General features: G+C 40.6%; 5 protein-coding genes across 6 annotated transcripts; all 5 read right to left on the reverse strand.

Annotated features, from left to right (window-relative positions):
* Positions 1-29,977: 29,977 nt before the first annotated feature.
* Positions 29,978-32,118, reverse strand: LOC113161761 (stress response protein NST1-like). Its single transcript, XM_026359563.1, has 4 exons — positions 32,070-32,118; positions 31,100-31,185; positions 30,270-30,756; positions 29,978-30,153 (listed from the first exon to the last, which is right to left on the reverse strand). Exons 1-4 carry the CDS (start codon positions 32,098-32,100, stop codon positions 29,978-29,980), a joined length of 780 nt encoding a protein of 259 aa, XP_026215348.1. The 5' UTR covers positions 32,101-32,118.
* Positions 32,119-34,894: 2,776 nt separating this feature from the next.
* Positions 34,895-41,789, reverse strand: zgc:66455 (CUB and EGF_CA domain-containing protein). The gene is made up of 10 exons (XM_026359564.1): positions 41,653-41,789; positions 41,520-41,550; positions 40,723-41,333; positions 39,386-39,815; positions 39,061-39,102; positions 38,779-38,879; positions 38,604-38,665; positions 38,162-38,328; positions 37,576-37,731; positions 34,895-35,409 (listed from the first exon to the last, which is right to left on the reverse strand). Exons 1-10 carry the CDS (start codon positions 41,707-41,709, stop codon positions 34,895-34,897), a joined length of 2,172 nt encoding a protein of 723 aa, XP_026215349.1. The 5' UTR covers positions 41,710-41,789.
* A 228-nt stretch (positions 41,790-42,017) lies between these two features.
* On the reverse strand, positions 42,018-48,989 carry LOC113162579 (N-acetyllactosaminide beta-1,3-N-acetylglucosaminyltransferase 2-like). 2 transcript variants are annotated; one of them, XM_026360778.1, is made up of 3 exons: positions 48,828-48,989; positions 45,239-45,367; positions 42,018-43,863 (listed from the first exon to the last, which is right to left on the reverse strand). In XM_026360778.1, the coding sequence occupies exon 3, from the start codon at positions 43,861-43,863 to the stop codon at positions 42,640-42,642; it is 1,224 nt and encodes a 407-aa protein (XP_026216563.1). In that variant the 5' UTR covers positions 45,239-45,367; positions 48,828-48,989; the 3' UTR covers positions 42,018-42,639. The 2 variants fall into 2 exon arrangements, with proteins under 2 accessions (XP_026216563.1, XP_026216562.1); XM_026360777.1 differs by having other exon boundaries at positions 48,787-48,989.
* Positions 48,990-49,614: 625 nt separating this feature from the next.
* Positions 49,615-55,940, reverse strand: commd1 (copper metabolism (Murr1) domain containing 1). Its single transcript, XM_026360597.1, has 3 exons — positions 55,751-55,940; positions 54,095-54,385; positions 49,615-51,324 (listed from the first exon to the last, which is right to left on the reverse strand). Exons 1-3 carry the CDS (start codon positions 55,922-55,924, stop codon positions 51,217-51,219), a joined length of 573 nt encoding a protein of 190 aa, XP_026216382.1. The 5' UTR covers positions 55,925-55,940; the 3' UTR covers positions 49,615-51,216.
* Positions 55,941-57,181: 1,241 nt separating this feature from the next.
* LOC113161399 lies at positions 57,182-59,875 on the reverse strand. Its single transcript, XM_026358962.2, has 4 exons — positions 59,843-59,875; positions 59,568-59,603; positions 59,371-59,486; positions 57,182-58,453 (listed from the first exon to the last, which is right to left on the reverse strand). The coding sequence occupies exons 3-4, from the start codon at positions 59,484-59,486 to the stop codon at positions 57,508-57,510; spliced, it is 1,062 nt and encodes a 353-aa protein (XP_026214747.1). The 5' UTR covers positions 59,568-59,603; positions 59,843-59,875; the 3' UTR covers positions 57,182-57,507.
* Positions 59,876-60,948: the final 1,073 nt, after the last annotated feature.

Genomic DNA, 60,948 nt, shown 5'->3' on the forward strand with positions numbered 1-60,948 from the left:
GAAAAATTGATCAATAAGAAAGTTGCATTCTCAATTTGTGCATCACAGTATCTTACACAAACAGAGAAGATGTGTGCACTACAAAGATGACTTCTCTCACTCCTTAGATTCTTATTTCTTTTCTAGAACTAGTTTTTTCTTCTTCTCAGTAAAGCGAGCTGATTATACACCAGAAGCTTCTCAGCAGATACAATAAATGTGTTTGTGCTACAAAATTGAAAAAGTATATACATCTGTCAGATAAACTCCACAGGACCAAGATATGTCTTCACTTTTTAAAAATTAAATGCATGATTCCCTCCTGTTTAAGCAACATGTATTAAAAACAACAGAGACCAACGGTTTTAGCTAATTAATTAGAAAAGATGAAACTTTGTATTTGTGAGCTGTTTTCTGAAGGTTTGTAGGCACAAACTTAGGAACCCTGTTAAAACAGTTTGTAAGTTGATCCTTCTTCATTGCAGCTTTTGTTATTTACACTAACCTCTGAAGTGCAGCAGTTTTCTTTTTACACAGCTGCTGGTCCTGGTATTAGACAGGTTCAAAGCTGTTTTCAGAAACAAAATCTCCTAAAAATCCTCAAAAGTATGGGAATTTTTTTGTCCACCTAAATATCCAGTCTACAACGTTGTCTCTTCTGTGTAAATATTCAGTTGCAGTTTTGTGACTACAGCGTTAATACATTTTTAATAGTTCAGGTAGCGACATATCAGTAAGCAGAGTGATGTTGACACCACCTCTCTAACCTCCGCCAAAACCAGACCAACTATTTCTCCAAGTGAGAACGTCTCTAACACGGACTATCTCCATGCTGAATGTGTAAAAGAGTGAGTTTCCAGACATTGTTCAGAGTTCATATGTAGAAATAAGTTAACACACTTCAGAAATACACCGCCTGCTGTTTTGAAAACCAAAAATGCTTTTTAATGAGTTTTAATGTGCTGGTTTTGCATTTTTACAACATGATTTGGACTCAAACAAAGTCACTGAGCATGAAGAAAACATGGTAATGATAATGGTCTGGATTCAGTTTCCTGCACACGATGTACCACCAGAGTCCGGATCAGGTTGTGAATTGTGCTTTAGTGTATTTTTAATAAAGTCCCTCTGGAAAACCAAGCCTGGTGGCAGGTCTCATAATAAAATGTAATCAGAACTTCACACCACTTCCATCAACACCAGAAGCTGCATGTTCCCTTTCATACAGACATTAAAGTGGAACAGTTACGGCAATTTCACTGTGTCTCCTGGTGGAATAAAGGAGGGTCAACAAGACCCCCTTATGTCTGTATCTTACCTTTTATACATGACGGTGGGGCGGCAAATTGGTGCTATAATCCTGCTTTGAAAGGGCTGTGGGAAGGTGTGTGAAAGGGTCTAGAGAGTGCTGAGGTGGTTTTGATCTTCTCGTGAAAATAGAATCTGCTCTGTTCGTGTTTTCAGCGTCTTCCTACACGTAATCTGCTGCCGGCACCAGACACCGCATCACTGTTTGTGTGCGAGCGTGCACGTTGAGCTGCTCACCATGTGTTCCTCGGGTCCTCGTGCACAGTGCTGTGAGTCAGGACGAGTGTTGACAGAGCAGCGGGTGGGGGGGGGGGGCACAATGCAAAGCTTGGGCCTGCAGGGGAGCTGAAAGCCCCTTCAGCCACAGGTAAATAAGACCACCCACCCCCACGTCCACAACAACAGAGCTTATCTCCACCCTCCGCAGACGGCGCTTCCCTCCTCTGCTCACCAGCAGACCCTCAGATGGGAGATAAAACCAGGAAAAGAGGGACCTATAAAAATGTATATGCCGTTTCCGTCAAACTCAAGGTTCCTTCCCTCACACGGTATCATCCTCCTCGGCCCGAAGGAACCGTACCAGTGACTAATTCTCTGCAGCTTAAGCTGAAGTTTCCGTACGTTCAGATGTTTTTCCTCCTGTTATCTCTGCTACTGTCACTTGGTGGGAAATGACCACAAGCCTCCAGCCAAATACTTGTGTCCACTCCCTGAAACTGGCTGCAGCGGAAACACTGTTAACTGTAATTCTGATTTAATTATGCAGGATTTTTTCCTTTTTCTGACATCAGACAACAGATTGAAGATTGATTCTGATTTAATAGTCGTGACTCGGATCTTACTCTGGTAGTTTGGTCCATTTCTAGAAATAATAATTCAATAGTGCTGCACAAAAATCAGTCAGAAGGCACCAAAACAGAGGCCGTCAGAGGTCAACAAACCAAAACCAAGTTGATGGACACATTTACAGTGAAGCCCAGTTTATGTTAAATCCTTAAAGAAGAAGAATTCCTACTTTGTTTTCTGATGTTATTAAAGGCACAATCTGTACATTATGGTCCCTCTTTTAATCAGTTTGCTTTTTTGTTACTCTTCATACTTTAGTTGAACTGTCTCTAAGTTTTCAGTTGTCCTACACGTTGCCATTTGACTCATAAACCTTAAAAACTTTTAAATAAAAAATAATAAGAAACATATTTGGTATTATATCACTTATAGTCTTAAAGAAGAGTTACTTACAGTGTTTAATGTGAAATGGGACAAAGTTTATTATTTATTTAACTCAAATCAGATAAGTAACAAATTACTATGGACAATGTTGTGCGTCTTGTAGTTCAGGTGTTTTATCAGGTAACCACAGAAGATATCGGCACTGTATCGTGGCACTAATAGGCCACCGTAGTTTAGTGTCCTGAAAAACGTTTCTTTTTCTAAAATGCTGTATTCTTCAGGACTTCAGGAGCGTTGATCTGTGGGTTTATTCCTCATTGTTAAATGTTTTAAATCGAGTCATGTTACACGTCATGTATTAAATGTATGAAACTGTGAAACAATCACAAGGTCAGAGTGGATTCCACGTGTGATGGTAGATCCATGTTTTCACATTCTTTACAGCTGAACTTGATACGTACTAAAACCCTTTTCCCCTCCAGATACTTGGAGATCAGCTTCTGCTCCAGTCGTCCCTCTACAGCTGACTAAACTACGCGAGCAGCTTCAGGAGCTGTGCGTTTGTTGTGTTTGAGGAGGAGGAGGCTGATAGCACACACACAGCTGATATCGTCCTAATAACTGTTGACAGTCAGCTCCTCTCTGCATAATTGGCTCCACCTTCCCCATTAGCAGCGGCTCTGTTTGGCTCCCCAGGGCATGTGTTAGAACAAATTTGAGGAGTGTCATATTGCACGCATTTCAACAGGGCCAACAGGGTTTGACTCACATTAGCGTAATGAATCAATCTGCTCAGCTAATGGCTGAACAAACTCCATTAGGACATGGAGGTGAAAGATTCCAGCAGGGGGGAAATATTTCAATAAAAAAGAGAACTGATGCTAAAATTAGTTAAAATAAAAAACTAACAAAAATAGGTCCAGTTATGGAGGTCGCGGATTTGACCTGGTGACTGCACATTTTAACTTGCTGAAACAAGAAATGATGGGAACACGGGGGAGAGGCCTGTCTTCCTAGAGCAGAAATAGAAATGGGAAAAATAACTAACACACCAAACATATCTGTGTTTAAACCCTTTTCCTGTTTAAGCAAGTCGACAGTTTGTCAGATGCATCACAATTCCTGGCATGTGGCTGCTTTTAACCAACAGGCATTAAAGACAAAAGGAAATGACAACTACTTAGGTAAAGGGACGGCTGCATTTGCACGTGAATGGAGGCAGATTATTGGGAGAGATTGACTTGGTGCTAATTAACTGATATGAGCATGCGAATGGAGCCTGTAACAGGCTGCTGACGAGCAGCTGATAACCACCTGCTGATTCACCAGGCTGAAAAAACACAGAGCAACACTTACAGGTGATCAAGTTATCAGCTTTCAGAAACATGTGCTGAAGGAAATCTGATGCTCATTTAAGGCCGGTGTGAGCATTTAATAAAATAAAGTCCTTCCTGTCTCTCAGCAACATGACTGTTACCACTACTACAATGAATTCGAAGCTGCTGTGCGTCACTGTATTAGGTTATTAGCTTTTCTACAACTGGTGCAGAATAGAAACACAGAGAGTGACACCTGTATCAGCATCCCAACTCTGGCTCCCTGTCCGACACAGACTATGTCCAACACTCTCATTTTAAACACTATCTCAGTTTATCTCTGGATTTCTCTGCTCTTAGATCGTGAGTTTAGTGGCTAAATGTGATGCGGTAGCTGCTTCAAGACAGTCTTCAGTTTTTAAATTAAGCTTATGAAATACTTTTTAAAAAAAGACATACAGTGGCAAGAAATAATGTGAACCCTTGGAATGAATTACTGGTTGACCCCCGCTTGGCAGCAGTGTTGTGTGTTCTTTCCAAATAGTTTAATATAGTTTCATCAGTCCACAAAACATTTTGCCAACACTGCTGTGCAGTGTCCATGTGCTCTTTGGCAAACTTCAGGTGTGCAGCAATGTTCTTTTTAATAAGCAGCAGCTTCCTTCGTGTAATACACATCCTGCTAGTTCAATGTTTTACCCGCTGTAGACTCATGAACACAGATGTTAGCCAGTTCCAATGATGCCTTCAAATCTTTGTCTGTGTTTGTTTCTTTAACTCATTGATGAGTGTTCGTTGTGCTCTTGGGGTCATTTAGACTGGTCGCCCACTTCCTGGTAGAGTAGCCTCAGTCCCAAACTGTCTCCATTTGTAAGTTGTTTAACTGTGGACTGGTGGATTTCTAAAGTCTTTGACATCACTTTTTAACCCTTTCCAGATTTATGTAAATCAACAATTCTTGATTATAGATCCTCTAAAAGCTTCTTTTGGCGAGGCGTGGCTCACATAAATGTCTTCTTCTTGTGCAGAGCAAACTCAATAAGTTAGTGTTTTTTGTCAGTTGAAGTAGCTCTAGTCCAGAACCAACAAACTAATTCTCTTAACTTGTGCTAACACCTGACTCTAATTAGCTTTTTGAGGTCATTATTCAAATGATTCACATACTGTAGTTTTTCCATTGCACTGTACGGTTGTTGAAATGGTTCAATAAATAAAGAGACCAAAGATCAGAATTATTATATAATTATTATTTTAATCACATTATATTTGTTAATACTCTTAACTTAGATAAAGATCAAATGACATGACACTAATGTAGTTGTGAGGAAACACAATATCTCATGTGTTTATGTATCAAATCAATAATAAGTTCTTCAAAAAGTTTTTTTTCAGATTACAGTCCTAGTACGTTTATGTAATGAAATGCTTTTTACAGATGCCTGTTTGTTGTGGAAAATATGGAGTGATTCATATACAGTATGTATACTATCTGCACACACACACACACACACAGACACACACACACACTATGTAATATACAATAGGCAATAGACCCAAGTGAGTGTGCAAATGTGCAGAGATATGCTGTGAAATTAATGTGGATTCATAATTGATATTACTACAGCTGTAGTTGCTATATTGTCATTAATCACCTGTGCACACAAACACACACTTCCATCACTTAAAGTTGTCTACAGGAAGAACTACAGTGATTGACACATACTTAAAATGTATAGAAACACAACCAGTGACAACTGAACTGTTATTAACTATTAAATATCACGTGCTGCTTCTTTAAACAGAGACACTAAGACTTTAATGTCCACTAACTGATTACACACTGTTTATTCTGTTTTATTCTGTTTTATTCTGTTTATTCTGTTTTATTCTGTTTATTCTGTTTTATTCTGTCTATTCTGTTTTATTCTGTTTATTCTGTTTTATTCTGTTTATTCTGTTTTATTCTGTTTATTCTGTTTTATTCTGTTTATTCTGTTTTATTCTGTTTTATTCTGTTTTATTCTGTTTTATTCTGTTTATTTAGATTTTAGATTTTTCTTTAGGTATTAGATTTTAGGATTTAACGTTCATACTATCAGAATAACAGAAAAATCACGATGCACAAAATAAAAACTGATGATCACAGCTGCAGCGTCTCCTCATTCAATCACATTTATTCTTTTAACAGCAGCCCACCGACGCCACCACCTGCCCCCCTAACCTGCTAACTCCGCCCCTCCTCCCGACCTCCTTCTCCCCCATCTCGACTCCCTCCCTCCCCCTCTCTGCCCCCCATCCCACCAAATCAAAACTAAACCAATGCTTTTTTTATCTGCAGATTCTCAGACAATGCCTGGAGGATCCCGTAGCCTAATCTCCCCAATCCCCCCCAGTGCCCCCGTCGCCTTTATCCCACTGTTAAAGAATGTTTGAAAGGGCAACACTGAAAATTCAACAAAAAAAAAAAAAAAGAGTGAGAGTAAAGGTTTGAATGGGGGGTCGGTAACATCTGGGATGGTGTGGGGACGTGGGAGGAGGCTGAGAACCACAAAAAGAAATAAAAACTACATCAGAACAGATCTGATCTGTTATTAATGAGAATTTAACATTTAAAGGTTTAATGAGAAAAATCAACTTGGTTCAGTCTGAAGAGGACGTTTTTAAATACAATGTCAAAAAAACTCGATCCTTGACTTTATTAATTAAATAACATTCATCTTTTTTTATTATTATTATTTCAAATGTCATAATTTAATTTAAATTTCATTAATATAAATATTGTTTCATTTTTTGAGGATATATGTGAATTCTTTCTGCTTTTGCACAAATTTATTTCACAACTGAACATAAACCCTGGTTTGAGACATAAATACACACAGTACCTTGAGTTAACGGTTTTCTTTAACTTGTACTATTTAGCATCCATAAGCATGATCTAACATTTAGTATACATATTATTATTATAATATATATTAGTTAACTTTTTATATTATAAATAAATACATTAATAAACACCAGCATACACTTACAGCTGCATCACAGTGTGTTTAAAACCTCTTGGTTAAATACAACAGCAGTTAAAGTTAAATGTTTCCCGACAGTTTATTATTTTCCCAACCTCAGGTCAGGAAAATATCTAGATATCACAATTGATTGAATGATTTCCTCCTGCTTCTTGTTAAAACTCAAATAAAATAAAATCTAGTTTAAAGAAGTTGTTGTTTTCCAGCTGGTTGAAGTTCAGACTGTGTGTGAGTACTGATCAGCCGGTATTGATGAAAATGCTGACTGATGAGGTCCTGGAGGCTCGAGGAGACACTTTCTTTGTCCTCCTAAAAGAAAAAATCCCTCTGTACGCCAGGAAACAAAGGAGATTTTAAAAAGTCATGGTTGCTAAAATAAAATAAAGTTGCTGTGTCACTGTGGCACTTGAGTGTCAAACAGGACCTCTCAGAGTTTGGAAGGGTATTATGTGTAAAACACTTTCTTCCTCCCGTCCCTGTGAAAGCTTATACTAGTTATCCCATCAAAGTTGAGTAAAAATGCCATTCTTGTGTCTTTAAGCTCTTGCATAGGAGGTCAATAAGACTAAGAATAAGGCTGGGCCGGGTGTAATCTTGCTGAAGTTACAATAATTAAATGGTAAGCTCCTTTAGCAATACGTTCCTAAAAAGAACTTGGCTGATAATATACTTAAAGCATTCGCAGGCTGTTTGTTTCAAAGCCAGGAGACATTTAGGCATGCGGCTCACGTACGGCAGCTTAAAACCTTCGGCTGGAGCCACAGCGAGCGAGCGGTGGCTGGCAGCACAAATTCAACTTATCAAAGGGAAACATATTTGTGTCAGTGTGCTTGATTTCCACATTAGAACCAGTTTGGTCCAGGAACTGTGGAAAACTTCAGTTGGGATTTTCAGTCTGCAGAGCTGTTCGACTGTGAGGATTTAGTCCAATGGAAAAGTTTCTGAATCAGATTCTTCTTTTTTTATCTGTTTCATTGAGATTTTCAATAAATGTGGATAAATGTGGCAAATACGTTGATGGTGAAAATCGATTTTGGTTCCTCACAGCTCCTGAAGATAAAGTGATGACCCTGTAATATTTCAAATACAACATGTCTGCACCCCCATGAAGAAAAACAGCAGAACCAGCAGGTTGGACCAGTGTCAGCATCAGTTCTCTGATTTACCCAGTAACACGTGAGTTCAGACTGGACGTGGAATCAGTTTCTGCTTGTACATAATTAAGGAGCTTTTAGTTCTTCTGATTATTTATATTGAGAATTTTATTAAGCACCATACAAAGAGCAGTTATGGTAAAAATATTCAGATTAATTAAGGAAAAATACTAAAAGTAAACTAAAATCAAATCTAACTTATTTTTATTGTTTTTCCTGCTCCAGTCACTCACTGTAGTAGATTATACTTCTATCTAAAAGATCCTGGGAATGAACATTTTACCCAGTAGTACTGTAGTTGCTTTAAATATTTAAATATAACCTTTTTGTGCTTATTAGCACAGTGAGTTTAATTTAGATTTACCAGGACAAAAATAAAACCGTGTTCCTAAAATAAACTTATTATAGTGTAATTTAGTCATATGGCTCTAATTTGTTTACAAAACTAGAACTAATGATAATTCTGATTGTTCGATTTGTAAAAGCTCACAAAATACTGACATCGTATGTACAAAGCGACACTTTCACACACGTTATCTGAGTGACTTTAAAGTACTGAACAGAAAAACTGACTGGTGAATTCAGTGGAACGTGTGCACGTTGAGATGTTTAAAACTTTTAGTACAGCTTCATTTTTCTGCAGCCGTTTAACTCGCAGCTCTCCAGTGATCATCACTGGGCTTTTGTAGTAATTAGCTAAATTTGATTGGGGAATTCTCTCAGCATCAGTCGAGAAATTTAGCTGCTACCAATTACACATTTTTACAAGAGAGAACTGCTGAAACAATAACCTTCACATTCTGGAAGGCTGCGTAATTATGTGAAATTAGGGCAATTTATTCTTCAAAGCTACATGAAAAACTAAACTGTTCATGCAGTGAATTCCACAGCGATGCTGAGCATCCAGGGAGCGAGAATGTGTTTGTTTTTTTGCAGGATTCTGCAGGTTTGTGCCGCTGGACCCCCGCCGTCGATCAAATATCAGCCCTCACAAATCAATTTTACACATGATCACAGCCCTGCGCCCTCCCGCCCCCAGGCCACTCCCCTCCAATTAAGCATCCGCATTAGCATATATATGATATCAGTGGTAAACATCACTCGTCTGGTAATTCACAAACGCTCCTGGATAATAGGAGGGTTGAACACCTATTAACCCTGGGCCGGCAGCACAGAGGCAGGCTGGGAAATTCCCCAACCTTCTCCCTGAGGAGCCGCCGACTGTGAGAGCAGGGAGGAGGAGACGACAAGAGGCTTTGATGATCACGAAGAGACTGTTGATGGAGGAAGTGAGGTGATGTCACTTTGCTAAACTGTTGCTGCCTGTTCCTGGAACCTGATTAATGCAAATGTGCTCAAGCAGAAGAGGCGGGAACTGACTGTGACAGGCAACCGCCCCCAAACAGACCCTTCTCATTCCCCGAGTATAAAACACAGACACTTCACCAAGTCGAGGGCTGGAAAATACATTTACTCAAGTACTGTAGAAGTTTTTATTAGACTACATTTATTTGACAGTTTAAAGGATTCTTAATGCAAAATCTAGTCAGTCAATAAAGTACAGCGTGTTACTACAGATTAACCAGCACGCTGTCAACATAGTGGTTAAAATGAACTCATACATAAATAACATCAGTAACAGTTTCTTTCTCTTTCCTTTTGTACTTTCACTTTTTCAGTGCTACGACTTTTAAAGTTATTTTACTTCAGTCTTAAGTTTTGTGTTTCCTCTTTCTGCCACCTCTGATATAAAATATTCCAGCTTTGCTTTTGTACAGATCTTTATTTTAATCATTTAATCAAGTTCATTTACAGTGCATTTTTTTATTTAAAACAGAGGGTTGACAAACTGTCTTTCTTTTACCCTCTTGGAATGAGAACTAGTTGCCTCAGATCAATCAATATGTTTACTGACCCCATGAAATTTAAACTTTATGTAAAGGTGTGAATTTTTAGTTTGAAGATAAACTCAATAAAAACAAGTCTGTCCAGTAACGGGGGTTTTCACACATGAATTAACGGTTTCATTTCTACCCCCTTCACATTAAATTCTATTGTATGAAGCTGCACAAATACCAACACTGGAGATGACCATGATTTTTTGGACTAATGGCTTTATTGACCAGTCCACCTTCAGGGCTCTGTTGAGACCAGCAGCTGGTTTTGCAGCCATTGTTGATGCAGGCTGCTAATTAGCAATCAGGCATCGAGTTATCTGTTCACAATTAACCCAAAGGAGGAAACACAGTCACCTCTGTAACCTCACCCCATTGTGACACAGTGACTTTAACATTGTGGATGCTCATCGTTAACTCTCCATCAGTCTCCATGATCTCGGTTGTGTTTTCAAGCTGACTTCACCCAGTGGCGTTCACACTCTGACTGTTTCTGTTGTAAAAGCAAACTTAAAAAAGAAGAAACAACTTCAGGGGTGAACGAAGAAGAAGAAACATTTTACTTTGATGACTTTATTCCTCAGAGGCAGGTCACAGGGCAAATTACCTCACTGAATGTTAAATGGCAAATGTGACCAGCTGCTACAAGATTACTACACACAGTCTATTTCTGATTAGTATGAGTTTGAGCTGAAGCTGGACAACAGCTCAGTTTATAGCTTTGTAGAAAGTTACATCTGGGACTAAATATATAGATTTATAAATATAGAATGGTAGTCATGTGAAAACTGCTTCATGTGTTCAATGCACAACATACATTATCACATAAAGCAAGATTTACAGATGTCATTAAAAATTTGAGAAACTCTCAAAAAACAAAACAAAACAAAACAAAGTTTAGCATTAGCAAGCAAAAAGTAGCAGTTCCAAAATAAATAGGCTTCAATTAGCTGTATTGGGTTTAACAGAAGACTGGAGGCTGGAGTATAAATACATTTTCTCTTCGAGCACCAGTATGACACCGTTAGCTACGTTAGCTAGCAGCATGTTGTCACTACATATGTAAACTTATAATAATATAATTCATATAAGTATAATTCAGTCAGCTGTTTTGTGTTAACACTCCATTGAAACGCTGTTATCACAACCAGCGTCATGATGGATTTGGGTGTCTACTACCTACAAGCGGACCAGTAGGTGCACGCCATTGTTAGCTGTAATAATTAGGTGATATTTAGTGGCTTTGGTAAACGTGGACTTGTTAATAATGCTGTATTTGAACTTAAACCATGACCTTTGGCTGTATTCATTCGACCTACACTTGTTAGTACTGATGTCATGAGAACAGTCCTGTAAAAACCTGTGTGAGCCTTCCCGTTTTCCGGGTCCTCATGTAAAACACTTCTGGCTCCAGCCTTCATATCTGTGTTTTCACTTCAATTAAACCACCGCCGGGCTCTGGGGACTGAGGACAAACAGCTTTTGTTTGAGTGCCCTCTGACACTCAAGTGTTTGTGCGATGGTTTTATCTTATGGTGCGGTGAGAGACAGCCACTGAAGGTGCGGTGTATATTATGGTTTTGGATTAAAGATTAAAGCCCAGTAAAGCCTATGAACAAGCCTAATCCTGCTCTTCGCTGCAGCTCAGCAGCAGGCTCCAGAAGCACTGATCCACGGTCAGCTTACTTTATAACCTAGCACAGAGACGGCTACGAAAATGAATATAAATATGACTTTAAATAAACAGTGGTTTATAGAAACACCATGTCCAGAGGTAGATTTATCCATCAGAACTCATTATAAACATGTAACTGGATTTCTATTTTGCTTTTTAAAAGAGCGCATGTGCAGGACAGGCTGCAAACACTCACCACTCTACTGATATCAGCTGAGGAGTGCTGCTGGACAAAAGGAGAAATCATTACACGGAGCGATGCTGATGATGCCGATGCTAAAAGATATTCAGATATGTGGGCCATGCTTCCAAAACCAGCTCAGGGCAGAGGAGAGATCAGATTACTTGGATTTCCAGTAACCAGATTTCTTGAGCGCATGTAAACTTATTCACCAATTACCTGAGAAACATGGTTTCTCTTTGTAAACGCACTGAGTGATACAGGTGGAAACCTTGATGATTAGAATTTCAAGAGATGTTCACTGAGTCTGTGGGACGGGGTAATGACAGAGGTTTATATGTGCATGGGTGTTTACTGAGCCCACAGCACGAAGCATGGACAGTAGTCCTGTTTAACGCTTGCGTATGGAACGTTCTGCAATTAAATCACAAATCTGGGATCAAACATAGGCCCAGGTCTAAGTTCACACATGACTTTGAAGTGTTTAAATTGAATAAATATGCCCAAGAAATTCTGAATTTGAAGGACAAATGTGGGCAAATGATAAATGACCCAGACCAAGAAACAAAATACGTCATATGGGGGCAAATATGATCAGGGGGGCAATTTACTTGTATGTACCACTGATGAGGACATCACAAAAGTTACCAGTGGTTTTGTTGTATCACGTTAGGCTCTAGTCTCTATTATCCAGGTATTATCCTGGGCTCTCTGAGAGTGAATTCCTATCATCTAATGATCACGCTAGCTACAGATACCATTAAACCATCATATCTATGTTTTCTCTCTTTGCTGTTACTGCAACACAACAGTTGATCTTATGTGTTACTTTACGTCTTCCCTGATCAAACTTGATACTTCAGGCACCAGAAGTTTGTAACATGAATGCTGCATTTCACAAATAGATTCGTGTCCATGCATTGGTAACAGGGAGGCTCAGGTGAACATTTATGCAGTGACCTCACATTTTAAAAAGCTCATTTTGGTAACTACACTTATTCCATGTATCTAAAAGTGAGTAACTGCACTAACACTGTGTCCCATTTAGTTTGTTTTTGTTCAAGATACTAGGATTCTAACCGACTTCCACACCAAACTGGCATTTTCTAAATGACATGTCAACAAAAACACAACAACATGTTTTTCAATTTGAATTCACTGAATCCACCGCAGAGCTGATGCCGTGGGGATTCAGAGCCCATGCAGGCAAATCCAAAAGCAATTTAGCACCATCTTTATTGTGCCTAACAATACCAACAGTGAAGACTAATTAGGTACATTTAACCCATTTCCATGTTAATGTTTTGTTTGTTTCCATTGTTTGAAGACACAATGGGCAGAGATGCTAATGAAGGAGTCCTAATAACAGTGACCTAATGGGAGTCCATTCACAGCCCAGAGGCCATGGAGATTCCACCTCATTTCCCCTCAGGGACGAAGCCTTTTCAGGTTGACTTGAAGGTTTGGGCACAAAACATGAAGCTCAGAGTAAAACATGTTCACTCAGACAAGCAGGTGATTCAGATTCTTCTTTAGTGTCCTGAAAAGACTCAAACGTCAGTTTACATTTGAGATATGATGGGAAGACTCCTACATGGACGCACCCCAGCAAAACAGGCAGCACTAAAAACACTAAAAATTACAAACAGCATTTGTTGAAATGCCAATAAAAATAATAGGCTTCACCTGACTTTAAAAGGTGACTTAACTGATTTTAAATGTAGGTCCTATGATTCTAGTTTGTGGACTACATGTGAGCTGTGGTCTAGACAACAATCAAATCAAGTGACACAGTTATCCACATGCAAAGAATGTGATCATGAAGATTTTCATCAAAGCAGAGGAGAAGGACAACCGACTACCTGCTGCACTGCTCCTCTTCATATGTCAGTGCAGCCTAGTTTGGTGGGTTGTGTGTCAGTACACAGGTAAACTAATGTCATCCTGAGTTACTCACCACAAAAACCACAAAGGAAGGAACTTCCATCCTGTTGTATCTACATTCAGTCATTACCATATGTACACATTATATACAAATACACATGATGCTATGACGTCTTGGTTTGTATTTACAAATGCTGCTGTGTTTACCATCAGTTACCAACAGGGAATACGTCCACACATTCTGGGTCACACTGAGCTTTGGCAGCTTCTCTCCACATTAAGGAAAGTTCAGAAGCATCTTTCTAGTAAAACAGGGAGAATCCCTCCGAGGTTAACAACCTCTTTCTCAAAGGTAAAGTCAGTAGCTTTATGGTTCTAACCAGACAAAAGTGAAACAGAAATGATTTCAATAAGCCTAGAAAGGAATACTTAGCTTTCAGTGTTAAAGAACAGAGACAGAGTTTATAACGACCTCTGTAAAGCTAAGGGTTGGAGCAGAAAATATAAAAACATTTACTGTAGGGGTCCTTTTTGTAAAAACCATTGGAACGTTTAGTAAAACACAAACAAACTGTGCATAGATCTGATTGATGTGGACTGAAAATGGCATCATTTGAAACTGGCAAAAAGATATTAGGAAGGACTATTCAGCAACAACTTGACACTGGTAGGGATGTGTCCACACACCAATCTACACCCACTGGTTTGTCCATTTAGTTTGATGAAGGTGGAGTTTCACCCTCTCTGAATCTCCTCTTTTGGAGTTTCTATTGGTCTTGAGCCTGTCAGGCATCGAGGTGTCAGCCTTGTTAAAAAAGGCAGAGGCTACAGAGCTAATAAGGTGCTAATCCCAAGCTGCAGCACACACACATACACACACACACACACGCACACACACACACACCCTCCTCCACCCTACGGAGGCTGAACACACAGGGCGAGAGCTGCAAAGAGAGACACACACTCATTGCTTATCGCTGCTCTCCAGACAGTCGCCCCAGATCAGTCAACGTGCCGTGCGATCGATGCATCTGATAAGGAATTAAGACAGAAAATAAACTGTACACGTTATCGGGGGACTCGGTACATGGCCTAATTATGATGCGGCGTGTGTGTGAGAGGATGATACGGTGAGACTGAAGTGGTGCGAGGCTAGAGAAGGGCCGGACGAGCGAAGGGGGAGGATTCCTTTCAAGACTGAGCTTGAATGCTGGAGGCTCCAAATGGTGTCATGAGAGCAGTTTGAAAATGTGAACTACAACACCCAGAAATCCTCAAGTGTTGTCAGTTAAATGTCCACAGCAGCATGTTCGCGCCTTTTAATGTGTGTCATGTGTTTTACCACAGGAAAACAAAAGGCAGAGAAAGAGAGTCTGAGGTTTCTAAAGTAAATATCTCAGCCACTAATGGAGGTCCATATACAGTACATGTTCACAAACACTCGTGTTGTAACACTCAGGAAAACTTTACCACACACTTTCCACCTTGCTGTTATATCCAAAATAATAAAACCTTCAAATTGAGTTATGTCAAACTAACAAACAATAAAAAATAGGCTAATAAAAGTAATTTTTATGCCTACAATTTGTTTTATTGAGAAAAAAATCCCCTGTATGGATATCACATATTAATGAAATGAAATGTAATAATGTGGACGGTACAAAAATGTATTTAGCTGCTTGTAGACTGTCAACCTTAGTTGGTATTACAATCATAGATCAGAAGCCCCAATTTTAGAGACTTGACACATTAAATCTAATTGTTAGTTCTAATACTTGGTGAGTTCCTGAAGTCTGGAACCCATAGATGTCCCCAGATGTTTGGATTCTTTCCTGGGTAAATTCCTTCACGGGTCATCCAACATTTTTGATCAACCCTTAAATTAAAACTGACAGTCTACACTTTAAGCCCAACCGATATTATTATTATATGCTGAACTACCAATAGTTTGATTTATGTCTAAATACTAGTACCACTTTGGGTTTTGCGCTATGCAGCAAATGTTAGCTTTAAAAGTCAGTGATTGTTAAGTTGTGTTGTTCTCTTTTTATTTAATATTTTATTTTTAGAGCCCAGTTTTCTCCACACACAGTACAGAATAGTTTTTAAATGCAAAGCATGGTCAGGTCCTCCCTTTGGAAATGAGGTGATGCATCCCAGGGAGCCATTCCACTGAACAATGTAATTTGTCCAAATATATGTTGTATGTTCCATCCTGCTATCATCCACCTTGGGGGAAAGGTCAAAGTGAGAAACCAAATTGTTCCCATGTTCGTGTCCAGCAGTTATCCCAGTGGTGCAGCGGACAGACAGGACGTCCAGCTCCACCTGACCGTTCGATCGTCAGCTGAGGGGAAGGAGCCCGTCTGTCCGACCCACCAGACTCCAGCTCTGGGAGAGAAACCCCTTTGATCTGGCTTCAAACTGATTCATGAACACCAACTGACGGGGCGGCACGAAACACCCCAATGCCCGGCCTGCAAGGCCCCTAGCAGAAATATGTGCTTTCATTTAGTGCAGATTCCACAACACGTAGAGTGGAGTGGAAGGGTCGGTGGTGGGGGGTTGAAGCCTGAAATTCCCCTCAACATAACTGTGTCTCTTTCTGGTTTCCTGCATTGACCTTATGACTTCTGTAGAGGCTTTTAGGAGGAAGATATTTGCATTTGGCTGTAATACATTGAGTTACATGTTGCACACGGTTGAAGACAGATATCCTTGTTTTGAGTCTTGTCCTGATTGTGATTTTAACTGGACATGAGATCAACATCATGAACATGAGACCCAGTATGAAGCAAGTCTGCTGAGTAACTGCAAACTTTTCTCCCAAACATTATTTTCCTGTGCAACTAAACTTCAGTTTCATTTAGGAAAAAACATTGTGCACTGAATAGATTTTGTTCCAATGCAACATATTTTTCTAACCCATCTCATGGTAAAACGTAGCTACTAACATATTGATTTGACAGTGGAGAAGTTAACCACATTGCACATTTACTCACTTTTCCAGAGTAAATCAGTAGAAAACTCTTAAAACCATTTTAACCAACGCAACTTCAAACTGTCTGCACAGCTGCCACTTTATGTCAAGTTGCAAACGACAAGTCTTCTACAACTACCATTTAACACTTGAGTGTTTAATACTCAAATGGATTTTGAGGGCACTGTCACTTTAAGGGCAGAAATAGCTCCAGTGCCTTTGAAGAGTGAAGCAGGATAATAGGGTCCTGGGTGTGTTTGTTTGTGCCGTCGACCTGATCGGCATGTGATGAGCGGGGAGGTCTGCAGGACTAATTGGCCTCTTTAAATGGAAAAATGTCCAGTGAGCATGACGCATCGATGAGTTGGTAACACCCTGCCACTGCTCCCCCCCACCTCTTCTTTTTCATCACTTTGTGGAAACAAACTACTCCAATTAGCGATAGTGCAGCCATGGAACTAATAATGACCATGAATTGGATGGTCAATGGATGGATTTAAAAAGTTAAAGTGAGTACTTAAAAAGTCATTTGGAGCTCTGCACTTTGTTGCCTTCTCATATAAACACAATCAGAACATGACGTGTTAAGATTTAAATGTAGTATGTGAACGGCGTGTCCCAATACAGAGTGAATGGAAAATGGTGAGATGGAAACGATGTCAAAGAAAGAAATCATGTAGAGATTCTTATAAAACGATCGAATCTCTGTAGTCACGCATTACATCAGCTCATACCTCTTATTGTTACGTCGTTACAGTCGAATCTGAGCCTAAAAATGTGAAATTTGCACACAGGTGCTTTAAGGGATTTAGGGATTTAAAGGCCCTGCACACCCACACAGGTGTTTTCATTTGCTCTGCTCATTAAACCTGTGCAGGCAGAATTATCTGAAGCCAACAAATGTCAAAATGTCTCTGTTTCACACAGGTGACGCAACACTAACAGGACAGTAAGAGGAGTCAAAGTCTTCATCACAGCCCCGGGAAAAGGTCTGATTAGTCAAAGAAGTGAAAGCACCTGTGTAGGTGAGCTGTGAGGAAAGCTGAAATATATTTTCATAGTGTGCAAACAGAAACACAAGATGGTACTGTAGAAATAAAGTGAACTGAATTACAGCAAGAAATGTGTCCAAAAGGACACGTGACTGATGTTTTAAAAAAGACTTGAGCTATTAGGAAGCTCTTCTTTGACCACAGTAACTGTCCTTCCACTGACTGACAGACAGGTCAGTCCACATTCTGTTAGACTGACTGGACACTGGAGTTGATGTGGGAAACTCTTCTAAACACAGTGATCTGCTAAAAGAAAAGTGTTTGCATGTCATGCTAATGACGTTACCTCAGTGTGAGCTGTGGAGACATGAGACGACAGCTTCTGATTGACAGTCAGCTAAAGTCTGTAGGGTTTAAATGTCTTAAAGAAATCAGATAAAGAGAAACTGGGAGCCTGTACGGTCACTGGTGTGTGGTAAAAAACACTTGTGCATAAAGTACTTTGTGGTTTTTAGGGCAGAATGAAGCTGCAGCTCGGAGGCCTGCAGGTGTCAATTTGTTTTGAAGCTGTTCATCCACAAAGACAAAAATGTGGCTCTCTTAGAGAAGCAGACCAAAGGGAAGTAGCTGACACTTCAAAGGAGTTTCTGAGCCGTTTGCCTCCCTCCAACCGCGAGGTCACTGTCAACCCTGACGAGTCACCGCTCTGCCATTAGGACGGGGGGGGGAGGAGGAGGAGAGCATTTTCTCTGTCTGCTGGTCTGTGGGAGCGTTCAGTGGAGGTGGTGGTGGTGGTGGTGGGGGGGGTTGATGTGGCTGTCGTCGGTGAAAATCAAACAGAGCCCAATTAAACTGATTCTAACATGCCAGTGATCACGAGGAGGAGGAGGCTCACCTGGACTCTCCTCTCCTCGAAGACAGGCCTGTGCCTCCATGACTCCTGTGACACTAATTGCCCGACAAAAACCCTGGGAATCACTTGTGTGTGTGATAACAGCCTTTTTAGGACCTGTGGAAATTCCCATCGAATGACTGCTCACAAAACCAACCCCACACTCTAACAAAAGGAATTCAGGAAAAACTACTGCGTGAAACTCAGCAGATGTCAGGTTAAGGTTTGGGCACCAAAACATCTTAGAGAAAAATCACGTCATGGGTTAGAGCTAGTGTTTGTTAAGGTGTTAAGACGTCTGTGGTTGGAGCGTTTGGGTGGTGGCTAAAAGGAGCATGTCAAGTTGAAACAGGAAATGAAATGGTCTCCTGTCATCAGGTCCACCAGGAGTTGAAATCATCTGAACACTTCTACCTCCTCCATGAGCTGTTGACTCTAATATAACCTCATCACCTGACTGGTGCGTGGAGCTACTGGGCTCAAAGTGCTTCTGAAACTATACTATGAAGAGCACTGGTGATGAGAATACATCAACTGTCTCTGATTCATCCCATCAAACAGCAGAAATAAGAATCACCCACTGCTCCAAACATCAGCCCTCGAATAATGAATTATCTCAGAGGTGTCTATATGTGTAGGTGTCCATTTTGTGCTTCTTTCCTTCACTTCAGGGCTAAATATTGTTCTTCTACTTTACTAAATTCACATTTACATTTAGTCATTTGGCCTTTGGAAAGAGAATTGAATAATTTAATCATTAACATTTAATAATATTTGTAGACAATTAGTCCCATGGGAAAAAGTGTCCTTGAGACAAGTTTTAAAACGGTGCAAAGACACCAGGTTTTTAAAAACTGAGAGTGAAGCAGCTGAGTGAGTCAGGCAGCTTGAGACGATCAACAGACTCATAAAGGTACATCCATGTTATGTGTTCCAACATCAGCAGGTTCTGAAGTACTCCATAGGAAGTTCTTCGGAAACCCTCTCTCCTCACTTCTATCCGATGCTTGAACTGGAGATGACGTCCAGCATTTTACAGCAAACCCATCTGTGTACGACTGGAACCAGGGCTCCAACTTCTCCTCACACACATGAATTGATGATGTGACATCTAGTTTCTAAAATCTGTATCTGCAGTAACCTGCAGAAGAGCAGTGCACAAATCCTCATGTAGGTGGTTGAGACTGATGTGAACACACTGATGTGAACACACTGACACAGGCCTTTAAAGTGCACTGGAAAAACTGCCGTAACAGCCGGGAGGATGTTGTTTCCAGAGATTACAGCTCCGGTGGTGACACCAGCTCCCGCACCTTGTTGCATCACCTCTGTACCTTAACTGCAGCACACAACCTTCTCTCAGGCATTATTCCTGGTGGCTGAACACCAAAGACACATCACTGCAGCGTGCTGCCTCTGATTAGATGCTAACATCTCGCTCCCCAGGAAGCAGAATGCTTATATACAGTGTCGTCTGTAATAAAACAGTACATCCTGCAGGCATACTTAGTCTAAAGAACAAAATGTTCAACAGACGAATGAGTCTGGAGAAAAACTGAACGGAACACTATGAGACCCAGTGCAGTTGGAGCAGAGTTTACTATTTATTTATTTATTGGTTGGTAAATGTAAACGTGTGAGACGGTATTTTAAACGGAGGGAGTTGCTGTTAAAAGATTTTTGTCAGATCCCTTGAACATTTTCAGAATCACTGTTTATGCTCTGTTAATGTGACTTTATTGATTCACACTACTCCTTCTTATTCTATCTATAGATGCATCATACATCATTATATTTTACCTTCCTCCTGGCACACACGGCCACCGTTTTGTACACATCACTCAAGTTGTAAATTCTCTTCATACCCCTTCGGTTATTTTAACTTCTGTTCTTAAAACCAGGGAATGGCCGTTCATGTCATCATGTGTAACAGGCTTTGTGTGGTGTATGAAAATGTTACGAGCTTCATGTCAGACATCTCATCATTTTATCTCTCAGTTAAGTCACTTACATTATGAGACTGTGGCTGTAGGAGCTGCACTTCCTCTGTTCAATAAGGCTTAAAGCAGCAGACAGCACTTACGCTGCCAGCTGACGCCCCCTGTTGGTTTCTTTGACAAGTTTCAAACTGGTTTTTGGGGGTGAAATGTACACACAGATGGGAACTCATCTTGCTTTGCCCAAAAATGGTACAGAGAAGCTTTGAGTCATCAGTCAGTGACACCAGCATTTGAAAGGTGACACAGAGAGAGATGCAGTTTAACAGTGGTGTGTGGGGTTTGAGTCCAGAGTGAAAGTTTGTGTGTTCCCACAACAGAGGATGAAGATCCTCCAGGTTTTTGTGAAAGAAGCAAACGCGACAAAGTGAGAACATCTCTGTGGCTTTGGACAAACTGAACTATATCTGATCTTGTTAGACTGAACATGTTTTCCCGCCCACAGTCGTCTAAAAATATCAGTCTACTGCATTTAAATCTTAAAACTAAACACATGGTGATGTTTAGTCTCCTGACATCGGCCAATATTGCAGCTACACTGATATTACAGCACGTGTTGGCAGAGATGACCTCATCACCGTAGTGTCTATGGATCACTGGGCGCTGGCCTTGATGTCTGTTATTGAATTACTGTAAATTCATTTTTTTATTGAGGGAGTGGCGTCCAAATCCAATAAGAGAGTGAGCAGTCCTTGGTCGGGAAACCTTCACCAATCAGAAGCAGCAACAATGTCATTGTCCTCTGATGTGTTGGCTTGAAACGTGAAGCAGATATAAAGGAGCTGTTTTAAAGGTAAAACTGACAAAAACCAGAAGGTTAAAGGATCAGAGATCAGAAAGAGATTTCTGTCGGATTCAAAGACGAAGTTGTTTAGTTTTCACGCAGCTCTGATCAGTGAACTCAACATGAGTCTTATCTGAGGTCAATTAGTGTTTAACCTGAACTAAACTAGATGATGCTGTACTAGTATTATTCCAGACTACATCATCATATACAGTATGCGACTCAGTTTAGTGGTAGCTTCAGGTGAACAACAGATCCTTTAAATGTTTACATTATTTACATTATGTTTGGATGGGAAGAGAAAATACCTGTTTTATGTCTTCCTTAAACCAGATATTCAAGCACTTACAGTAGAGTTTAGGAATTATACTCTTACTGCATCAAACCTTAAAACTCATCACAAAGATGTGCTAGAAGTTCTCAGATGTTTTACCTCTAATCAGAAATGATCCTTCACGTCTTAATTAGCTTAATTAGCCAATTTAAAAAAAAAAACTACATTACACAAACCAACACCTCTGAGTAATATCTCATCTCTATCTGCCAAAATAATAATAATAATAATAACTTACAATGTTCTGTGCCTTCAAACATACAGTTAAGGATAAACATATAAACAAGATGTGCACTGCAGTGTACAAGTCACACACTTGGTCGCTGCTCATATTTCCTGCTACAGGAACTCGTCATGAACAATTTTAACCATGAGCTGTTGCAGTTGTACAGTCCCCTCTGAATGTATTGGACTAGTGAGGCTCATTTATTTGGTTTCGCGGCACAATGAACACATTTTGGCCTAAGACTAACAAATATACGAGACATGTTTTCCCAAACATAAGTAGCTCTAAATATTATTCTTGGTTTTAGCCTCAAGTTTTACCTGTGAAGATTTCATTTGTTGTTTAAAAGGATAAATAAAGGTAAAAACCAGAGAGCTGTCTGTGGCAGCAAAGAGAACAATTGTTAATCAGAGAAAAGAAATGAAAACTATCAAAGGGAATAAAAAATTGGAATCTCCTGAAAAAGAAAGAAACCACTGGTTCACTGAGCAACAAACACATGAGTCAACAAGATGAATGCAAAAGTCCAAAGCAGCTGGTCCAGACATCACCCAGTACAAACTGAGCTGGTGTGTGATGCAGCAGGTCGCTGGAGAATCGACTACTGCAGCTTTAAAGTTATATGAACATACGTCCTTTGTTGGTACTAAACACTGCAGTTAAGGATAAATTACAAAGACACAATAGTTACATATCAGCTGATAGGATTTAGTACAAAGCAGAAGGTTTTGGGATGAACTCGGGGACGGAAACAAAAGTCCTCCAGACGAATAAATGCTATTCAACCTGCATGACTCGCTTCATGAAATGTAAACTGATTGAGCAGGAAAAGGTTCCACCGAGGTAAAGGGAGCAGTCATTTAATTAAAATGTGATAATAGGCAGTTCGGTTCATGACGGAGCTAAAACCTCCTGGGTTAAAGGTGCAGTGTGTGTTCATCTGGACATCTTCGGCCCCTGGAGGTGGATTGAGCTTTGGCTCGCACAGGAGAGCCCGGCCTCCTCTAGGCTTAAGGGCCACACACCTGTGCATGCATCGGGGCCAGATAAGCCCAGATTAAGCTAAAGTTACCAGCTCTCTGCCTGCAATGTCATTCAAAACCTCAACAGCAACCACGCCGTGGACAAAGCGCCTTTTGGGCTGTCCTAATAAACGCCATTAGCTTTGAGACATCAAACATGGAGGATTATGGGATTTTCTGTCCTGGAAAAAGATGGAGGGTCTGGGGGACTCCCTCGCTCAGCCGTCCTTTCTCTGCAGAGATTACGCTACAATTTGTTTTCCTTTTGCCGCCATTTTGTACGTCCCTCCTCCCTGCGCAGATTCCACAAAAAAAAGTGGTACAGTAATCCTCTGCAGATGAAACTAAGAGTGCAGCAAAAGGAAGATTACACAGGGCTTTGGAAATTGTTTCTATACACATGTGCATGGGTATTTGGGAGATCTGTAGGGACTTAACACGACAACTGTGCGCGCACACACACACACACACACACACACACACACACACACACACACACACACACACACACACACACACACACACACACACACACACACACACACACGTCAAGCTTCAGTTCTGTGTGCCTACTCTACGTCTGTTGACTGAAAGCATGAAGGGTTTGAGACTCTGAAGTCAAGAGGGAGATTGAAGGAGGCATGAAAGAAAGAAATGAAATGACGTCTGCTGCTTTTCTGCATGTGATCAACAGGAGGCCGAACAGAGCTGAGGAGAACCAAGAACCAGCACGGATTTGGTGGTTAGAGCAAATTAAGTTGAGGAAGAAGTGATATTTTGTGATGGGGTCATATGAGAAATATTTATTGCACAAAATGTCGACTGATTTCACTTCATTTCCACAAGTGAGAAGAAAATATTGATATCAAGTGAATATTACATGAAGCATCAAGGACCTGACATCTAACTCTGTTATTGTGTCAAATAAATGAACCTAAAGATTGGTATAAAGAGAGAGCTCTGTCCTAAGAAGTAGTTTTTTTTTTAGAAATCTTAAAATAAAAAATCATTAAATTATTTAAAGTTGTCGAAACACAAAGTAAAATGAAAATTAAATATCTTAGTATGAAGATGTGCATTTGTTCTACTGATGTATGTTCCACTGACATACTTATTTTTCTTGTCTGAATGAAGAATCTGACGTACACACTATGATAATGACCGAGGCCCCTCCCTACCTGAACAGAGCCATAAGTCAAGTCCTCCCTAACAGGAGTCAAAGGTTGGGCTCCTGCTAATCCATGTAACACGAGGAGAATAATCCTCAGGGCTGTGGTCGGCTCCTGCTCCACAGTTCTTTTCCTCCTTTTGTTTTTTTGGTAAGTGATCTTGGAAAATGTTTCAGCAGTGGCCCCCAGTGTGCAGAGAGAGGAGCAGGGCCCCAAAGACTCTTTACTCATTTGTGGGTTGTGTTGTTGCTCTTCAGGTAGAACTGGTGGAAGAGCCGAAGAAAGCTTTAATTTAGAGCATTTAAAGAACTGTGAGTTGCAGCAGAGCTAGTTTCAGTAACGTCCTAATGATAATGATGAACAGGACCAATGTAGTAGCAGGATGCTATTTTCTTTTTAATTTATTGTGAACATTTAAAACTTCTGATGAGTCTTGAAGCTGTTTCAGCTGAAGCTCAGTCTGACAGTAACTGTACAGGTAATAATCACAAAATGGGATTCCATTAATCCTGATGGGAGCTGACTGCAGCAGTAAAGAAAGGCAGCTGATGTGAATTGCTATAATCCCAGCAGATAGATTCTGTTTTTGTACATCTTGTAACATATAGATTAGATAAGCACAACATAAATCTGAATATTAACAAGAGACATTATCACCCGCAGTGAAATGGGGGAGGACTGACAGTATTTTCATCACAGCAGGATTAGACACATTCCTCACGTTTAAATCTACCCAGAGCCGGAGCTTCTGTTTCATCACGTAACTTAAAAGTCTGTTTTCCTTTGTTTTTCTGCAGCCGGCTTGCAAACGCATCACTTGCTTAAACATACACAGTGTGGCCTTGAGTCAGGTGGAGACATCGACAAACGAGCCACGTTCAAAGGAGGATGCAAACGCTTTCCCCCTCGGCCGACATTGGGATGGTCTCTGCTGCTTTAATCCTCTTTGACTTTATTCATGCAAAGGTCATCTCTGATTCTCCAAATGGGGGAGGCGATGGTTGTGAAGGGTCTCCGAGCAGAGAAGCATGAGAAAGCTCAGTAAACTGTGTGCGAGTGAGAGATATTGTCATTTCGGACGCATTAGTCATTTGTGCAGGGTCATTACTCATCAGTGAAGCTGCCAGAATACAGGACGACGGACTCGTGTGTGCACTTCTTCCTGGAAAAGTACTCCTGTCACCATTTCCATAAATGATATTTAGGGATAGGTACATCATTTTTAAACAATAATAAAACAGTAAGATGTCTTACAGCAAGTGGACTTATAGAACAGGAAACGACCTCATCTGGGACAATAAGTGTCACAAGCTTATTAGCATTTACATTCTGCACATGAGAAGAAATAAGTCTACACGCAGGTGGAAGTCTATATTTCATCATGGAGAACAGCTCACATCCTCTCCACAGCCCACTTATCAAACAGCGGAGCAGTTTTAGTCAGAGACTTCTCCAGCTCCGCTGTGACAAGGAACGGTTCAGGAAGTCATTTGTGCCAACAGCCATCAGCCTGTACAATGATTCCCTGACAGAGAGTCAGTGTCCACGCTGATGGTTTAACAATGTGTAACTAAGTCACTTTACATTCAAGTCCTACTGTGTGTTATTCTTGTTATTCTACTGTGTTTTGTATATTGTTGTGTAGATTATGTTACTCAATGTTCAGTGTTTTTGTGTCTAATGGCTGCTGCAACACTAAAATTTCCCCTTGGGGATCAATAAAGTATCTATCTATCTATCTATCTATCTATCTATCTATCTATCTATCTATCTATCTATCTATCTATCTATCTATCTGTCTGTCTGTCTGTCTGTCACAAAGGGAAAGCAGAGGACGTGGGGCAGTGGATAAGCCAACCATTAACAAACTGTTGTGAAACAACAACCACTCCTGCTGATTACACATATTCAACAGACGGGACAAGACAAAAACTAAAGTTAGCTTACTTCAGTCAACGAATCACTTTCAATTCAATTCGGTTTTATTTGTATATCACAAAATCTCAATAGACGTTGTCTCAAGGCACTTTACAGTGTTTAAGGTTTAAGACCTTACAAATATAACTGTATACAGAATTATATAGAAAACCAAAAACCCCACTGAGCAGCACCAGGAGACAGTGGAGAGGAAAAACTCCAGCAGAACCAGGCTCAGGGTGGGCGGCCATGTGTCCTGATAGACTGATCATTTCACTCAACATACATCAACAGTGGGTAACCATGTGCACAGAGGGTCCTCGACACAGCACATCAAGAAGCTGAGGCCTAGTTTCAGTGATCAAACATCCACTCTGTAGACTGATGTAGAAAAGGCTGGAAAGGCCAAAAATAATTCTTCATAAAAGTTCAACTGTAGAAGAAAAGTGATAAAAATTTTTTGTAGCAGTCAGTTGTCTTTGGAAAACACAGACAAGCAACGTAACCGTGCTCATAGCAGCACTGGTTAAGAATAGAGCCTCTATCAAGGTAACAAGTGGAAACTGACCAGTGTTTGAGCCAAGGAATGACTGTTTTGGCCTCATACATCGGCACATAAGTTAAAGTTACTGCAGCACCCAGAGGAGTGCCACGCACCAGCAGCCATGTAAAACAGAGGAAACACACAGCAGAGAAGTGGGAGTCGATTCAGCCAAAGTGCAAAAGAGAAAAGGTCACATCTAACAGAGACAAAGCACTAATTAAGAGGAGCCAGTCCACTGCTTCCACACAGAGGCACTTAAAAAGTCTTCATCTGTCATAAAAGCCTCGTCAGAGAGTCGCTGAACCGGAACAACACGAGAAGCAGAGAACTGCACCCCCGAAGTACAAGTCCAATTTATTCATAAGCTACGCATGTAGATAAACAGAGGTTTTCACTGCCATAGTTTGGCCTTTAGCTTCGAATGAGCCAATATCGTTAATGTCACAAACTAATTAACATTGTTCTAAAATTAGCTTCAGATAGTTACAGACTTCAGTCAGAGCAGTTTATACGTTTCCTCTCTGCGTGTCTTTACATTCATTCATTCATTTGTGGGAACATATTCATTGACACATGTCCCCTCTGCATCTATGATGAAACCAACTGTAATATGTTAGATCAGATCACTTCAGGTGTTAACTGTTAGTTTCTTCTACTTTACTGCAGATTAAAAGCAGCTCGACAAGCTCGACAAGCACGACGACAGATTATGACTTTGGAACATTATAAATCACTTCACACACAGATTCTGGCCCTTTGACAAGTTGCTCTGACAACTTGTGCATTTTTCCTTCAGCCACAGGATGAATTTAACTGCATTTTTCTTGAGATGACATCTGCCTCAAGCTAAAAACAGTGATGGAAGAATCGGAAAACTTTTGCACACATACTGTTCGTGCTGTGTTCGAGGTTTAGGTGCATTGCTGTGATCAAGGCCTTCACGCTCACTCCTCATGTGCAGATGCAGTGAACGTGTTTTATTTTGTGTCGACACTGCTGCTCTGTGATTTCCACTGGAGTCATTTAGTCAGGGAAACGCTTTCCATTTCCAACAAAACTCTTCTGCTTCCCTTTGATGCCAGCCATCTCGAAATGGTAGTCAGTGTAATTTGTCCTCGCCAGGGTCTTTTCACAAACACGCAGCGTTCCCTGTTTGCCTTTTTTATTTGCCGTCATTGTTGTCTGTGTGTTTTTTCCTCTTCTTCTTCTCATCTCTGCAGTTTGATTGTTTTTTCAGTTTAATCACAGCTTATTTCTGGGCCTGGTTTCTTCTCTCGTGTTGTCATTTCATCCTCCTCCACCTCCTCGTCTCTGAGGGCTTGTTTTCTGTTCGTGCCATGGCTCTTTTCATGTGTCCCTCGCCGGCAGAAATTGACGCTTAAATACACAGAAGGAAAGAACAAAACAAACAGACAAACAGCAGCCAGAGAACAGATGCAGAGCGGCAGCAAATTCCTCCGACTGCCTCTTAACTGTGTGACATTGGAAAGAACAGCAGGAAAAAGTGATGGTGCAACATGGTGAAACAGCCTTTACAACAAAGACACGGAATCTGAAAGAGCCAAAGCTGCGTCGTACTCTACATGAGCTCTACTGAAAGCTAGATAAAGGCTTAGTCATGCAAAACCTGGCTTTAAAGCCAAAATGATCATTCTGGTTTATTACAGCCTCTGTCTTTTTCCAGTCACAGTCACTGCACACACCAAGTGAGATCTCAAAAGAAGTCAGGAAACAAATCTAACAGGTTGTAAACGGATAAAGACGTTTTTCTGATTTTCAGTCACCTTGTTTGGAGGGAGCACACCGGAGCTGTTGCTAAAAATCCCTGACTTTACAGGATGTTCCACAGACAGAATTATCGTTCATCTCTTATTGTAAGATCAGGTGTTTTGGCAGAAAGGGAATTTGTTGACTGGCCATATGTTATTGAGCTGTTCAGAATCAGTGTAATTGTGAATTGTCATGTTTGTGGTTGTTGGGGTTTATATGATTTAGACCTTCACATGTCTGGTCTAAAAATCAAACAGCTGAAAATAAATGATTTCAACCTTTGTGAAGATTGTTTTGCTCTTTATCCCACTCGAGATAATACATCAATCTAATTTAATAAGTTGAAGGTGGACATTTTGGAAAGCTAAAGGTTCAGTTCTCCACCTGCAATCTCAACTCAATAATCTTATCAGAGCTTTTGCAGAAAGGACTCCAGAGAGGGGAGGCCTGCAGAGGGTGTGGATGTGTGAGCCACAGTGTGCTGAACACCACAGAAAGATAACGGTTTAATAGTGAGCCAGAGGAACTCGTTGGACGAGAGATAGAATTGAAAAGAGCAGGATGAAAAGAGGCAGACAGAAGCAGAAACTAAGGCCAGGTGAGTCACAGGTAGCCATCTTTATTACAGCACCAGACCCATTACACTGCAGCGGTCTGAGCTGGACCGAGCCTTTCAACTGGGAGGTAAATTCGAGGAATAAGGCAGGTGATGAAAACGATAAAAAGGCATCCGTGTATCCTGTTACTGCAGCAGCACTTGACATTTCTGATGACATTTGAGCCCATTTGAATCTGAAATTGCAGCGTTTCATCCCAACGTAATGCTACACTTTAGAAAAACCCTTCTTATCTGCAAGATTATGCCACCGTATTATATGGAGGTATTATACAGCGCTAATAGTGCATGTAGATACTCCACAAACGATACTAAAAATGCCTCACATCACACACAAGAAGGATTTGGCCCTTCAGTAAAAGAATACTTCCGAGTATGCAAATGGCCACAAAAGAATTAGGGCTTAACAGATTTGACTCAAACAATGGCATGCAGCTCTTTTCCCAAGATGCAACTGTCCGTCAGTTTGCAGGATTAAGGCTTTGGGTTGTGACAATGTGTTGAATGAAAAAGGACAAAGAGACACCTCCTTTATTACAGGGATATGACTATAAATGCTCCTCTTATAATTCCTGACGAATGATTAAAGCCTGGGGAGGGACACGGACACGCAGAGGCTACAGAGTGCCCCCTGTAGGATCATCCAGCTCTGTGCAGCTCTGTGCAGCCTCTGGGTTTGTTTCTGGTCATTCTCGGCACCGTCTCCGAGTGGTAGAGGTGGCGACACGCTGTATGTGTGACAACACTATTAAATAAGCTTACTGTGCATCATGCTTCGGTCTGGGCTCAGTCTTCCAGTGAGGTTTCATTGTTTTGTGGTGTTTTAGCCGAGTGCCTTTTCACAGCTTCTATCTGCATCTCCAACTAACAGTGCTGCTTCCTCAGATCAAGCTCTACAGTTCAGCTGTAAGAGAATAAAAACTGGAGCGTGTGGATGTGAAAAGTTTTTTGTACAAACCGGACACTTGAAGAGGTCAGTGTCAGTTTAAATGAAAGGGTGGGACCAAGCATCACCACTTTACACGTTAACCTGGATATAATCTGTGATCCAAAGTCTCTAGGAAGATACGGACACTAATAAAAGATGAAGGAACCATTTGAATTAAACATGTTCTTTCTTATATTTATTCAATTTGAATTCCAGTATTTTCATCCATCCGTGTCCACTAGGATACAGGAAGCTTCTTTCTTTTTGTGCTTTTCCTCCCAGTAAGAGTCCAAATATTTCTTGATCTTCTGCCTCTGGTTGTCGTGGTCGAGCCAGATCTCACGTTTCTGCCGCTCTCTGTCAGCTCGGGTCATTGGGCGGATGAAGTAGAACGTGGCTACAAAATAAAAGTGGAAAATGATCATGTTAAAGGAGCTCAGTATTAGTGGGAAAATGATGATTCGGGAATGAGAATGATGAAAGTTAGTTTTAGTGTGGATGTGTTGATCTTACATGGGTAGAATTCATTACCCTCCTCTCGCTCTCTCCTATAGGTCTCTGCAATCTTTTTCTTGTAGTAGTCATGAATGATTTCATTCAACCAGTTCAGGATTCTTCTTCGAATACTCTTATCTTTTAGTGTTTCCTCTTCTTCCTCATTAATTTCCCCTGTCAGATTAAATTCATCCTGCTGTCCTGCCTGTTCTTTATTTGCCAGCTGTTTGAAAACGTCTTCCTGAATTCGCAGTTCTGCTTTTTTACTCGTCTCCTTCTTTTCTTCAACCTCTTCCTCTTTTTCAGCTTCGCTTAAAATAAGATTAGTGAGGTGAATTTTGGTGTTTGGTCCAGTGTAGTCGTCCTTCATGTCACTGGAAATGCCGACTGCAGAGGACACAGCAGGCGTTCTGCTCTCTGCTGCCAGAAACCTGCTCCACTGATGAACTCTGTGATGGACCAAGAAGTTGTTAATCATCTTGTTGGTGGACAGGACTTTGTCTTCCTGTGAAGAAGTAAAAAAAACAAAACAAAACTGTTTTTCTTATTAAATATAATACATTAATAAACCAGAGCTACAGACTGAATATGAACTAATGATTCTCTTAAATTACAAAAGAAAGTTTAAAAGAGTCCATGCTAAATATCTGTTTGTTTGATAAGAACAACAGTGAATAGTTTTTATTCCACCACTTTGTATTTACACGTTCATTTCACATTCATTTATGATTTAGTTTTTAAGTTTGCTTCAATGTTTGAAAGTATGATCACAGTAAACTCTTCACTTCTGTTCCTCGTTCTCATTAATAAAGGAACATTTCTAAATAAAAACAAACAGGTGACCTTACCTTTTCAAGGACGGTGGCGACCAACCAACCAACATCTGTCCCCTCCAGTCTTTCCCAAATTCTCCAGGTGAATGTTGTTCTGAGTTCTGGTTGTTGGAGGGAGATGTTTGGATTCAGCTTGTGTTGAGTTCTTCCCTCCATTAACAAACTTTAATTTGTAAATGTCGCTTCCAAACTGTACTCTGACGTCCTGAACGCGTCTTAAAGAGACTTTGTCACAGTTTGTTGAGTGTTTTAGATTTTAAATGCTGGATAAATATTTGTAGAAATGCTTCATTATAATGTGACAGCAAACACTGGATATCAGCCGTTTCACGCTGTTTGACTACGACTGCTGTGAAAATGTCACGTAACAAGAACAAGAAGCAAAAGAAATTTAAATGGATTAAAAAAAAAACGTTTCAACATGATCAATGTTCCCAAAACAGTTACGTACAAATGTTTACTTCACATTTTACTGCTCAGCCAAAAGCCTCAGGTGAAGAACAAACACATGACGTCTCCACTTCACAGAAAACAAACTGGAAAAAGTCCATATTTGTAAATAGGTGTGTTTTATGCAACAGATGAGAGAAGGCGACATGTCTGACAACAAAACCCGAAGTTACTTCTGCTCAACGAGTGAAACCGAAGACATGTTACTCTCCCACCTTTAAAGCTTCTTTCAGTTCCACTTGAAGCATCAAACCGTTTCCAAGAGCTTTTTGATTCATGGCTTCAACAAGCTGGAGTTTCACTATCACAGGGGCGATGGTGAAAGCTACAGCTGACATCAGTAGTGAAGCTGATGTCGCAACATAGCATCAACCTTTCAAAGCAGAAGTGCTGCGAGGCTTCATCATAGGTTTGAAACAGAGAAACAGAGTCTAAGTTTTAATTAGTTTTACTGAACAAATGAAATCGATCCCTTGTTTTGGCTTCTCCACCACTGCATATTTGCACTGTATTTTACCTCACCTGTGTCACTCACCTGTGTCCCTCACCTGAGTCCAGTTCTCCATGTGAAACAGTCTGCTGCCTCTTTTTCTTCTTCCTCTTTAGTGTTTTACAGCAGCAGACGTCCGTTTTGTTAACTTCTGCCTGGATTAGCATGATCTTCATAGTAGTGATATTAAATCCTTTTAATTGATCCCGTCTCCTTCAGAATTTTGAATTAACAGATTAATTCTGTTTATTTTTCACCTAGTTTCTAAAATACGTTAAACAGCTGTTTTTAAACCTGTTATCATCTTTTCTCTCTGTCTGTCCGATATCTGTTGCTAGTTGTTGACACCCATCACAGAAATTTGTAGGATGTTTTAAAAGAGTCTCCTGAGGAGCCCACAGTCATTTATACTTCCTGTTTGTTCCATGTTTGAACAGCAGAGGGGGGAAACTGTCGGTAAGTGTTGTTGGGAGCAGCACATTTCACAGATGTTTAATTTTTATTAATTTACGATGTTGTTTTTTTTTTACTGATTTAAGAAACTATTAGTTTTACGCGTAAAAATTCACCTGCCCATAAAGTATTTTTATATTTATTTGTGAAGTGAACTCACCCATTCATGGTTTGGTCCTGGTCAATCAGTCAGTGAGTCGGTATTTAAGGGAAGGTCCTCTGTGCACGTGGTGCCTCCAACGGTAGAAAAACTGAAGCTTTCTGACTCAGTATGAAGTAAATGTAATCGAGCACTTACTCAGTCAACAATTGTGACGTCTGCTGCTCACAATTCTCTGATATCACATTTGAAATCTGATCACTTTTAAAAAGACTGAATGAGTAGAACCTCTGGTTTGAGTTTGACATAACGAAGATTCATTTGGAATAACCACGTATTTTTTTTGCACAGTCCAAACATATCTGGTTAATCCCAAATTTAATCTTAGCACCGTGTTAGCAGTGAATGTATCTTACTACACTGACACATAATAAAAGTGATGAGTTAACACTTTCCTTAAGCTGCTGTGTGTGTTGTTCCTGTCAGGGGTCGCTGGTCAGTGCCGTGCTTTATATCTTCATCCAATCAGAGCTCAGAGCTGCTGTGCTGAGCGGGATCTCTGACTGTCCTCTTATCAGGCCGAGCAGCCCCTCCACCAACCTGCAGCTCACTGTCCAATCACACTTCACACGGCTTCACTAATAGAAAAATAAATTGCCAGGGAGCCAATTCCAACACAGTATGGCACGAGAAGAAAGGCAGAGCCTGATTCCTCTGATATAATGAAGCTCATAACACTTACTGGATTACTGACCAGCTCATCCCGACTGGAGATGCAGGCTCAGCATTCCCCCGCCGACACACCCGTTGAAAAACATGAGTGACCTTAGATTTCATTGAGATCAATGTATTAAAATGTTCAATACCACAGAATTCAGCTGAAATCATCAGAAAGAACTAATAACAGACTATCAACCTCACATTTCTATTCAGCTTAATGTCACAAGTAAATATTGTGGCTTCTACAAGGTTCAGTTCTCCTGAAGCTTGACTCGGTTTCAGCTGATCAGTAGAATCAGTTTTGATCTTTCCTCTAGTGAAATCCAAATGTTACCCAACTCCTGGTCTCCGTCCACGTCCCTGTCTGTACTGTTGGATGACTAGTTCATTTCACCATGATGAGCTGTTTGTCACTTGTTCCTGCTAACACGTGACCATGAAAGGCCTGTTGGCTGTTGGTCACCCACACTGCTGTGTGAGACTGAGGCCCTTCTGCATGTGTGGAGGACGTCGCTAACGAAATAGATCGCTGCCTTCCTGCCGCCATCGTCCACAGCTCACAGTGAACTGGTCCCAGACTGCACACAGCGAATCACGCGCTGCTGCTGCCTCTGATGAAGACAGCTGGATAAAGAGGGACCTGAAGGTCACAACAGACACCAGTGTTCAGCTGTAAGAACAACCTGTGGGCACAGTGTAGGTGTTGTTCCAGTTTTGATCTTGTTGTTATTGTGGAATTCTCCACTGCAGTCATACTTTAATTATATGTTTAAATTTAAATACCTCAAAGTCACGGAGATTCTCAGTCGCAGAGAAACACCAAAATACAGCTGCCAGATATTAACAACTAAACTTACATGCTACCAAATTATTACCAAAGCCAAATGTAGTCACCTGATGAAATTATTTCCAGTCCTCACTCTCTTTTAGCTCTGGTTTGCAAAACATTTCACTTTCATCACCAGCTAATCTAATCAGAGGTCCGTGTTGTTCTGAAGTCCACCTATGTACCTGTAAAGACAATATAAGACAATAGAAAAGTTTGTTTTGTGAGCAGGGAGCAGGAATCCTGTAATAAAGCAGAGTAAGGTCAGCAGACTCCCCATGTGACAGCACACCACCCTGGATTAGCTGCTTAAGCCTATTAAAGTGGTCTGGACTGCGTGGGCCAGCCTGGACTACTCACTGCAAACAATGATGAACGGTGACCAGTTTGAAACTGGGAGGTCACCGCACAGGATGACAGACCACGCACCCTTGAGCAGAACTTAATTATTTAAAGGGGCATCATGTGTACATTTACATGTACATTGGTTTGAATATTTATATTAGAGTTGTTCAAGTAGCTCATTATTCTCCCCATGTATATAATTCTAAAATAGTTTCAGGTTTATTGTTGCTTGTGTTTGACTCTGCCTCCACTGATAATTCCACTTGACTGGTTTACAAATGTGTTTTACCAGGCCGGTATCGTAGTTTAATAAATTATCCTTAATGCAAATCATATAAACAGTGGCTGGAATAGTTTAACCACACTACATAGTCACACTAGTGTTTGTGCCCATGTAGCTTGATAGATGATCTGTACGTGTCCTCCTCAGTCCACAGACACAGGTAAAGATGCCAAGTAAACATGGAAATGCTGTTTTGATGTGACTTTAATTGGACAGATTGAACAGTGGACAACAGTATCTGACATTAAGACTGAAATAAAGTAGTTCAGATGCAGAAGTGTCACAGCTTCCCACTCTCCTGTGATTCCACGTAGCTGGCTCGTGGCAGCAGTGAGCTGAAACGCAGCAGAGGTACGTCCACGGCCGGACGGTGCTCCTTCCCCTGCGGCCAACCACCTCTGGGGCCACGAGTAGGAGGGAGTGGGGGGGGGCAGGTCAGACTCAGCAGGGTAAGAGTAGTTGTCATCGTGGTGGTGGTTGTCATTGCTGAGATCAGGAGAAGAGGTGCTGCTGCTGTGGCAGCGAACCAGGAACGTCCCACGGTGGTGACGGTGGTACAAAATGCCGACCACCACCAGCGGCATCAAGATGAAGCAGCTAAGCAGGAAGAAAAGCACGTAGACGCCTTTAGTCTCAGGAGACAGGCCTGAGCTGCAACCTGTAGGCAAACAACAGGAAGTTATACATACATACATATACATACAAGTACAGAAGCACTCCTATTGGCCGCTGATCAGGGTAGTGTCTCTATACTTGTACTACTCGACCTCAGTGCAGCTTTTGACACCATTGACCATAGTATTCTCCTTCACAGACTAGAAAATGTTGTTGGAATTAAGAGAACGGCCCTCTCCTGGCTTAGATCCTATTTGACTGATCGTTATCAGTATGTAGATCTAAATGGCGATCACTCCACATGCTCTCCAGTGGAGTTTGGTGTTCCACAGGGTTCAGTTTTAGGCCCACAGCTTTTTTCCCTCTACATGCTTCCTCTGGGCAACATAAGCATGGTATTAACTTTCATTGTTATGCTGACGACACACAGTTATATGTTTCATCAAAACCAGATGAGATCAAACAGCTTAAGAAAGTTGAGCAATGTGTAAAGGATATACGAGACTGGATGCTAATTAACTTCCTTCTGCTAAATCCTGATAAGACAGAAGTACTAGTTATAGGATCACCTGCAGCTAGAAGCAAGATGTTAGACCACACCGTAACTCTAGATGGCCTTTCTGTTACATCTAGTGCAACAGTAAAAGACCTTGGTGTGATTCTAGATTCCAGTCTTTCATTTGAAGCTCATGTAGATAATATCACCAGGACAGCTTTCTTTCACCTCAGAAATATTGCCAAGATAAGGAATATTTTGTCACTAAATGATGCAGAAAAATTAGTCCATGCTGTCATCACCTCTAGGTTGGACTACTGTAATGCCTTACTGTCTGGCTGTTCAACCAGGTGCATAAACAAGCTTCAGTTAGTTCAGAATGCAGCAGCGAGAGTCCTCACTCGAACCAGAAGATATGAGCACATCACCCCTATCTTATCTACACGTCATTGGCTCCCAGTGAAATTTCGCATTGATTTTAAAATACTACTTCTGACATTAAAAGCATTAAATGGTCTCGTGCAACAGTATCTAAGTGAACTGCTAGTGTCTTATGATCCACCACGCCTACTTCGATCAGAGGATGCTGGCTACCTGTCAGTGCCTCATATCATAAAAACTACAGCTGGGGGCAGAGCCTTTTCTTACAAAGCCCCAAAGTTATGGAATAGCCTTCCAAATAGCGTTCGGGACTCAGACACAGTCTCAGTGTTTAAGTTTAGGCTGAAAACCTATTTATTTAGTCAAGCATTTTGTAAATAGATTTGGGAAGGACTCATGGACGTAGAGCATTATGGTGAACTGGTATGTTTAGATGCTGTCTTCCCAACTCTCACTGATCACTCAGGTTTGTTGATGGTGAAGTGTTCGGTTGCTCTACATCCCAGGGAGCCCTCATCTCTGTGTTTCCTTCTGGCCCACCCTTTTAGTTAGGCTGTCATAGTTAGTCCTGCCGGAGTCCCTGCTGCACTATTCTACATATACATTCACCTCAAACTTTATCTGACTGTGAATACAACTAACTGCAATCTCTCCTCTTCTCTCTCTTTCCCTCTCCCTCTCTCTTTTCCCTCTTCCTGTCTCTCTGTCGAGCTACACGTCATTCCACCCTTTGCCCTCTGGACCTGTCTGACTCGTCCTGATGCCCAACTTCTGTCTGGAGATCTCGTCGCCTGAATCCACCGTCTGCTCTATGGGATGCGTTTGGAGACTGGAGTTGGTCACACTACTATGAAGTCGGTCTTGGCCTCGGTGGACGTCGGCAGCTGTTTATCGGAGGTCTCGACTCAACGCTCGATAGTCCAGGAATGGAACAAGTCTGCCTGCAATTAACTAACTGGATTCCACATTACCTTAAAGACATTAACTGTTATATTGGACTGCTGCCTACACAGCATGTAATCACCCATATGAGGATGGGTTCCCTGTTGAGTCTGGTTCCTCTCAAGGTTTCTTCCTGTTGCCTTCTCAGGGAGTTTTTCTTGCCAACGTCGCCCTCGGCTTGCTCATCAGGGACAATCTGATTATTATGATTCATACACATTCACTGTTCATGTACTGTTCTTTGGTTGTGTAAAGCTGCTTTGTGACAATGTCAATTGTAAAAAGCGCTCTACAAATAAAATTGAATTAAATTGAATTGAAGTCAGCAGCTGTTCACTCTGTTCTCGTTTAATTATAGTAGTAGATCAGTTAAGAGCATGGCTTTGATACCTGCAGCCTTCACGTCCATGCAGATGGTTCCTCCTGATCCCAGGCGGGACACATCCCTGAAGCCCGGTCTGCAGTGGCACGAGTATGAGCCAAACTGGTTCACACAGTCTGCATTTATGTCGCACAAGACCAGCTGGGTCCCACACTCGTTTACGTCTGAAACACACATGTAGGCAGACAAAGATATAACTGCTGCTATACGTCCATAAGGTCTCCACTGAGCTCATGTTTAACCTCCACTAGCATTTGTGTTAATTTGTCATTTATTGAACCAAATAAATTGTTTCCTGTGCATCAAGGAAAATCTGAATAGTGACAATGATCTTTAGTGGACTGTTGAAGGACTTTACCGTCACGGTGTATGAACAGAGTGTTGTTTAAAGTGCTCAGAGAAGAACTTGCTGAATTAAAGAATGAGCTGAAATTTGATGGCGTTATCAACCTGTTATCAAGTGTTGAGTCATGACAACTCACCTCGTGTGCCCGTGGGAATAAAAGTACAACAATTTCAATACATCAATTCAGAGCCTCACAATAAGCTCCACACAAAACCTTTAGTTGTTTTCATGCTGAGGGCTCGAGCTACCTGCAGTGGACACAGACATGACGACAGCTTTCCCGTGGTTTTCCCTGAGGTATATGCTGGTGGAGATGAGGCCCTGCAGGGTGGAGTGCACGGACCTGTGGACCTGCAGAGTTCCCGGCTCCTGTCTGATCTGCAGCCACAGGATGTACAGCACTCCCGCGTTCAACCTGCACACACAGCCAGCAAAGCTAATAAGTGTACTCCCCTACCATTGGTACAGATAAAAAGGTCAAAGGACAATGAGTTGGAATTATTTCTGATGTGAGCTATAATTCTTAAAACTGTCCTTAAAACATTTACAGTTCACATGATGCTTGAGAGAAAAGGGTTTTAAGCTTCCATTTGTTTCAACAGACTTATTTCCTCTTCCTCCACAGGTTTACTTTGTGCTCTTCCTTTCTTTCAAGTTTATTTAAACGCAGTGGTTTTGTTGGGCACCAACCTTTTAATTCTTTTAGAAGACATGGACAGCAGCACATGCGTGGTTTCCAGCTTCTCGCGGATCTGCAGAAACACAACCACTTACAGAACTGTTGGTTTTCTTTAACCTGTTCACTGTGTCTCTGCTACTGAACTCACAGAACCTAAAGGCCTTAGCTTTGTTATCATCAACATACCAAAGCTTTTACTGACAGCAGCAGGGACCTGGCCTGGTTGTCCCAGGACTCGTCCAAATCCTGACTGAAATCCACCTCAACAGCTGCTTCAAACAGCTGATCTGTGAGAAAACAGCATCACTGTGACTGATGGGACAGTATCACAATCTAATATGTTACAATTCATCAATGACTTAAGGTTTTTAATATAATTTTTTGATCTTTGCATTAAGAATAGCCCAGAATTTTATTGGAAAGTAATGAATGTTTAAAACATGCGGTTCTACATAGTTCAGTACTCACCACCAGGAAGATGTGGATTTACAGAGTGATTTCTAACATTGGCTGAAAGAGAGGGAACACAAACGGAGTCAAAAGATAAATATGAACATGTCCAAACCACCTCAATCTGGCCTCTGACTATATTTCTAGAACATCTGACATGGGTTCTCCCTCTGATGGACTGATACCTGTACAACAATGCAACTCTTAAGTCAAATACCTGACAAAAAGTTAAACAAATGCATTTAAGGAGACTGATCTCAGAGCACGGGATGTTTTAGTTAAATGATCAGTAAAATGTGTCCTTCAGAGATCACTCACTGCTGTTAAGGCCACATGTACTCACAGTTCCCTCTGTAGTCCGACAGCAGTTCCACCATGCTGGGGTGAGGGTGAACCTGCTCAATATCCTCTGATTCTGGTCCTCCAGATGTGGCAGGATTCTGATCTGAACCCTCGCTAGACTCAGACCTGTTCCCGTTGTGTGAACTGTCAGCCGACATCTTGTCTCCTCTCCAGCTCTGTGTATTCGTCTCTGGAACACTGGGTTCCCCTGCAGCTTCTTCCACATTCCTTCTTCTTGGTGTTTGGTTGTGAGTAGCGGGTTTGAGCTCAGGGTTCTGGTCATGCTTGTGCTTTGGTGACACAGCATAGATTGCAGATTGGGTTGAAGGCATGTGAGACAAACCTCTACCGGATCGGGAGGTCCTCTGGGTGGATGCTGGCACTGTGGGCCCAGCAGTCACTGGGTCGACATGATGGTCGTTCTCTGAGACCTAGCGGTGATTTTCACCAGTGAGGAACAGATGAGAACAAAATATCGATGTGAATGTCAAAAATCATAATGCACAGTGTTGATTTATCACTGATTTAACAAGTCATTAATGCAAAAATCATCTTTATATCATAGTTTTTCAAACCACTGACTTGGAAGTAATTTGATCTGCAGACCTTTCTGGAACTCTTCATATCTTATTTATGAAAACATATTTTAGGTTGGTCTCAGTACTAGAGGATCCAAAGTAAAGTGAAGTAAAGTAAAGCAAAGTAAAGTCTTCTATCAGCAGCAAACACTGAGACCTTCAATCAGAGGAACAGAAAAATGTTGGGTCCATTTAGCACCTACACAAAAGCTGGGTTTAATATACCCTGTGCTATGGGAAGAAATCATCTAAGAAAAAGGGGTTAAATCATCCAGGTGCTAGATTGACCCAACATAGGGTCGGTTTTAACCGACCCTTCTATTCAGCCTTTGAAAAATAAATGGCACCCTTCCTGTTTCGGATTACAAGCTCAATTCAGTGCACTCTGGTGCAACTACATTCTCATGTGGTCTAGTATTACCAGTAGCTCAAAGTGGATAATGTAATAAACTTGCTTGATGAAATAAAGGCAACAGCATGCAACAAAGGTGAGCAACTATCGTCCTCAGTGGTAACAGCTCCTGAATGATCAAACCCTGATCAACTTGAACAAGCCCTGGACAAACTGCTGCATCATTTCGGTTGATGAAAACCTGCAGTTTGAAGTGAGCTCAAAGTCACAGGTCATAGAACCAGCAATGAACTAGAAGATGCTGAAATGTAGAGGTGAGATCCCAGCAGAATCTCTGTGTTAAAACTGTTGAGAATGAGCTAAGCTTTTTGCAGTATGAGTGTGAGTCCTGTCCCGGTGTTCACCCACCTCCTCAGCCTCCCAGGGCAGCTCATCTGTCAAGACTGCACCTTGATCATAATAATCACGCATGACATCAGAATTTGCTGGTGATGGATCCTCTGGCAAATCTGATTCCATTTGTTCACCATTTATTCCCGGTCCAATTTCACTGTCCAAGCCCAAGTCATCTAGCCTAGTAGATGGTTTCCTGCTTCTCTCTGCAAAGCCTTCTAGTGGGTTGTAAACCACCAGTGGTCCGAATGCCTGGTAGCGTCCGAAGAAGCCCCTGTAAGGTAGGATGGGCTGACCAATAAGCAGCACCACATGCACAATATTGGAGGAGGATGTGTACTTGGCCTCTCGCCAGCACTTTTGCAGGACCTTGTGACCCCCAAATTGGCCGGCAGGCTCATCCACGTGGATTTGATCCTGTTTGAGATGGCAGGCATCATCAGGGGTCAGGTCCTCCAGGTCAAGCTGGATCCTCTTCCCAGGATCCACTTGGATGGTCCAGTTGCACCACAGAGGTGGGTTGGAGCAAAGGTAGTCCGGAGAGAAAAACTCAGCTTTGTCACTGTTCAGCAGCTGGTGGCAGCTTCGCAGGGCGAAGAAAGCACCGTCATCACCTCCAGGTCCATCTGAAGAAGAAACTGACTTTAGGCAAACATGATCTAATAAATACAAGTTCCGTGTTTTCAACATTACTGCCGACAAACGTCCAGTGCAGAAAATAGCACTGATTTTTATTGAGCGCGTTTCTCAGCTTTGCAGGTTTTATCATTATCCTGAAACAAATCATGAAACCCTCTTGTACTAAGTCTTACCTGGAGGCCCGTTGGCTTCTTCTCTGTTGACCTACAGGCACAGAAAGCAACACCATGAACTATGCTACAGCATTCTTTGTATTGTGTGTACTAATACAAAACAAGATAGGTCACAAAAAGGATGGTAGCTCACCTGTGTGTCACAGTGTTTCCAAAATAAACCAAGTATTAGCAGAAGTATGAGTCGCATTTTACAACCAAATCTGTTTCAATTTGTGATAAACACAGTGAAGATGTCCCTCTCAGCTTCAGTTAAACTGCTGCTTTCCCTTCCTGTCAGAGCAGGTGAAATTCATCAACTGGCTGATTGAGTTTTCATTTGTCATCATCCAAGCTGTTCAGCAGAGGTCACTGTTGTAGTTTAAATTCAGCCTTTGCTTCCAGCTCTGCAGCCAAAGTCTCCAACGCAATCTACTTTTTTCACTCTATAGATCTAACAGTGGAGTGAAGACAGATATGCAGTAAATGATTCTTTTGCAAAGGTTTATTGATCATACACAATAATACAGAGGCAAAAAACAAACAAAAAAATATACACATACATACACCAGATAAATGCCCAGTAACCATAGTTTGTAAAGAACAATGAAAACAAAGTCATTTCATAATTAGCACAGAATTTGGAAATGTTGCTGGGTCATGATTACAGACTAAATGTTACAGATGTATAACTGTTATTAAAGCTACAATGTGTGATCTTTGTGTCAAAATAATTCACTCACTGTCAAAAAGCATGTGGTGTCTCATATGCATGCATATGGGGTTTGACTTTCTGACTGGTTAGACAGTGGCGCCTCATTTAAAAACTTTTAGCAGGGAGTATCTCTTTTCTATTGCCACTACTGTTCTATGAGACTGTGTCACAAACCCCAACCTGTGACACACTTTAACTTAGCTTTGACTAAGCACTTGACAAAGTATCTCAAAATTATTGACCACATCACTACAGCCCAAGATCTCGTTGCCTCGGTTACGACCAAGCTACTGTACTGTACAATAGACATGCACTGCAAACTCCATGTGCACATCAGGCTGATAATGTTTGCCACACATTACAGAAAATATTACTAAGGTATAGTGACATTAGTCTGGTGTACTGAACAAATATGAATTGAATTGTTCACTGGCAGTCCAGCTCCGGATGGTCAATCCCCTGCCAGATCGTCAACATCTCCTGCGGCGTCCGGCTGTGAACCAGCATCAAGTTCCTGTAAATACAGGGGCTGTATCTGTACTTCTCCTCGATGTCAAAAGTTCTGAAGCCAGTGTGCTTCTCAGGGACCAGACCCAGCTTTTTGAGGCACATCCCTGTGTAGACATCATCAATGGGATATAAGGCTACCTCTCGAGATACGTTGTGAAGGCGTAGTGCCAACTCTCCAGAGTAAAGATATCCTCCACCCCCAGCGTAGGCTGGGTACTGCCCCTCAAACACACTCTCTGGAATAAAGTACTTGAGTTTGCTGTCTCTGTGTGGGGCAGCATTATTGATAACATCACCTATAAAAAAATCTTTGGCCTTGACCTCCGACAGGCCTTCCAGGAGCTCAATAATTTGTAAGGTGTTGACAAAAACATCATCGTCACCTTTTAGGATGTATTTGGTTTGTGGGCAGTGTTTGTTAAACCACTCCAGAAAGAGGACATCCTTCAGGGTGAGGTTGAAGAAGGTGTCCCTGTAATCCCATTGGAGAATGTCTTTGTAAAGCTTTGCTTCATGGGCCAGCATCTCCAAGAGGTTTGGAAAATGGTCTGCTGACACGGTGTTGCCTAGCAGGAACACTGTCACAACTGTCCGATTAGCAATAACACCTGCTCGGCCCCATGTTTCACGAATTGCCTGCCGACGGTCAAAATGTGGGATCAGTGACTTCACCGCCAACAGCAGGAAAGGTTTGTCATCACAGACGCTGGGCTGATTTAACAGCATGGGGTATGTCCTACAACGCATGTGCAAAAGGAAATCCTGAAAGCGCTGTGGCAGGGAATTGTAGTCCGAGATTTGCACGAGGACTCTGTTGTCTGGTTCACAGAGGTTGAGTGGCCCCGTGTCATTCAGCCAACCTGGCAGCTCGATGATGGAGTCGCTAGAGAGCCCAGAGTTGATGACTGGATTGTAAATAAAGTCGAGGCGCTGTTGCTCCTTGTTCCAGAAGGATTTGCTGGGTACCTGTTGGCGCCAAAACCTCTGGGATGGAATTCGAATCTTCTGGCGCACACCGTTACCATCCCTAAGGGTCCATGATATGCCCACTAGTATGCAGATGAAGATATTGAACATCATCATCACACAAAGCGGCCTCACCTTCCTGCGTGGCACAGGCATGTTGCCTCCTCTCTGCATCTAAACAAACAACAAGAGATTAATTGAAAAATCACAAAGACTGAACAAGAACCAGAGTAATATCAGCAGAGCAATGACCTCAGCAGGTAGACTTACAACAAAGCGAGGGAATAAAGGAGCATTTGGAAACATAGGGACAGGTAGGTCAAGCCTTAAGCCTTTCGCAAAAATAGAAGGAAGAATTATAACTCCAGTAGAACTGGAAAAATTTGTTACAACAAGATCAGGGGGAAGCTTGATTTTCCTCCCATTTGTTCCGGAGCTCAGATTTGCTGCACACAAGGCCACATTTTCATCCCTAATCCTGCAGGAATGGGCTCATGAACATTTTTCCTCCTCCCCTCCTTATCTCCTCCTTCTCTTTCTACAGCAATGACAGACGAGAATCACACGTTTCCAATTTGCCCTTGCACATGATGCCAGTTTTCTGGCAGCAGTCATTCCGTACTGATGGCACACAAAAGGAGCACAGACATACCAGAACACAGAAAAATGAATTAAACAAAGTGTTTGAGTTTGTTTTTCTGAAACAGACAAACCACTTGATGTCACTGTTGCCACTTATTGCTGCATATTCATTTCTTCAGTTAAGATACATTCTAAAATGGTTCATCTGTTTTACTATGTTAACAAGTGGATACAGCTCTCTGTTTTCTCACATGTATCAAGAACACAAGTTTAGCATGTAAGTCTTACGCTCATGTTTCAGACCTGGGGTTGTTAGACCTGGTCCTTTAGGGGGGGTTGAGGCTCCTTGGTTTTTAAGAGTGGCTTTCTGGAATTAGTTTTGTTTTTAAATCCAAGAACAGCCGCTATCAGAACAATAATAAAGATGATTAAAATCCCCTGAGGTGTGGATTTGCTTACGCAACTGCTCTAACAATTAATGTATTGGATAAACCAAGGTTAGATAATGAAATGAGCCTTAGTTCAAAAGCCCTGTAATAAAGCCATCATCTACATTATTCTAAGAGCCTGGGTGAATTTTGCATAAAAAGCAATTTAAAAAACTTATAAAATCTAATTATAATAACAAATTAAAACTACTCATCAATAAATAAAAGTGCTTACGAGTAGATTCATACATAAATAAAATGAGTTGGCAATTGGCAAATTTCCAAGCAAACACCAAATTGGATGTTTGGTTGGACAAATCAAGCAAGCAGGACATTTGCCTGTGCAGAACATTTTTTTCTTTGTGGTACACTTATACAGAATTTGAATACTTGCTATACGGTTAGCTGTGTAGCAAGCTCTACAGTGTATTATTTTATAATATGAGGAAGTGTGGAGGATTGTCTGCATCACAAACAAATTCAAGGCCTATTGGTATCTGGAGTTTAACTTCACTTCACTTACAGACCGCATTACATACCTGTGACTGAGGGAGGGATAATCAGTTGGGCCCAGTGGAAACCCAGACGTCTCCTAGCTTCACGTGGATACGTTGCAGGGTGGTGGAGGACACCTCCAAGAAAAAACAGCTCCTCGTTTCTGAAGCCATCTGGAATTCAAAACATGATCACCTGCAGCAAACTAAAAAACAAATCTCACCCGAATGCTGTAATTGAGGAATTTGTGCTGTTTTAGACAAAACAAAAATAACATCTGCTAATAATTATAGTAAGCTGATAAAGTTATTGCAGCAGTATGACTCAGCAATTTTTTTAAAATAGGGTTTAAGAAACCATGTCATTAAACTGGCTCCTTTCTCCAACACCTGTAAAATGCTGAAGGGAAAGTAAAAGTGAATTCAAGGGCAAAGCCAATTTATAGCTGTCATTAAACCTGAGCATGTGTACAGAGTGTTGGCTCAGTGAACAAGTCCTGTCAGGTGTGTTCATGTCTTGATCTGCAGAGTTATGATTCTAACTCACCTGCCAACATGCATGTTAACGAAATACACTTCAAAAGTATGAGATCAGTTAGAAACCTCCATGAAAACATGTTTTCACCTATGCTAACCTGATTGCAAATGGGTTTTCTAACTATCAATTAACTTTTTCAATTGATAAGCTTGAATTAGCAAACAATGTACCAATGACTAATGTTCACTGATGATGAACCTCTGTTTGTCTGTAGTATGCAGGTATTCTATTAAATTAATTTCCCAGCTACAATAGTCATATACAACCTTAACAATGTCTACACTATATATAATGGGGTACGAGGCAAAATCTAAGCCAAGGAGAAAAACACTAAAGTCAAGAGTTCTAGGATGAAACATTTCAGTTTCTCAAGGTGCAATAAGTTTTTGTTTTTTTTGAAGATTCAAGTGCAGAGAAAGTGAGGCTGCAGTGAGTGCAGAGGTTGTAGGGTTTTTCACCATCGTGGAATCACTGAGCAAATATTTATATCCTCATTTATGTCCTTAAGGTTGTTCAGAGGATAGAAAAACAAAGCACTGGACAAAGGACCACTCCACTGGAGACTGGAGTTCACATCCAATTTAAAACAACTGTTATTTTTATCAGTTAGAATTTTAAGTAACAGTAATTTACAAGGTACGAACCATTTTTACAAACCATACACATGTATTATTTAGTGCCCAAACTAATACCACCCAATTGTCAACAATTTTTGACTGTTTAGAGCAAAAATAAGTGTTATGCAAACCACCATTTTTGGTGCTATTATACGAGATGACAATCGCTGATGCTGAGTCTGACGTGAGTTTCAAAAGACTCGGGTTCGGTACATGGGAGAGCTTGTATGGATTGTATGAGAGTTGAGACTTGTTGGTATGACCCAACACTAGTAAAGGTTGTTATAGTTCCTGTTAAGGCACATGCCACCAATGTTTATGGTAAACAAGTTCCTTGTGATGTTAACGGGTCAGAGAATGTTTCTGGTAGGTTATTCGACATAAATATGACAAAAATGCAAACGAGCTGCTCAGTTTTTAATCAATAGATAGTAAACATTTTATAAATCTTCTTTCTCACCGTCTGTTTTAACCATAACTGAAACATAAGGCACTCTCCAACTATGGACAGAGGCAAATCATCTCTCCATGGTCTTTGCCAACTGAAGGTATATTTTTAAATCTTCTCCACGTCCAAAAAGTTGAGTATTGCTTTAAAACATATTGTACATGTTTAGGGAGATACTACAGTATATGCACACATTTGAAGCACATGTTCAGCAGGTGTTCAGACAAGAAGGATGTTTGAGTCATCACATTTTGTAGACATTTCTAAAACCAATGTCATGCATTCCTTCCCCAGAAATGTTTGTGGAGGAAATCGAAAAAAATCCTTTCAGATTATTCCTGTTAACTGATTCTTTTTAATTCGGGGTGATCTATTTTCACACCTACACGTGACTGAAAGTAATGTGCAGAGGTTGTAATGAGCTTTAATAGAACTTACTTTCATTTTTCTCTTTAGAATTGACTGTGTGACAACTTATCAAATTCTAAGATCCAGAACGTGTTAACTTTTACCAGATGGAGAACGAACATTAATTTTTCTGTTCACATCTATTAAAACACAGGACATAAACCCTGTCCTTAATGTATGGCAAAGTATGAACCATTTTCTAATTATTAGGTCATATTTAAGCTTCTATGCTTAAATACTACTGCTATGCTTTTAATACATTGACAGAATGCCACTTTAAAAGCACATCTTTGTAAGCTACCAATTGCTTCATACTGGTGAAGATGCTAAACTGACATTTAGAGAAATCTAGTTAGGTTGAACTACTTGTTCACAAGTATTATATATATATATATAAACCAGTGAAATAAAATGCAGGAATGTCAGCTTTGTATTTCTAAACAATGTCCATCAGTCACACACCTATCCTCTAGGTGTGCGTACCACAAAAAGCAGGATCACTCAGTTAGGAGGTAACTTATACAAATAACAAGCAACAACTTAGCATAAAGTTTTTTAATAAATAGCATAACAATTAACATTTCTCAACTCAGTTCTCTCAACGTCTGCAGCACCACACTGAAATCTCTGGAGGCCAGTGTCATCTTCTATGCTGCACATAAAGGTAGTGGACACCAAAGCTTGGGGTACACTTCCTGTTTTGCGATATTTACATGTATGTAACAACAGAATTTATACTATTAGCCATGATGTGCTATTTTTGTGGTGCTTCAAAACTGTTATAGAGTTCGTCTCATACTGACACACCAGACAAATTCTGCTAGGAGTCACAGGAGATCCTTTCTCCTAGTCGCCATGACACGGTACAAATTCTCTGCCTTCTGTAAAAGGAGGGGGACTTTAACTTAAACTGGAGCAGGAATTTATAGCATACTTATATCTAACATTTGAATATCATCACCATCATTATTATGTCATCACTGTTTGTATCGCTGCATTCCAGCCCTGACTATCTTTAGAGTTTCTTTGTTCATAGTCTTATAATAATAATAATAATAATAATAATAATAATAATAATAATAATAATAATAATAATAACAACAATTGTTTTGAGATTAAAAAGGTTTTTTAAAATCTTTGAATCGAATACATACGTTTTACAAACTGGTACAAATTCAGATTCACAACATTAAAAACTATAGCCAGGTATTTTCCAATAATCCAGCTACTTGGAAACTCAACAAAATGTGTGTCAGTTTGTAGTTTCAGTACTTTAACTAGTTTCAACTTCACTGTGCAGATATAAATGCACTTTAATTACCAGCAAAACGAGGTTCCACTATTCTACAACACTACTAAAATGTTTTGTAATATGCGCACACACACACACACACACACACACACACACACACACACACACACACACACACACACACACACACACCACAGGCTGGATAACTGCAACACGCAGGTTGTCGGTTCACCTGAAAGGTCAAAAGCAGCTGCACCTGTTGGCTACGTGAGGAGGTTCCGTAGTTGTCTGTTATTTCAGTATTAAAAGCTGAATTAGTGTTTCACAAACCTCACATCGAGACCAACGGGAAGTCCACAACCTGTGCGCACCTGTGTTCAAACGACTCCTTCAACAGTCAGCAGACGCATTTTGGAGACGTGGACGCAGTAATCCACATTCAAATGTAAAAACCCAAGTATTGCACAAGCATCAGAGCTCCAACGTGTGCCTAAAGTTTACTTCCTCTTCTGACGGAGTGAGCAAAGGTGCAGTCGGACTGCGCTCTGACTCCTCCCTCATCCTGGATTTGAGTTTTCTGGTCTGAAGTGCGTTTTGGAGGAGGGAGGATTCTGTGGTCTGTGGTGGGTTCAGATCCAGAGAACTTTTACTTCTTCTTCTTTCCTGATCTATTAAGATAATTTAAATCTCTTTCACTGTTTTGCTGCTGGAGAGTTGATGGAAGTGGTCAAAACTTTTATTGTCTTTGAAAAGTGGAATTTATTGTTATTATTACTAAAACAATGTGTTCACCTAATTAATAATGACAGAGATGCAGAAAAGTATGAATACATTGATAAAGAGTCAATTTAATAAACCATAATTTATGTTACGTTTAGTTTAGTGAGAAGTGACTGAATCATTCTGCCCTGAACAAAAAACCTGACAGATAAACTAACTGGCCTGGAGCCGTCCAGTCAGAAGATGACTCCATGACACCTTTAAGATAATATCTTTTTACTTAAAACTACTTAAAAACTTCTTATGTGATGTACAATAACTGATGCTTATTTAACCTCTGATAACCTGATTCATCCCACAAACAACACACTGAAATCTGGTCAGTATATGACAAGATGAAGTCAGATGATCGCTGCCGTTTCATTTCTGTTGCAAATATTCAATTATAGACTTAATTTTTAATATTTAATTTTAAAATATGTCAACAAACAGTTTTCTCTCAACGAATTTGTTTGACATTTCCGTCATTCTACTTTAAGAACAGCTTTTTTAAAATTAAAGTTACATTCAGTCATTTAGCAGATGCTTTGATTGAAAACATCTTACAAGTTACACACAAAAAGCTACTCAGGGTTCAGACACAGCACGCCGGAGTTGGCAGATCCCCAGCCATACATTCATTTTTACATGACTTTTTCCATTTCTGTCACCAAATAAAGATTTAAAACAAGAATTACAAATATCTTAGTTAGCATCAATTTGCAAATGATGACTAATGAAAAATCACAATGAAATGTATTATTTTGGTATGTTAACTGTAACTGACCATTATTTTTATGATATAAATCATCTAATAATTGAAAAAAAAAAAACCTTCTCATTTGCATTATGATGTGATCACAGCAGTGGTTTTAATTATTCTTGGCACAAATGTCTAAGAACATTTTATCTACACCGTCTGATAAACTTGTGTTGGTTGTACTCGTGTAACCCTGCAGCTGGAAGCAGAACTGTGAGCTGAACTTATATGGTACAAACCATCGTGACTTCTCATCGAGCTGATATGAGCCTTTTATTACAAGTCAGACAGTTTCTCAGCGTCTTCCAGCAATGAAGCAATGTAGCGTCTTCTCTGAACATTGCAGCAGTGGATTAGATAAAAATCTTAGACGGCTGTGATTTAGACTCTCTCACAAAACATCACAAGTTCAACGGTCTGAGCTCTTCTGAGCTGTTTGTGGGTACTGGCAGTAACAGGACAGCATTTATAAATCTATTATAAATCTAAGTGCCTGTTAGCTTGTTAATGTACTAGCATTCAGATAGGTATGTGTTGCTATAGATGTAATGGTGCTGTGTATAAATTCTAATAATTATAAAGGGTTAATTACATGACAAAGTTAACATTTAGCACATGTGTACTTCTGTTAGCATTAGTTAGAATTGAATGAAGCTGATAGCACAACACAATGAGAAGTGGTTTATGCTAAACTAACATTAGCATGTTCAAATTCATGTTTATTACCAAATTAGCTTTAAAATCAGTCTGAAAAAAGCTGCTCTGGTCCGAACTGTCACACGACACCACAGTATTCACCTGAAAAGACTTGTGTTTGTCTCTTAAACATCAATGCTTAAAATTGTCTTTTTAAATTACCTCAACTAGGAGCAGCGATCACACGTTTATCTCTGAAGACCAGTGCGAGGAAACCTGACAAAGTCAGAGAAAGACTGAAACAAGGTCGCCCTGAGTGGACAGTTAGGGATCACGCGTGAACGAAGCTTCTATGTTGAAATGAATGGAGATTACACAGTATGTCGAATACATTATGTCCCTTCAGAGCCTGCCGGCGCAAAAGTCCCACTGGATCCATTCTGGCAACCAAAGTTTGAACAACTCTCGTTTCTCTGTGAAGTTGTTGATTGAGGAGAAACAGACCCAACAGGACACCAAAGAGAGGTGGAGTCGCTCAGAGGTCAGAAACACACCACAGGGCTCCCGCTGCTTCACAGTCAGTTAGTCTCTCACAGAGTTTTAGTTTAGGGGCGGTGAACGATGCCGTCGATGCTCTCCTGGATGTCAGCCATCTTCTTCAGCATCTGGTTGACTTTGGCTTCGTCAAACTCCAAGCACAGAAACTCTGACTCCTGAGACAAAGCAGAAAGACTTTTAATCACCACGTTATTATCACTTCCATTTAGGTCGTTGAGGTGGGAATTTCAGCTGAGTTGGATGTGAAACACGGAAACAGCTTTTCTAGGCTTCTGTTGCACTAAGTACTGTGACATCACGCTTCACTAAGTTTAAAGAGAAGATGGAAATGTTTTACTGTTTCTAGTCTGTTTAAAAAAAGCAGGTTTCTCCTCATCTCATCCAGCTCCTCTGGGATAATCTGACCCAATATCTGCCGGCTTCCACCGACTATGATTAGATTGAATGGACTAATAATAGGGCGTGTATCCCACATATAATTCAGTATAATTCAGCAGAGTCTGCCGACCTCCTTCCTCTGGCCGACGACAGCTGCAGATCAGGTCAGATTCACTGACAGTAACATCTCCTCCACAGATAAAGCAGATGACATTGTAAATCCTACAGGTAGCAGCAGCATCGCAGAGTCCCCACCAGCTGAAGACCATCAGGACAAACTCAGGAAGAACCCGTTTGCTACAGGAAAGCTGACCCCTGAGCTGCACACATATCCTCCCAGACAACAACAAATTATCTACTTGTAACATCTGGGTCCATAGCGTCCATACAATCTTACAAATCAAACAATTAAATCATCATAAACAGAAATATAGAAACAATTATTAGACCAATCCCTCAGTGTGTAGTCAAGAACAGATTAAACCGTCTGCTGTGTCTGTGTGCAGTTATAGAATAAAAGTCTTCAGTCATTATTATGGATTCAAGTAAATCAATACTGTGGGATTGATGCAACAACAAATGAGCAACAGCATCCATGGAAATTAAACTGGAAGAGCTGTGGCCTGTAGACTGAGATAACGTATTTTCCAACCATCTCTGCTTCAGCCACTGTTCATCACCTGCATCAGGTGTGTTCAGTCACTGATCTACAACCCACATTTACAGACTTTGTAGAGTGGATACAGGTCAGAATGGACGAAACAGCAAAGATGCTAAAACCTGAAATACAGGCCTTTATTTACAGTAACTCAGTGGAAGAGAGATCCAGGTCTGTATTTAGGAAACACACCCATCAGAGACTGGCTCTTATTTTATTTGAACTCCTGCTGTTCCGCAGTTGATGCGAACACCTCCAACCTCTGGTCCTAAAGGGTTAGTTTCCATCGAACTAATTCATCAGGTTTAAATTAAGAGTCTTTCCTTTAATGGTCAGCTTTTAATGTGAAATACCATCAGGAAGTTGACATTGCCTTTCATTTACTTCTGTTTAGTAAAGTACAGTTTCATATATTTGCGACACCACACATTTTGCATCAGTCGGTTGATTTATATTTGTTAGTTTACTGAGGAGGTAATTTATATTCTGTTCTGTTTTCTCATTTCACCTCAGCGCTGGTTAAAACGAGAGTCAGAGAAATTCTGTTTTCATTTCTTCCTCTTTCCATCTCTCATTACTGCGTTACCTCAGGAACACCTTGAGGATGTTTCTTCAAAATTGGCATCAACATCCATTTGAACTGATGAGATTTTAGTGGCCAAAGGTCAAAGGTCACAGTGACCTCACATTTATTCCATTCTTGTGAACACAATATCTCAGGAATGCCTGGAGGGAATTTCATGATATATGGTTCAACATACATACACAAAGTAATTCAAATGAGTATGGACGGAGCGAGGACGTCGTTCTAGTTTAATGGATATTCCTGGTAATTCAGTAAACTGGAGGCTTCTGTTGGAGCCACATTACACCGAGTTCAGTGTGAAACTCGACACCGATGTATCTGTTCTCACTGTTGTGACAGTAAACAACCCGTTTACCAGTATTAAAGATGCACGGCAAGTTTCCACCATCGGTGTTTGAACTACAACAAAATAAACTCTGAAGGCTCCTGAGAATTCAACATGACAGCTTAGAGTTTTTAATAACTTAATTTAATGAGATTCATTAATTCAACTTCAAGTCAGAACAACTTTTGTTTCTAAGTTCACAATAAAAAGTAGAAATTAAAATATAAAACTTAAATAGTTACAATAACTTAAATATTAAAAACATATTAGCTACAGGATAATTTATAATGTGTTATTACAAGTTCACGTTAACCAGCATTAGTTTTGACTCATTAAAATAAAAAATTAAAACAGGGTAAAGGTTATTGTGACTGAGAATTGACACTGACAGCTGTTTTTCCTTCTTGCACCAGAACCCGCACTTCCAGTCCGACTAAAAGGAAGGAGTGAAGCTGAATACCAGCGCCTGAGGGTTTCGAATTCTGTTTCAGTTTTTGCCGAAACAGAATTCACCCTGTTTACATTATTGTAACTTTCTCTTTCCTCATCTCTGGATTGTTGTTAGTGTCCGAAATGCTGCTGCCGAGGTCTTGACTGGGTAAAAAAGAGGGAACATGTAGCACTGATCCTGAATTAAAGATACACATCATTGTCTTCAGAGCCCTTCACTGTCAGACACCTGTATCGGACAGAGATCTGCTACAACCCTGCTTTGAAACTGTGGCTCCTAAACACTGGAATTCTCTCTTGTTGAACTTAAGGTGCTAGATAAATAAACTATGACCTTAAAACTGCTACTGTAACCCATTATAACTCATCACAGAGGAAACAGAAATTATGAATATACGGTGTTTCATCATCGCTGCTGATGTATATCTCAACCTTTATTATTTACAGTATTGTCACATTGCAGGTGAAATTTGACCAAGACCAAGACCTACAGTCAGATGATAACAATGAATGTATGAAATGTCTCACCTGTCCAATCCTGCCCAGCTCCAGCTCCATCAGGGCAACTGGACCACTGTGGGCCACATCCCCCTGGCTGGCTGCGGTCTGGAGATCCACCCTCCAGGAGAGGCCCCTGAGTGTGGGCTCCCACCGGCTCTGAGCTAGCAGGCTCTCCCTCACCCGCACTCGCTGGCTCTTCCAGAAGCGAGAGAGGGCGGCGGCCTGTTCAGCGGTCACTCCACCGCTGCCCTGCCTCTTTGTCTGAGCCGTGAGGTAGGCCTCCAGCTGGGCATGATCCATGTCTGCTGAGGCGATGGACTGAGAGACAGAGGAAGAGAGGGCGAGGATCAGCTCACCAAGGACAAAACAAAACTGGGATTCTGCAGGTTGTCCACTAAATGTACATTTTAACAGATGTTAAAGAAACTAAACTTTTATGAGTACAAACTCCATCATTAGCTTCACTTGTGTGGTGATAATCTCTTATTCAACAGTTCTGCAGTGAAACCTGCCTTCAAGTGTTTTTAATATTATGTAGAACCAGTACAATAACACAGTTCCGCCTAAATAAACTACAATAAAACAAGCTAAACAGAATTTAATCTTTATTAGATTAACATAAAAACTGAAACTGGTCTTATCCTGAAACACTTAAGTCATGCTGAATGTGAACAAGTGCTGCCCCCTGCTGACAACAGGTGTGACACACAGGAGCAGACTGAGGAGGTTTTGACCATTCAGCTAAAAGCATGTTACAACAAAGTGTTTGCTTCAGAGTTTAGTGATGGACGGGTCACCTGACAGGTGTGGAGGGAGGTGCATCACGGTGACGTCCAGAGTAACAGTGAGATTTATGTCCATGTTTAACAACGTTGATGCATCTTAACATCGACAAAACAAACATGCTTCAGAGGTTTTACTTGGTTGTCTTGTATTTCTGTTGAGCTGGAGTCTTTTAGCCTGTTTTCAGACTTTAAAATGACTGAAGCATTTATATTTCTACATTTACATTTAGTCACTTGTAAGTGGCTTTTATCCAAAGCCACTTACAAGTGAGGAACAAGGCAAGCAAACTAAATCTAAGTCAAGGAGAAAAACATCAAAGCAAAGTTAAAAAGTGTTTCTGTTTCAAGAGATGTGAGTAGAAAAGAAGAAAAATGTTTTTTTGTGTGTGTGAAAAGGAAGACGATGAAGAGTTCTGTTTTCATCAGTTTTTTAAATATTAAAGTGAGGTGGCTGAGCGTGTGACATGAGACCTTTTTTATTTGTGCATTTGTGTATTTAAAGTACAGTACTGAAGTACTGAAGTACTGTATTTAGGTACTACTGCTTTCCCTGAGTACTATCATTGTATCTCACCTCAGAGGAAATTTACTTTTACACAAAATATGAAAAACCTAATAAACGATGATGTATTAGTATTGTTGTTCATGTTGTGAAGTATTTGAGGTGGTACTTTTACTTGTTGTCGAGTACTTTACAGGCCGGTTGACTAAACATATAGAAACAGAATCTGCTGATTAAACCTGGGAACTAGCAGCATGTTGATGTCGACAGCAGTGAAACCTGACATTAGGTGTTTGACTGTTTCCTTATTGAACAGATTTAAACCGACCCAGTAAATGAAAACACAGTTTCTCACGTATCGAGCGTTTCCGCCTCACGTTTCGGACCCTTCAGTACCTTTAGCAGACTTTTCATTCTGTCGTGCAGAGCTCTGAACTCCTCCGGCGACAGGTCGGGGTATAATTCTGTTTTCAGAAGCTCCTCCGTGATGTCGCTGTTGTTATAATAAACTTTCTGAGCGATTCCGTTCAGCAAACCGCTCAAAGACTTCGACGCTTCCACCTCCGCCATGTTGTCGTATCACGAAGGTCACATGACGAAGCGGAAGAACCATATCACGTGATGTCCGGAACTACACGACGTTGTGGGAGTTGTAGTTTTCTTTCTTTCTGACTTGAGAAGTAATTCACACCTATTTTTAAATATTTGTGTTTTTTTAAAGCAAACGTTGAAAACCAAGACAAAAAATAAAAAAATAAACATGAAAAATAAATATTAAAATAAACAAAAATATATGCACCAAACACCAAACTTTTCTTCATAACCGGAATAGTTTTGATTGTTTATGTGTTGATGTTATTTTATATTTTAGTAAAACCATGTTTCACATTGGTTTGTGTATTGGTTTAGAATGGCTGGAGATCTCGTCGCCTGGATCCACCGTCTGCCCTATGGGATGTGTTTGGAGACTGGAGTTGGTCACAAACTACTATGAAGTCTGTCTTGACCCAATTAACTAACTGGACTCCACATTAACTTAAGATTAACTTAAAGACATTAACTGTTATACTGGACTGCCTGCTGCCTACACAGCATGTAATCACCCATATGAGGATGGGTTCCCTGTTGAGTCTGGTTCCTCTCAAGGTTTCTTCCTGTTGCCTTCTCAGGGAGTTTTTCTTGCCACCGTCGCCCTCGGCTTGCTCATCAGGGACAATCGGATTATTATGATTCATACACATAATGTGCAAAATAAACCTATATAACACCAGTGGAAACTGGAGCAGGTGGAAAGATAAAGTATATTTACTGTAGTTTATTTGTTCCAGTTGGATTAAATATTTAGAGAATGACTCTTAATATTATGATACTTACAAAACAACCTGTGGAGTTGTAAGTTGGTTACATTTAAGAAAACGTTGTTATACAGCAAGAAATGGTGATATTAAAATGTCTCTCCATGGTTAAGACTAAAAAAAACTAGCAGAAAAGACACTGTTATTAAAATTTTGTTTATACTTTACTGTATTAATGTGTGTGTTAAACTCACACAGAAAGAAGATCTGTAACAACTTTTAATTTTCACCTTGTGCCTTGCGTAGTAGGTTACTCAATCAGTCTACTATACTACTATTAATGATTACAGCAGATTTAATAAACTTGCATATTGTGCGATATGAGCTCTGCTGTCATCGTGCTAGTTCCTGGTGGTTTTTAAACATATACGATAATCTGTAAGAGATGAAATTCATAAAACGGAACTGTTGACCTGCACAATGCCAAATAAGTAAAGATGAATGAAATGATAAATACACAGACCAGACAGACTTAATGCTGAGCCAAGCTTTAATCACAAAGAACAGATCATAAGGTAAAACTACGAAGTACAAAGACCTAAACAGGTTGTGTAACGTCTCATTTTCCACAGTAGTTCTTAGTCGTTACTGTAGGTTTGGTCTTTTTTTATGCAAGATGTTGACAACAACAGAAACAGAATGACACCAGCTTCGATCTTGTTAGCTTAGAAAATCTTTCTCATGATGCTGGTGTTAAAAAAGGAGGTGAAATGGGGAAGAAGCAGGTGCATATTTCTAAAGCTCGGAGTATTCTTCTGTTTCAGTAAGCTTCATAACGCTGCTCCTCACACAAGTTTTTTAACCTTTACGTCTGCCGCCTCTTCTACGTTTGCCACCTCTTCTACGTTTGCCGCCTCCTCTACGTTTGCCTCCTCTTCCACGCTTGCTGCCTTTTTTGCCTTTACCACCTCTTCTACTGTTTTTTTTGCCGCGTTTTTTACCTTTGCCCTTTTTCCTACCTTTGCCTTTGCGTCCAGATCGAAGTTTACCTGATTTCTTACCCCTGCCCCCTCTGCGCCTGCCACCTCGTCTAAGCTCACACTCTCCATTAGGACCAGGTTTTTTGCACTTGCTGGCCTCTCCAGGATTTCTCTCTACTATTTGCTTTCCTGTTCCTTCACCAATGCCTGCAGCGATTCCTCTGCCTATGCCTTTTCCAAATTCCTCGACTTTGTTGATTAGTTGTTTGCCTGTGTCAACTGGTGCTTGATTTGTGTTGGTAACACATGAGGGTGTAACATCTTCACCTGAGGAGCAGCTGGTACATTGAAAATTTTCACCTCCAGGTTCATAACAACGAAAGATGTTGCCAAGCCCAAGTTTGGAAACTGCAAGTTGTTTGAAGGATTGAGCCTGTTGAGATGCGTCAGCAGCAGGATCATCGACTACATTAGAAAACACAAATGCGTAGCCACGCCAGTTCTGAGTGATCATGTCGATCTTGCTGGCGACATCGTCCTCACTTGTTTTTGCACACGTTGCACCACATGGGGATTCTACAGAGTAGATGATGAGGAAGTTACCTTCACTGCTTTTAATGAAGGGTTGTACGTTTTCTAGAACACGTGCCAACGCCTCTGACTGCGTTGCTGCGACCACCCTGGTGCCTTGGTAGACTTGACCCTGTGAAACGACTTCTTTCACTGTGTCTGCTGGGTCGCCTTGAAGGACTTCCTGAAGACTGTCCAGGTCCTGGTTCTGTGGGATGTTCACAGCAAGGCTGAAGGTGTCTCCTAATGCATAGCTGCCAAAAAGTATACATTACACACATTTTATTGAATGTCCCGATGCTGCAGATGGGAAAACAACAAAATCAAAAGTTTCCAATATTAGAACTGAATAAAGAAGGTAATTGGTGATGAATTGAGAATTATCATGAATTAATGACTTAGTACAGCACGTGTGCTGAGGTCCTACAAATTTTGTGGCGCTTTAACCTGATCAAAGAAATAACAAAACAATAAAATATCAGTATAACAACTGTATATAGAATACCACTGACCCTGAACCCTGTGGATGTGAAGTTCAATTTACAGTATATGAATTTAAGCAAAGAAAACCTTGGTGCTAAAAAGATTCAACTCAACTGTCACATATGCTACATGAAAAAAAAAAAGATAATAAAAATACATTATGTTATACAATGGTGCATTTAATGTATTTCAAAAATGAACACCAAAGCATCCAAAACAACTCCCATCAATGTAACTCTCCAATCATAACGACCAGTAAAACCCTCTAGCATGCCTAAAATAATGGTAACTGACATCCTGAAATAAAAAAAGACCAACCTCCGCTGTTAGAAATGCAAACACACCAGAAGCGATATAGGTTTACATTACACCGTGTGCCACGCAGATATTAAATGAAATCAAAAAGTCTCATATTAAACCAAAGACCTGTGGTATTTTAAAGGAAAAATGACAAAAATAAAACAGTAAAGAATTTCAGAAAATGACAAATTAAAAATTTTAAATGTTTTATATGTTAACAATCCCCAACAAACCTGCACAGCAGAAGCAAGATCAGTAAAAATAAGCAAATCTAAATAATGGCCTAAAAAGCAAAGTTGGGTCCGATGTTATGGAACCCGGTAGTAAATGTGTGTCCTGAATTGACCCCCCTGCCTTCCCCCTGATAAACCCGGTTACTGGGACTCACTTATTCTTGATGCCTTCTACAATTCCAGTCAGCCAGTTCTGGTCCACATCAGCCAAAATGTTTCCAGCAGACAGGAAGAAAGTCAGCACCAAAGCCAGCATGCACTGGCCAGCCATCTGTACGAAGATCAGGATTTCCAACACGTTAAACCCATTTAACAAAGTAAATACAAGTGTCTTGATGAATACGGAGCTCACCTTCTCTTCTGTTGCCAGCACAATCTGCTGGTTCCACTGTAAAAAAGGCACAAATAGACGTTAATATTTGTATTTGTACAAAGGCAACTATTTTGACAACGGATTTTTTGTCTTGTTGGAATCAGTTTTAACGTTTTGACCTTTTCTGATGTTGCACTGAATAGCATGTAATATGCATAGTATTAGAGAAAATCTTCAGCTCAATAATTAAACACGAAAACAATTTTATAGACTTTTATCCCCAGGAGTCAAGTGTGTACATTAATTGTATGTACCTGCGCTGGAGGAGAAAGATGTCTGAACGGAAGTTGTAGCTGCAGTGAACACACTAAAGGAGAAGTCATATATTTCATAGACACCACAAAGACCAAAGCCAAACCCCCCACAAAAACCTTATAACCTTATTTGAACATGTCTTTAAACCAGTAGGAGGAGGGAGATAAGGAACATGGCTAATGTATTTGTCATTTTGGTTTCAGAAGTTATGAAATCACTTGTTATCTTTAAGATTGGTTGAGAAGCAGAAACAGAAGATGAAGAACTTCAACTTAAACTTAGATGGAAAAGGAAGATGTTCAGCAGACGTACAGAGCATCAACCAGCAGCCACGAGCCCGAACCAACAGATACAAACGCTCTTTTCTACCCTCAGCATCAGTACGGTGATGAAAGTGCCCCCCCCCCCACCTTCTACTGTGGACTCTTTGTTGGTGGTGTCTGTTTTCTCTGTGCCATGTGTATCTGTGCTGCTGCAACGATTATTGCCCCCTGGGAACCATAAAGTTGTCATTGATGAATTGATTGAAACCTGTTTGCTCAGTTCAGTTCTATATAATGAATCTTCACAGTGCTTCTACATTATATTCTGTTCTGTTTGACACTGTACATCTGTACATATCATTTACTGACAGAAAATGAGATCTCTTGTCGGGTGTTGCACGATGAACCTTGTTTTCGTTGTGGACTTTGCTAAAGTGTGTGCTACAGATACAGTCACAGATCAAAATGTGCAGTAAGTTACAGCACGTTGCACACAGAGGTGAGCAAATGAAACTGGCTGAAGACAGTAAAACAAATCTGGTTGAGGAGTATTACACCACTGTGACACATCAGAGTCATTGTCTGAAGCAGAAACCTTCGTGACACAGACGGTGTGTGAACAAGAACGGCTGGATAACTGGAGACAGAAAGTTCCTGCAACAGACAAGGTGTAAATTTTAAGTGAAGTTACCAAACATCCCACCACAGAGAACAACGATGTTCAATCAACCCTGAGAACTCAGGTTGTCATTGCGTGAACACTGAGGATAATGAAGTTAGACTAGCTGCTGACAACTGCTGAAGATGTAAAAGAAAATGAAGACAGAATGAGAACGAGGAAA

This window comes from Anabas testudineus, chromosome 1 (assembly GCF_900324465.2).
Source record: "Anabas testudineus chromosome 1, fAnaTes1.2, whole genome shotgun sequence".
Lineage (NCBI taxonomy): Eukaryota > Metazoa > Chordata > Actinopteri > Anabantiformes > Anabantidae > Anabas > Anabas testudineus.

What these genes read in the sequence shown, in the direction of transcription:
- commd1 (XM_026360597.1), bottom strand. Translation starts at nt 55,924, where the DNA reads ATGGCGGAGGTGGAAGCGTCGAAGTCTTTGAGCGGTTTGCTGAACGGA. An exon ending in GAATGAAAAGTCTGCTAAAG is followed by an intron (nt 54,386 to 55,750) that starts GTACTGAAGGGT and finishes TCTGTCTCTCAG; the next exon opens with TCCATCGCCTCAGCAGACAT. An exon ending in AGCTGGGCAGGATTGGACAG is followed by an intron (nt 51,325 to 54,094) that starts GTGAGACATTTC and finishes GCTTTGTCTCAG; the next exon opens with GAGTCAGAGTTTCTGTGCTT.
- LOC113161761 (XM_026359563.1), bottom strand. Translation starts at nt 32,100, where the DNA reads ATGGAGAACTGGACTCAGGTGAGGGACACAG. An exon ending in GACTCAGGTGAGGGACACAG is followed by an intron (nt 31,186 to 32,069) that starts GTGAGTGACACA and finishes TCCAACAACCAG; the next exon opens with AACTCAGAACAACATTCACC. An exon ending in TCGCCACCGTCCTTGAAAAG is followed by an intron (nt 30,757 to 31,099) that starts GTAAGGTCACCT and finishes ACTTCTTCACAG; the next exon opens with GAAGACAAAGTCCTGTCCAC.
- LOC113162579 (XM_026360778.1), bottom strand. Translation starts at nt 43,863, where the DNA reads ATGCAGAGAGGAGGCAACATGCCTGTGCCACGCAGGAAGGTGAGGCCG.
- LOC113161399 (XM_026358962.2), bottom strand. Translation starts at nt 59,486, where the DNA reads ATGGCTGGCCAGTGCATGCTGGCTTTGGTGCTGACTTTCTTCCTGTCT. An exon ending in GTAGAAGGCATCAAGAATAA is followed by an intron (nt 58,454 to 59,370) that starts GTGAGTCCCAGT and finishes ACTTTTTGGCAG; the next exon opens with CTATGCATTAGGAGACACCT.
- zgc:66455 (XM_026359564.1), bottom strand. Translation starts at nt 41,709, where the DNA reads ATGCGACTCATACTTCTGCTAATACTTGGTTTATTTTGGAAACACTGT. An exon ending in CATGTCTGTGTCCACTGCAG is followed by an intron (nt 37,732 to 38,161) that starts GTAGCTCGAGCC and finishes TGTGTGTTTCAG; the next exon opens with ACGTAAACGAGTGTGGGACC. An exon ending in CATGGACGTGAAGGCTGCAG is followed by an intron (nt 35,410 to 37,575) that starts GTATCAAAGCCA and finishes GTTTGCCTACAG; the next exon opens with GTTGCAGCTCAGGCCTGTCT.